The sequence below is a fragment of the Coregonus clupeaformis genome, unplaced genomic scaffold (assembly GCF_020615455.1).
Source record: "Coregonus clupeaformis isolate EN_2021a unplaced genomic scaffold, ASM2061545v1 scaf0228, whole genome shotgun sequence".
Classification (NCBI taxonomy): Eukaryota; Metazoa; Chordata; class Actinopteri; order Salmoniformes; family Salmonidae; genus Coregonus; species Coregonus clupeaformis.
This window is the reverse complement of record NW_025533683.1, coordinates 365825-437913: the sequence shown is the minus strand read 5'-3', so window position 1 is coordinate 437913 and position 72089 is coordinate 365825. Positions and strand designations below refer to the sequence as shown.

The window sequence follows — 72089 nt, the reverse complement described above, 5'->3', positions numbered from 1 at the left end:
ATTACATGTGTCCAAAGCAGAGACAATGCTGACCAAACATAGAAACCTGGCATATAGTCTTGTCTTGTCACGTCTGAGAGCACTGTTTGGCCGACCATGGGCAATGGACTTTTATCACTTACAGACTTAATCTTCTTAGATTAAGGAGGGCATGTACTAAAGTTATCCTCTTAGTTCCTGGAGGAACATAGGGCCTGTAGTAAAGTTATCCTCTTAGTTCCTGGAGGAACATAGGCCTGTACTATAGTTATCCTCTTAGTTCCTGGAGGAACATAGGGCCTGTACTAAAGTTATCCTCTTAGTTCCTGGAGGAACATGGGGCCTGTACTAAAGTTATCCTCTTAGTTCCTGGAAGAACATAGGTCCTGTACTAAAGTTATCCTCTTAGTTCCTGGAAGAACATAGGTCCTGTACTAAAGTTATCCTCTTAGTTCCTGGAAGAACATAGGGCCTGTACTAAAGTTATCCTCTTAGTTCCTGGAAGAACATAGGGCCTGTACTAAAGTTATCCTCTCAATATTGCCAGTCTTGGGTTGCTCTTTTTGCCTCTGGCCATGACAAGCAGATCTTCTTGAGTTCTGCATGTGAACTTCTGTGCCAGGTCGTGGTTGGACTTCCTTTTCTGCGCCTGCCTTTTCGAAGACCTGTAGTTTGTGTTCTCCTCCGTAGAGTAGTAGTAGGCAATGGATGACAACAGTTAAAAGGGCGTAGTGACAAGGTGACGAGCATCAGTTCCTCCTGTCTCTGTCATAGGGAATAGGATGACATCACTTCTGAGCCTTACTGCTTCTTATCAATTAATATTTAATGTCCAAAACACTGAGGGGCCTTTGATTGGGACAAGAAAACAAACCAAGCAGACAAGGAAGCACAATAAACGTCAAAGAACAACATGCGTACAGTACATGCATCTCCACTGGGTCCCAAACACTTGATTTGATTTGATTGCTGCAGATAAGAACAGCATCTTCAAGTCTTTGTCTCTCTATTGCACACAAAGGCCTTTTGAATGCCGGGCCCTGGAGTGAAGGGAGGAGTGAAGAGAGATATAGAGGAGATAAAACCTTTGGCAGACAAGAGACCAACACAAGCTCCTTCCACATCTACACAGATAATATGTGGTATTGTACTGCTGTACGGGGAGTTGGATCTATGGATCTGAGAGCTAAGCTTCTGTTTCAACGTTCAATCAACCAGATCCCAACTAGGACATCATCACCACCACCAGGTTCGATCAACCAGATCCCAACCAGGACATCATTACCACCGCCAGGTTCGATCAACCAGATCCCAACCAGGACATCATCACCACTGCCAGGTCCGATCAACCAGATCCCAACCTGGACATCATCACCACTGCCAGGTTCGATCAACCTGATCCCAACCTGGACATCATCACCACTGCCAGGTTCGATCAACCTGATCCCAACCTGGACATCATCACCACTGCCAGGTTTGATCAACCTGATCCCAACCTGGACATCATCACCACTGCCAGGTTCGATCACCACCGCCAGTGTAACAGAGTTCGCTTCGTAACCTCACTCCCCAGGTTGAAATCTCTACACTCAAATTGGTACCTTTTCTATAGTTTAATTGGCTACGACGTTTTTCCAGAGTGGGCAGTCCTATGTGTTTGCAAGGCAGGGGATCCCTGGTTTGATCCTGGTAAGGGACAGGGTACGTAGGGAAGGAAGCGATACTCTTAATCAAGCACAGTGACACCTGTTGCAACAGGAGAGGAGGGGCAGCCGTGTTGTCATATTCCTTCATGTTGTTGTTTTCTGTTGTTTTAGGTCCTGTGTGGTTCAGTTGGTAGAGTATGGCACAACCACACATTTTAATTTAAGTCTGCGTCCTGTCTTCCTATCTAGTCCTGTCTAGTCCTGTCTTCCTATCTAGTCCTGTCTTCCTATCAAGTCCTGTCTTCCTATCTAGTCCTGTCTTCCTATCAAGTCCTGTCTTCCTATCTAGTCCTGTCTTCCTATCTAGTCCTGTCTTCCTATCTAGTCCTGTCTTCCTATCTAGTCCTGTCTTCCTATCTAGTCCTGCCTTCATATCTAGTCCTGTCTTCCTATCTAGTCCTGCGTTCCTATCTAGTCCTGTCTTCCTATCTAGTCCTGTCTTCCTATCTAGTCCTGCCATCCTATCTAGTCCTGTCTTCCTATCTAGTCCTGTCTTCTAGTCCTGTCTTCCTATCTAGTCCTGTCTTCCTAATTATTGACAATCTAATGAAGTCTGGGATGCGTAAAAGTAGTGAACAATATAGGGAATACGGTGCCATTTGGGAGGCATCCCTGGATCAGATGTGTCATCCACTCAGAGTAAGCATGGGGGTTATCCTGAATATTCCTGTTCTGGTGACCTGCTACCCAGCCCTACAAAGAAGTCACTATGGTGTCATAAAGTCGTACACAGAGCCATATAATATATATGGATCTGACGGTACATGTCTTTGGGTCAAAGGATACTGAAGACGAATGTATTCCTTTGACATGCCAATGCTCTCCCTCCTCAATTTAGGGAGGCAGAGCAGACAGATGTTGACCTGGGTTACAATACAAACGGCACCCTATTCCCTTAATAGTGATCAGGGCCCATAGGGTATAATGTCCTATAGAGGGAATAGGGTTAGCCATTTGGGACGCAGCCCTCCTCTCTCTGCTGAACTCAGCCCTCATGTGTGTCTCCTGGTCTGTTTCACCTAAAGGCTAATGCATGAGGTTAATACCCAGTATAGCTCAAAGTGACAGAGGTATTTCAACTACTCCTTAGACTAGATACATGGCTGCTGGTCAGGGGGCAATCCCCATCCCCTCTAAAGTCAAAACAGTTCTAGTGGTCCAAAATTCCAGGAACTTACCCAATTTTTATATATATATATATATATATATATATATATATATATATATATATATATATATATATATATATATATCCTGGTTGGAAGATTCCTGGAATCAGAGGGGAACAAGCATGAAATCTGGCAATCCTCCAACCAGGATTTCTTGAAAAACTGCATTTTTGGAAAATTACTGGAACTTTGCAACCCTAACTATATGCAATGCCTAGTGGTCAGGAGTCAACCTCCATCACCTCTAAAGACTGGCTGGCACAGATCTGTGGATGTTGACTGAACAGTTCAGACTAGCTGGCTCAGATCTGTGGATGTTGACTGAACAGTTCAGATTAGCTCGCTCAGGTCTGTGGATGCTGACTGGAGGGGAGGTGGATGGGTAGATGGTTGGGTGTATAAAACAAACGTCCAACAACCCAAAGGTTGCGTGTTAAAATCTCATCATGGACAACTTTAGCTAATTCGCTTACTACTTACTTATTTTTAGCTACTTTGCAGCTACTTAGCATTTTAGCTAACCTTAACCTTAACCTTAACCTTAACCTTAACCCTAACCTTAACCTTTGCACACACTGTATGCAATATATATATTTTCTGTTGTATTTTTTGACTTTATGTATGTTTTACCCCATATGTAACTCTGTGTTGTTGTTTTTATCGCACTGCTTTGCTTTATCTTGGCCAGGTCGCAGTTGTAAATGAGAACTTGTTCTCAACTGGCTTACCTGGTTAAATAAAGGTGAAATAAAAAATAAAAAATAAAAAAAATTAACCCCTAAATAAAGGTGAAATAAATAAATAAAAACCACTAGCCTAGCTAACGTTAGACACCTAGATAACGTTAACGTTAACCACCTAGCCAATTCGTAACATACAGTGAGGGAAAAAAGTATTTGATCCCCTGCTGATTTTGTACATTTGCCCACTGACAAAGAAATGATCAGTCTATAATTTTAATGGTAGGTTTATTTGAACAGTGAGAGACAGAATAACAACAAAGAAATCCAGAAAAACGCATGTCAAAAATGTTATAAATTGATTTGCATTTTAATGAGGGAAATAAGTATTTGACCCCCTCTCAATCAGAAAGATTTCTGGCTCCCAGGTGTCTTTTATACAGGTAACGAGCTGAGATTAGGAGCACACTCTTAAAGGGAGTGCTCCTAATCTCAGCTTGTTACCTGTATAAAAGACACCTGTCCACAGAAGCAATCAATCAATCAGATTCCAAATTCTCCACCATGGTCAAGACCAAATAGCTCCCCAAGGATGTCAGGGACAAGATTGTAGACCTACACAAGGCTGGAATGGGCTACAAGACCATCGCCAAGCAACTTGGTGAGAAGGTGACAACAGTTGGTGCGATTATTCGCAAATGGAAGAAACACAAAATAACTGTCAATCTCCCTCGGCCTGGGGCTCCATGCAAGATCTCACCTCGTGGAGTTGCAATGATAATGAGAACGGTGAGGAATCAGCCCAGAACTACACGGGAGGATCTTGTCAATGATCTCAAGGCAGCTGGGACCATAGTCACCAAGAAAACAATTGGTAACACACTACGCCGTGAAGGACTGAAATCCTGCAGCGCCCGCAAGGTCCCCCTGCTCAAGAAAGCACATATACATGCCCGTCTGAAGTTTGCCAATGAACATCTGAATGATTCAGAGGAGAACTGGGTGAAAGTGTTGTGGTCAGATAAGACCAAAATCGAGCTCTTTGGCATCAACTCAACTCGCCGTGTTTGGAGGAGGAGGAATGCTGCCTATGACCCCAAGAACACCATCCCCACATCAAAAATGGAGGTGGAAACATTATGCTTTGGGGGTGTTTTTCTGCTAAGGGGACAGGACATCTTCACCGCATCAAAGGGACAATGGACAGGGCCATGTACCATCAAATCTTGGGTGAGAACCTCCTTCCCTCAGCCAGGGCATTGAAAATGGGTTGTGGATGGGTATTCCAGCATGACAATGACCCAAAACACACGGCCAAGGCAACAAAGGAGTGGCTCAAGAAGAAGCACATTAAGGTCCTGGAGTGGCCTAGCCAGTCTCCAGACCTTAATCCCATAGAAAATCTGTGGAGGGAGCTAAAGGTTCGAGTTGCCAAACGTCAGCCTAGAAACCTTAATGACTTGGAGAAGATCTGCAAAGAGGAGTGGGACAAAATCCCTCCTGAGATGTGTGCAAACCTGGTGGCCAACTACAAGAAACGTCTGACCTCTGTGATTGCCAACAAGGGTTTTGCCACCAAGTACTAAGTCATGTTTTGCAGAGGGGTCAAATACTTATTTCCCTCATTAAAATGCAAATCAATGTATAACATTTTTGACATGCGTTTTTCTGGATTTTTTTGTTGTTATTCTGTCTCTCACTGTTCAAATAAGCCTACCATTAAAATTATAGACTGATCATGTCTTTGTCAGTGGGCCAACATACAAAATCAGCAGGGGATCAAATACTTTTTTCCCTCACTGTATCATATACGAAATGGATGATGGACATCCACAAATGAAATGAAGGGAGACAGATTTACATTTACTATGTAACTTCTACCCCTGAGTTCAGGTTGATTTATACAGTCATTATTTAGAATTGCGGAGTAAGAAGTATAGTTTTCCCTTTTGCTGCTATTTACATTGCTATCATTATGAAACGATAGATTTTTTTTCCAGAGAATCACATTGTAGGATTTTTTATGAATTTATTTGCAAATTATGGTGGAAAATAAGTATTTGGTCAATAACAAAAGTTTCTCAATACTTTGTTATATACCCTTTGTTGGCAATGACACAGGTCAAACGTTTTCTGTAAGTCTTCATAAGGTTTTCACACACTGTTGCTGGTATTTTGGCCCATTCCTCCATGCAGATCTCCTCTAGAGCAGTGATGTTTTGGGGCTGTCGCTGGGCAACACGGACTTTCAACTCCCTCCAAAGATTTTCTATGGGGTTGAGATCTGGAGACTGGCTAGGCCACTCCAGGACCTTGAAATGCTTCTTACGAAGCCACTCCTTCGTTGCCCGGGCGGTGTGTTTGGGATCATTGTCATGCTGAAAGACCCAGCCACGTTTCATCTTCAATGCCCTTGCTGATGGAAGGAGGTTTTCACTCAAAATCTCACGATACATGGCCCCATTCATTCTTTCCTTTACACGGATCAGTCGTTCTGGTCCCTTTGCAGAAAAACAGCCCCAAAGCATGATGTTTCCACCCCCATGCTTCACAGTAGGTATGGTGTTCTTTGGATGCAACTCAGCATTCTTTGTCCTCCAAACACGACGAGTTGAGTTTTTACCAAAAATGTTGTTTCTGGTGTCCTTTGACAGGTCTTTGGTCTTGGCCATAGTGGAGTTTGGAGTGTGACTGTTTGAGGTTGTGGACAGGTGTCTTTTATACTGATAACAAGTTCAAACAGGTGCCATTAATACAGGTAACGAGTGGAGGACAGAGGAGCCTCTTAAAGAAGAAGTTACAGGTCTGTGAGAGCCAGAAATCTTGCTTGTTTGTAGGTGACCAAATACTTATTTTCCACCATAATTTGCAAATAAATTCATTAAAAATCCTACAATGTGATTTTCTGGATTTTTTTTTCTTCTAAATTTGTCTGTCATAGTTTACCTGTACATATGATGAAAATTACAGGCCTCTCTCATCTTTTTAAGTGGGAGAACTTCACAATTGGTGGCTGACTAAATATTTTTTTCCCCCACTGTATATTGTATTGAGTGTATGCATACATTCATGTAAATAGGCTACTTACTGTGCATTGCATTTGCATGGGTTTACTGCAGAATGTAGTTTCCAAAAATGGATTTAGGTTGTTTCCTTTTTCTAGATGTCCTACTGGGGTTCTATTTCCCCAGCAATTACACTCTGGTGTTATGATCGTTATTATCATATGACTGACTGATTCACACAGGTTAGCAGAGGGTAGTGAGGTTCTATTTTCAGTTTCCTTTTCAGATTCTGCACACAAATCTGTTTATAAATATCTTTAATGTTATAATCTAATATTCAATCAGGGTTTCTTAATGGAAGCTTGTTGTGGTCTTGTAATTAGGATTCTGTCAAACAGTTGGAGAGAGAGAGAACGAATAAAGAGAGAGAGAGTGAGTGAAAGAGAGAGAGCAAAAGAGAGAGAGAAGAGGAGAGGGAGAGAGAACGAATAAGGAGTGAAAGAGTGAGAGAGAGAGAGAGAGAGAGAGAGAGAGAGAGAGAGAGAGAGAGAGAGAGAGAGAGAGAGAGAGAGAGAGAGAGAGAGAGAGAGAGAGAGAGAGAGAGAGAGAGAGAGAGAGAGAGAGAGATCAAAGACTACTGTATAGTCAGGCCCCGTATCCACAATGAGGTTGGAGGGCCTCCCCTCGCCTCCCCCTTCCTCTCCTTCCTGTTCTCCTCTGTTCAGTGGATTTGAGATTAAACGCATTCCCTGTTAAATTATAGATTACAGCCCAGCTCTGGCTATAGTTACAGTGCGGCTGGGCTGACTGACTGCCTGCATAGCTGTGTGTGTGTCCGTGTATGTCCCTGTGTATGTGTGTGTCGAACCACACACAGCTGTTTTACCTCTCAACCTCATTAATTAAAAGCAACATCAAACACTCTCGACAACCCTTCAGAGAGCTGGAATGGGGGATATAGTTAAAGAGACTATATGAATGTGGAAACATCTCTTCTCTCACATTCAGTACAATATGGTTTCTGTTAGTGCTGTTGCCGTTTGTAGTCCTACCTTGTGCAAATATTGTTTATGGTGCATGGCTCTCTGAGACTGTATACATCATCTGGTGTAGCCTATACAGTAACTGTGATGTGGTATGGAGAACTCTGTGGTCTGATATGGAGAACTCTGTGGTCTGATATGGAGAACTCTGTGGTGTGAAATGGAGAACTCTGTAGTGTGATATGGAGAACTCTGTGGTGTGATATGGAGAACTCTGTGGTGTGATATGGAGAACTCTATGGTGTGATATGGAGAACTCTATGGTGTGATATGGAAAACTCTGTGGTGTGATATGGAGAACTCTATGGTGTGATATGGAGAACTCTATGGTGTGATATGGAGAACTCTGTGGTGTGATATGAAGAACTCTATGGTGTGATATGGAGAACTCTGTGGTGTGATATGAAGAACTCTGTGGTGTGATATGGAGAACTCTATGGTGTGATATGGAGAACTCTGTGGTGTGATATGGAGAACTCTATGGTGTGATATGGAGAACTCTATGGTCTGATATGGAGAACTCTGTGGTGTGATATGGAGAACTCTATGGTGTGATATGGAGAACTCTATGGTGTGATATGGAGAACTCTATGGTGTGATATGGAGAACTCTATGGTGTGATATGGAGAACTCTGTGGTGTGATATGGAGAACTCTATGGTGTGATATGGAGAACTCTGTGGTGTGATATGGAAAACGTTGTTTATTTAGTCCTGTTCCATTAAACCAGGCTGTCTATGCAACACTGTTCTACAAATACTGTGCTGTATGGCTGTAAGAGTGGATAATGTATTCCTTTCTTTCATGTTTTCAGCTTTTAGAACATTGGATGACCATGTTTGTGGTCTTCAGCTTGTGTTACAAGTCTTTAGGTAGCTTTCCTAGACAATCAAGAATACAAACACACAACAGTCAATAATGACAAAATAGATCATGTTTATTGCAGAATGAATATCTTAATCCATAAAGGAAGGGGCTTCCATTAAATGTCCATGAAAGGAGCTCCACCTTGAGGTATCTCATCTGCAAAGAGGAAGAAATGTTTTCCTTATGAGATTGCAGAAATGGCCAATGATTATCAGCACAAGCAACACAGAATTATATCCTCTGACACTATAGAACAGGACACGACTGTGTCCCAAATGGCCGCCTATTCCCCGCATAGCGCACTACTTTTGACCAGAGCTCTATTCTACAGAACATCCACTGACCTGCAGAGAGCACTGAGGCCCACCGCTATCTTCCTCTAGCAGCTCACTCCTGGCCAGCAGCAGGGAAGCTGGTCTCCTCATCACTCTCCTCTAGCTGCTCCCTCTCTCCCTGGCTCTCCTCCTCCTCCTCCTCCTCCTCCTCCTCCTCCTGCTCTCCCTGCTCCTGTTGCTCCTGTTCCAGGTCGTAAAGCATCACAGGAATGTAGGTGATGCCCAGAGGAGAAGTGGGTGGGACTATCAGGCAGGGGGAGGAGTCTCTCTCTTTCTCTTCCTGGTCTGTGTCTGGCTCCTCCTTGTCCGAGGACAGGATGGTCTGTTCCATGTTCCATGACTGAACAGATATTGAACCTGTGCGGTCACTGTTTGCAGTAATTTCTTGGTCGACTACTTCTGTGGTTGATCCTCTTGTATCAGACCGACTATGGCCATCAGTTTCTGTGTCTCTCTTGTCAGCAATGTTGTCCAGGTCCTCAATAAATTCTGGTTTTTCATCGTCTGATCGCAGTCTTCCATTAAAGATGATTGGGCCGTCGTACACATCAAGGGAGGCACAGCACAGAAAACAGTAGTAGAACCACCACTTGGCGGATCCTTTGCGTGGTCCTCCTTCCATGGTCAAATGTGAAATCACAGAATTAGAAAGAGTAGAACGGGCCTCCCCATTCAAATGAATACGCCATTATCAGTGGACTGGCAGCCATTGTGAGTGTTATTGGGAGCAAAGCAAGAAGCAATAGCAGGTGTTCCACTCAATCTATGCTGTGATTTGTTGTGTCAACTCAACTGACATTTCAAACAACAACAAAAATCCATGAGCCACATCAGTTACTTCGCATCATTTGAATTAACATTCTATATTACCATGGCAAACCAGCATCAGCTGATATAACATTCCAAATTACCATGGAAATGTCCTATCAATTTTAATTCCATGCATTGTCCATTGTGTGTTCTTAACTCTGGGCCATAGTTCAAGTCGGTATTCAGGTAATAATAAAGAATTCCTCTCGAGCACGCCTACAAATTGGGGAAAACCAACATTATTTCCTATTGACCTCCATTGTAAAAGAGGCAACTCTGCTGTGGATTTTTCGTTATATAGAAATAAAAGAAACATGCCGAAAAGCTGCTGTGTTGTTCAATGTACATGTAGACAGGTCAAATATCTCAAACTACGGTTCGCAATGCTCCCTCTGTAGGGAAATAGAGCCTGAAAGAAGAGCCCTGTGGCTTCAGGCTATTCGGTGTGGGAAAATGGGAAATGTGGGGATGTGGTGTCCAAGTAGGCTACACATAGCTATGTGTGGGAAACATTTCATCATAGGTAAGACATTTAACTTGTTTGTACAGTCCGTTTGTAAGTCCTCTCACTACTTGTAGCTGTATAGTCTGTTTGTTTGTGTTGTTGGTCTTGGCTAGCTTATTAATGTTCCGGTAGGTAGCTAGCTAGCACTCACTCGCTCAAGTGGCTGCTAGCATTGTCATGAAAAGGGACATGAGGGAAGCACAATATAAAGTGTTTCTAAGTAGTGAGAACTCTAGGGAGCAGGCAATGTTGAAAAGTAATCTTTAGCCATGTTATACTTTTCTTAAATGTAGTTTTGTAATTGACTAAAACAAGCAGACAACAAGAAAATTGCATTTGAAAAAGGTGACATTTTTGCTGTGAGCCAATGGGGTAACCTAGGTAACCACAGGTTGTTTTCCCCACAGGCAGGCAGGGTCACGACATTCTATCTAATACCGACTGGGTCTATAAAGAGTTCGGCCAGGTTTTAGAATGGACGCCATGTTAGGTAGTCTTGTGTACAGGTCTCTATTTAACATTCCACTCCTTGCCACTCCTTGTCATTGCCAGACTCAAATATGAACATTCTATCATTAATGAGCTCGAGGAGAAGAGAGTATTTGATCACCCTCACAGCTATCCTTCAATCACAATGATTATGCAGATATTGGAACTGTATCACTAATTTTCCTTTACAGAATGAGTTGGTATCCAGTTGCTAAGCAACCTTTTTTTGTTTGTCCAGATGAAACCAGTCCATCAAAAGTTGCTAGCTCAGATCTAAATTCCCAAACTAAATACATACTGCAATTCCAACCACAAAACCTCTAAGCCTCAAAATACAACAGAATAAAACTCCGCGGCAAGCTCCGGCTGGCCTCCTTCAACCACTCCCTGTTCCTCATCACCCCTGGTCCCATATATCCCTGGACTTTGTCACTGGTCTCCCTCCGTCTGATGGCAACACCACCATCCTTACGGTGGTGGATAGGTTTTCCAAAGCCGCCCATTTCATCCCCCTTCCCAAGTTACCCTCAGCCTAGGAGACGGCCCAACTCATGGTACAGCACGTCTTCCGAATTCACGGACTTCCGGTCGACATAGTCTCCGATCGTGGTCCTCAGTTCTCGTCCCAATTCTGGAAGGCGTTCTGCACCCTCATTGGTTCGTCGGCCAGCTTGTCCTCCGGGTTTCATCCTCAATCTAACGGCCAGTCGGAGCGTGCCAATCAGGACCCGGAGACGACTCTTCGGTGCCTCTGCTCGACCAACCCCACCACCTGGAGCCAGCAACTCGTGTGGGTGGAGTGCACCCGGAACACCCTTCTCTGCTCGGGCACTAGTCTCTCGCCCTTCGAGTACTCCGTGAGTTATAGCCCCCACTCTTCCCTGAGCAAGAGGAAGAGGTCAACATACCCTCAGCCCAGAGCCCAGTCCGCTCTTCTTAAAACCACCTCCAGGTATCGTCGACAAGCGAACCGCCACCAAACCCCGGCTCCCCGCTATCATCTCGGGCAGAGGGTATGGCTGTCTACTCGGGATCTGCCCCTCTGGGTGGAGACCTGCAAACTTTCCCCCCGTTTCATCAGCCCTTTCCCTGTCTCTAAAAGCCTTGGCCCCTCTGCTGTTCGTCTTCTGTTGCCCCGCACCCTCCATATCCATCCTACGTTTCATGTGTCCAAGATAAAACATGTGTCTCACTGTCCTTTGCCTTCTGTTTCCCGTCAAGTCGTGCCAGCGTCTTTCTCCGCGTTGAACCATCTACCTCACGTGTCTGCATCTGGGTCTCATCCTGAGTCATGATACTTCTGGAACCTTTTTAGACATCTATCCAACATATTAGCCCAACACATGATACATTTCTGAAATCATCAAGATGTTTCCTAATCACATACAAAAACAAATATTGATATATTCATAGGAGGCATGACACACATTTGTGTACACTGAGTCAAAATCATATTTTCAGTTTGCATTTGGTAGACTGGGCCAGCAGGTTAGATAAACTGGGACACCATTATTAGTCCGAATTGTACCCCGATGACAATTCAATTACATTTTGATACATTGATCCTTGTGGTATTTTGTAATTGCATTTTGTACGTTTTGCCCATCCCTGCTCCCTGTTTAAAGCTTGCTCCGCCCCACTCTAATATGTCACACCACTGAAGTGATGTGATTTTGATCAGGTGGTTTCTCTGCAATGGCTTAGTCACAATAGTTTAGATTTTCTCTTTCAGAGAACTAAACGAGTCAGGATTAAGCTGTCCCAGTTTATATGATGTCCTGCTCTTTCTGAATTCACCCTACAGTAATTGTAAGAGGTGCATTCTTGTGGATTCTGTCTATTTAATAATACCCTGATATTCCGTAACTGTGCAGTATCATGGGGATCATTGTTTTTGCCCTACTACATCAAATAACCCTAACAATAACGCATTAAATAGATCATATACTTCATAATTTTTAGCACAAACCACACAAAGCAATCTTTTCGCATGCCAGTGCTTTTTATTTATTTACAAAACCACCTGAGGAAGACAGACATAAATTCTATCGAACCTTTTCATTGCACAATTTCTCTCAATCTTTCATTAAAGTATAACGTATTAGTGCAGAATGTAGAAACGGTGAGCGAAAATGCAAATTGTGTATTCCTCATTCAGCAATATAGAGCCTAATATATGAAAATATTGGACGTTTGAATTCTGGTACAGAGTTGCTATCTAAAATAGAAAACTGAGTCTGTATGTATAGTAACACTTAAAACAGTACAGTATACCACCACCAGTACATATCTCCCTACTCTCATCAGTGAATAAAATCAACATTGGAATAAGAGGGTTTGCATTCTGGGAAATACAGTGAGGGAAAAAAGTATTTGATCCCCTGCTGATTTTGTACGTTGGCCCACTGACAAAGACATGATCAGTCTATAATTTTAATGGTAGGTTTATTTGAACAGTGAGAGACAGAATAACAACAAAAAAATCCAGAAAAACGCATGTCAAAAATGTTATACATTGATTTGCATTTTAATGAGGGAAATAAGTATTTGACACCTCTGCAAAACATGACTTAGTACTTGGTGGCAAAACCCTTGTTGGCAATCACAGAGGTCAGACGTTTCTTGTAGTTGGCCACCAGGTCTGCACACATCTCAGGAGGGATTTTGTCCCACTCCTCTTTGCAGATCTTCTCCAAGTCATTAAGGTTTCTAGGCTGACGTTTGGCAACTCGAACCTTCAGCTCCCTCCACAGATATTCTATAGGATTAAAGTCTGGAGACTGGCTAGGCCACTCCAGGACCTTAATGTGCTTCTTCTTGAGCCACTCCTTTGTTGCCTTGGCTGTGTGTTTTGGGTCATTGTCATGCTGGAATACCCATCCACAACCCATTTTCAATGCCCTGGCTGAGGGAAGGAGGTTCTCACCCAAGATTTGATGGTACATGGCCCTGTCCATTGTCCCTTTGATGCGGTGAAGATGTCCTGTCCCCTTAGCAGAAAAACACCCCCAAAGCATAATGTTTCCACCTCCATGTTTGACGTGGGGATGGTGTTCTTGGGGTCATAGGCAGCATTCCTCTTCCTCCAAATACGGCGAGGTGAGTTGATGCCAAAGAGCTCGATTTTGGTCTCATCTGACCACAACACTTTCACCCAGTTCTCCTCTGAATCATTCAGATGTTCATTGGCAAACTTCAGACGGGCCTGTATATGTGCTTTCTTGAGCAGGGGGACCATGCGGGCGCTGCAGGATTTCAGTCCTTCACGGCGTAGTGTGTTACCAATTGTTTTCTTGGTGACTATGGTCCCAGCTGCCTTGAGATCATTGACAAGATCCTCCCGTGTAGTTCTGGGCTGATTCCTCACCATTCTCATTATCATTGCAACTCCACAAGGTGAGATCTTGCATGGAGCCCCAGGCCGAGGGAAATTGACAGTTATTTTGTGTTTCTTCCATTTGCGAATAATCGCACCAACTGTTGTCACCTTCTCACCAAGCTGCTTGGCGATGGTCTTGTAGCCCATTCCAGCCTTGTGTAGGTCTACAATCTTGTCCCTGACATCCTTGGAGAGCTATTTGGTCTTGGCCATGGTGGAGAGTTTGGAATCTGATTGATTGATTGCTTCTGTGGACAGGTGTCTTTTATACAGGTAACAAGCTGAGATTAGGAGCACTCCCTTTAAGAGTGTGCTCCTAATCTCAGCTCGTTACCTGTATAAAAGACACCTGGGAGCCAGAAATCTTTCTGATTGAGAGGGGGTCAAATACTTATTTCCCTCATTAAAATGCAAATCAATTTATAACATTTTTGACATGCGTTTTTCTGGATTTCTTTGTTGTTATTCTGTCTCTCACTGTTCAAATAAACCTACCATTAAAATTATAGACTGATCATTTCTTTGTCAGTGGGCAAATGTACAAAATCAGCAGGGGATCAAATACTTTTTTCCCTCACTGTACACAAAAATCAAATACTAGCCTCCGCTTGATGCAACATCAAACCAGGAGTCAGGAACATAAAAATTCATTATGTACACAGTATCTACACAATATCCAGTGTCAACAATAGAACGGCCATTTTCAAAACATATCAGCATGCTGTCCAATTTGTATTGCAGAAACCTCAGCATACTTCAATTCTACAGAAACATTTGACAAATAAATGAATACACATATACTGTACACAACTAGTATCGATATCATGCATCCACACATTGAACAGAGCAAACGTTCAGCCACAGGCTGACTACACTAATAGGTGCAATAAACGCATGCAACCAAAAGGTTTGTCATACGCTGCGTCCCAAATGGTACCCTATTCCCTATATAGTGCACTACTTTTGACGGTTTAAGTTGCCATTTGGTACTCAGACATAGACATGGCATTCCCCCTCTGACAGCTACTCAAGTAGCTGACAAACATTCAGGAACAACATCATCCACCTCTGACAGCTACTCAAGTAGCTGACATAAACATTCAGGAACAACATCATCCACCTCTGACAGCTACTCAAGTAGCTGACATAAACATACAGAGAGGGAAAGGGAGCGTGAAAGAGAGAGAGAGAGATCACAGTGATTACTTGTACATGAAGGCATTGGTTACTGGACATCTTTGGTTTCAAAGCCAGGCCATCGATGCACAAGCTTTAACAAACAGTAGGTTTATCACGTGGACAGCATTCCTACATTTCACAAGAGCTGTGCAATGCAGGTGTGAGCATGAATCTAACATTAATGGATGTTTCCCACTCAATGTTCTTGTAATTACAACGTCATGAAGATCAACACGTAATCCACTGAAGTGTCCACAAGCTGTAAATAAAGTGTAAAAAACTGAACTTTTCAATACCCCAACTAGATCAAATTGAGTTACAGAAACTACATTACCACACAGCCACCACCCCCCACTCCTCTCTCCCCCTCCCTATCTCCTAATTCCCCCTCCCTCTCTAATCCCTCCTTCTCTCTCCCCCTCCCTCTCTCTTCAAACCTCAGCCCCCTGCCCTTGAGACAGCTGACCAGACCATATACTCCCATCTGACCCCAGATGACCAATAGACTCTGTAGTAAGAACTGACGTCTGATCAAATACTGAATTTGACCCAAACTCTAGTTGCGACTTCTGACTGGAGTCTGAATTTTGATTGGTCTCTGGGTTGGGTCTTGACTCAGAGCCAGGACTCTGATTGGTCTCTGTGGTTCTGTGTGTGTGCTGCTGATAGGACGAGCCCAGCTCCTTCCACTTAATGCGATTGGCTGCTATCCCATCAACCATAGGCTTCAGCTTCACGTTTAGCTTCACCAGAGCCTAGAGGGGAGACAGTGTGGGAGACTGACTTAGAAGGGGCTGTATCATATACACACATATGCTAATTTCATACAGGAGGACTGAAAAAGGGATAAAATAAAGTCATTTCAGAAGACATCATACTGTGAAAACATACAGGTACAGGCTAAATGAATGTACATAGATTTTATTGCATTGGAGTCCTCCTTTAACTTGGTGTTTCAGTAACAGACAGCACAGGTGAGTCCCTTACCTGGTAGAGGGGCTGACAGATCCCATCTATCCACTCCAACTGTAGGGCGGGCAGCTCGTCTTTTCGATTACGGTCAAAGATGGCCTGGAGAGAGAGAGAGAGAGAGAGAGAGAGATTTTACATTTGGTTAGAAATTCAAAAGGAAATTATCTCAACTGAGAAAAATGTCCTCCTGTGTGCTACCTATATCCCCCCACTAGAATCCCCATACTTTAATGAAGACAGTTTCTCCATCCTGGAGAGGGAAATCAATCATTTCCAGACCCAGGGACATGTACTAGTCTATGGCGACCTAAATGCCAGAACTGGACAAGAACCTGACACCCTCAGCACACAGGGGGACAAGCACCTACCTGGAGGTGACAGCATTCCCTCCCCCATATGCCCCCCTAGGCACAACTACGACAACATAACCAACAAAAACGGGTCACGACTCCTGCAGCTCTGTCGCACACTGGGTATGTACATAGTCAATGGTAGGCTTCGAGGGGACTCCTATGGTAGGTACACCTATAGCTCATCTCTTGGCAGTAGTACTGTAGACTACTTTATCACTGACCTCAACCCAGAGTCTCTCAGAGCGTTCACAGTCAGCCCACTGACACCCCTATCAGACCACAGCAAAATCACAGTCTACTTGAACAGAGCAATACACAATCATGAGGCATCAAAGCCAAAGGAACTGAATAATATTAAGAAATGCTATAGATGGAAGGAAAGTAGTGTTGAAACCTACCAAAAAACAATTAGGAAACAACAAATTCAATCCATTCTAGACAACTTCCTGGACAAAACGTTCCACTGTAATAGTGAAGGTGTAAACTTGGCAGTAGAAAACCTAAACAGTATATTTGACCTCTCAGCTTCCCTATCAAATCTAAAAATCTCTAACAGAAAACCAAAGAAAAGTAATAACAGTGATAAATGGTTTGATGAAGAATGCAAAAACCTAAGAAAGAAATTGAGAAACCTATCCAACCAAAAACATAGAGACCCAGAAAACCTGAGCCTACGCCTTCACTATGGTGAATCACTAAAACAATACAGAAATACACTACGGAAAAGAAGGAACAGCATGTCAGAAATCAGCTCAATGTAATTGAAGAATCCATAGACTCTAACCACTTCTGGGAAAATTGGAAAACACTAAACAAACAACAACACGAAGAGCTATCTATCCAAAACGGAGATGTATGGGTAAACCACTTCTCCAATCTTTTTGGTCCTATAACAGAGAACAAACAGCAAAAAAATATACATGATCAAATGCAAATCTTAGAATCAACTATTAAAGACTACCAGAACCCACTGGATTCTCCAATTACATTGAATGAACTACAGGACAAAATACAAACCCTCCAACCCAAAAAGTCCTGTGGTGTTGATGGTATCCTCAATGAAATGATAAAATATACAGACCACAAATTTCAATTAGCTATACTTAAACTCTTTAACATCATCCTTAGCTCTGGCATCTTCCCCAATATTTGGAACCAAGGACTGATAATAATTATATATCCCCAATAATTACCGTGGGATATGCGTCAACAGTAACCTTGGGAAAATCCTCAGCATTATCATTAACAGCAGACTAGTTCATTTCCTCAGTGAAAACAATGTAATGAGCAAATGTCAAATTGGCTTTTTACCAAATTACCGTACGACAGACCACGTATTCACCCTGCACACCCTAATTGACAAACAAACAAACCAAAACAAAGGCAAAGTCTTCTCATGCTTTGTTGATTTCAAAAAAGCTTTTGACTCAATTTGGCATGAGGGTCTGCTATACAAATTGATGGAAAGTGGGGTTGGGGGAAAAACATACGACATTATAAAATCCATGTACACAAACAACAAGTGTGCGGTTAAAATTGGCAAAAAACACACACATTTCTTTCCACAGGGCCGTGGGGTGAGACAGGGATTCAGTTTAAGCCCCACCCTCTTCAACATATATATCAACTGTTACGGATACAGGTATCCTGTGTTTTTGTGTGTTTCTACTCCTTCTGCCCTAATCACAGGTGTCCTGTATGTTCCTGATTGGTGGTCGTTGAGGTGTCTGCTGATTGGACCAATCAGTGAACATTCCTGTGCATTGCACCACCTGTTACTCGTTTGTTCAATCACACATTCCATTATATAAAAACCAGTCTTGTGTTTGTTGAGAGAGAGAGAATATTTCCGTATGTGAGTATGGACACGGTGGTGTCCTGTTTTTTGGTTACTCACTAAGTTGCTGTTTACTATGATTGGTAATTCTGTTAGACTACTGTTTTGTATGTGAGTAATGGATACTGTGATGTCCTTTGTTTAGAGTACTCACTAAGTTGCTGGTTACTCTGTTTGGTAACTATTGTGTGTTTCTGGGAAAAGGGGAGTTTGAGCTAGCTGCCCTTGGGCATACATTTCCCGTAGAAAGAACTGTCTATAAACACTAGTTAGACCTGAGCGGACCACCCACTGTATTTTTGTATGGTAGCAGTAGCCTAGCGGTTCTTGAGGCAGGCAAGATCAGTTTAGGGGTGTTTTACACTATTGTTTCATTTCTTGGGTCCTGCTCAGCCCTTTTTCCCAAACCCTTACCGTGTGTTCAGAAATAAACCATTTGTGTTTGACGGTAGTTCATGGTTGTTGTGTCATATTCCTTCTCACTGTTCCATGCCACACTTATAATTTGCATGATTTATGTTACGGGTCTCATGTCCATCCACCCTAGACGTTTAGAGCCACGGGGTTCGTAACATAAAGTGGGGGTTCGTCCAGGATCTATCCCATGCTACTCATGTAAATTAGTAAGTGTCTGGTTCAGTGTTGAGCTTGGCAGCTGTACTACCTGTTTTTTTTGTGTGTTCAGTAGTCGACGGCTCGTGTTGCTAGTAGGATGGCTACTTTTGAGTTGGAGGCATTTTTGGAAAACCCTACGTGGGGGGTTTTTGAGAATTGCCGTAGAGTGGATCTACAGGTTTTGGCTGACCACTTTTCTGTACCGATATCAAGGGTTTTAGTGAAAGCCGAAGTGAGGAAAGTAGTGTTAGAAATATTGTTGAGCGAGCGAGTGCTTGAGTTACCGCCGCCTGAGTCTGCTGCTCCTGTAGGGGAGGTGGTGGCTGTTCCTGTAAGCCCATCAGTGTCTGAGGACGAGGCTAAGGCTCCGGCCACATTGCCCCGTTATGACCCACTCTCCCCACTGACTGACAGTGATGCCAGGATCGATGTCCGCTCGACACGGCTCCAAATGGAGGCGGAAGAGCGGGCACAAATCAGGCTAGACAAGCTGGAAACGCGTAGGCTTGATCAAGAACTGGAGATGCGTAAGATGGAACTGGAGACGCGTAGGCTTGATCAAGAACTGGGGATGCGTAAAATGGAACTAGAGGCAGAAACAGCGAGGTTAGTCTCTGCTAATACTATGCCTGCTAGTGAGCCATCCTCACCAGCTGTGTCATCTGCTACGTTTGATATTAGTAGGCAGATCACCTTGGTACCTGTGTTCAGGGAGTCAGAGGTTGATTCCTATTTCAGTGTGTTTGAACGTATAGCGGTAGCATTGAAATGGCCCGAAGAGGTATGGTGCCTATTACTTCAGTGTAAACTAACAGGTAAAGCCCAAGAGGTTCTGGCAGCGCTACCTCTTGAAGACAGTTTGAATTATGAAGTGGTCAAAGCTACTGTTCTTCGTGCCTATGAGCTTGTTCCTGAGGCATATCGACAGAGATTTAGGTCTCATAAAAAGTATCCTACTCAGACTTATGTGGAGTTTGCTAGAGACAAAGGAAATCTGTTTGACAAGTGGCACAGTGCTAGTAAAGTAACTGATTTAACTCTCTACGGGAGTTAATCTTGTTAGAAGAGTTTAAAAATTGCTTACCGGAACGCATTGTAGTTTATCTGAACGAACAGAAAGTATCCTCACTGTCGGAAGCGTCTGTATTGGCAGACGAGTTTGTGTTGACGCATAAGAGCGTGTTTTCGGCTCGTACGGAGAGCGGGGCTGCAGAGTTGCTAACTTTTAGTCCTAGTCGACCAGCAGTACATCCAGCACGCCCAAAAGATGTGCGTCACTGTTTCTATTGTCATAAGGTGGGACATATGGTTAATGATTGCTTTCTGCTAAAACGCAAACCGGGGATGCATCAGCACGCCAGGCCGCCAACGGGTGTTGGGCTGATTCGTACGGTTGTAAGGCCGGAATCAAGACAGAGGCCTCATAGTGAGTGTGGTTTGAAAGTCCCTGTCCCAGATCACAGTTATGAACCGTTCATTTTTGAGGGGTTTGTTTCTATATCAGATGACGAAGCGTCTCAGCGTCCAGTTAGAATCCTCAGAGATACTGGTGCGGCACAGTCGTTCATACTCGCTGATGTGTTGCCCTTGTCCAGTAATACATATTGTGGTTCCAGTGTGTTAGTACAAGGAATTGAAATGGGATTTGTTCCAGTGCCATTGCACTTTGTGAACGTACACTCTGAGTTAGTCAGTGGATTGTTCAGAGTTGGCGTACGTCCTATGTTGCCAGTAAAAGGTGTGACATTTATAATGGGCAACGATATTGCCGGAGGAAAGGTGATACCCGTATTGGAGGTATTGGATAAAAGTGACCAGTCTCTCTCCGAGGAGCTGGCACAGGGTTATCCAGATGTGTTCCCCGCTTGTGCTGTCACACGTGCTCAAGCACAACAAGTGGGTGAAGTGATAGATTTGTCGAACACGATTCTATTCAGAGAGTGTGACCCAGAGGATAGTTTGGGTGCTACCTCTGGTAAGCTGGTGCAGTCTGACCAACAGTCCAGAGAAAGGAAGAAGGATGTGGAACTTGTTGCTGAGGCAATACAGTTACCAGTTACTCGTGAGCAGCTGATCGCTAACCAACAGGTTGACATTAGCCTGGCTAAATGTTTTTCTAGTGTTGTCTCAGAGGAAGAGCTAAAGAAGAAAAACATGGCATACTTCATTGATGGTAATCTCCTCATGCGTAAATGGACATCCCATGTTGACGCTGGCGGAGATTGGAATGCTGTTTACCAAATAGTGATTCCTACAGCCTTTCGACAAAATGTTTTATCCCTCGCTCATGATCACCAGTGGTCCGGACATCTGGGAGTCACCAAGACTTATGATCGAGTTTTGCGACATTTCTTTTGGCCTGGCTTAAAACAAGATGTGGCTCGGTTCTGTCGGACTTGCCACACCTGTCAAGTAACTGGGAAACCGAACCAGGTTATTTGCCCCGCGCCTCTTTGTCCCATACCGGCAATAGGTGAACCCTTCGAACATGTGATGGTTGATTGTGTTGGACCATTACCAAAAACAAAATCTGGTAACCAGTTTATGTTGACAATTATGTGTGTAGCCACCAGGTACCCAGAGGCCATTCCTCTGCGAAGGATTACTGCTCCAGTGGTGAGTAAAGCGTTGATCAAATTCTTCTCAACTTTTGGGTTACCTAAGGTGATACAAACTGATCAGGGTACGAATTTCCTTTCTAAACTTTTCAAACAAGTGTTAAAATCCTTGTCAGTTACACACCGTGTGTCAAGCGCATATCACCCAGAGTCTCAGGGTGCGCTTGAACGTTGGCATCAGACCCTGAAGTCTATGCTCCGTAAATATTGCTTGGAATCTGAGAAAGATTGGGATGAGGGAGTTCCTCTAGTGTTGTTTGCTGTCCGTGAGACAGTACAGGAATCCCTAGGGTTCAGCCCAGCTGAACTGGTGTTTGGACACACCATGAGAGGACCTATGAAAGTCCTTAAGGATCAGTTTTTGTCACAAGAGTTGTGTGTGAAAGAAAATGTGTTGGACTACGTTAGTCGCTTTCGTGAGCGCCTACATGATGCCTGTGCTCTAGCAAAGGAAGCGCTGTCTTCCTCACAGAAACGGATGAAACGACACTATGACACACAGGCTGTTTCTCGTTCACTGCAGCCAGGTGACCAAGTTCTTGTATTGTTGCCTGTGCCAGGAGCGTCATTGTCAGCACGTTTCTCTGGTCCTTATGTCATTGAGAAGAAACTAAGTGAAACTGACTACGTGATACAGACTCCTGATAGAAAACGCCAATCTCGTGTGTGCCACGTTAACATGTTGAAGACATACCACACCAGACCCGTCACTCAGGTAGACAGTCCAGAGAAACTGGCCGAGTCGGCTGTCTCTATTGCTGCTACGGCTGTAGTGGGAGGTCATGTTAATGATGTGGACGGAGATGGTTTGGAGTTGCGCAATACTCAGCAGCAGTGTGCTAGATTGTCCAATTCAGAGATGCTGCTGTCTCTCCCGTCAAGCCTGATTCATTTAACGGACAGACAGTCAGATGATATTGTGAGACTATTACACAGCTTTCCGTGTCTTTTTAATGATGTTCCTACATGCACAAATGTGTTAGAACATGACATTAATGTTGGAAACGCTGCACCTATCAAGCAACATGCTTATCGTGTCAACGTCGCTAAGAGAAAGATAATGAGGGGTGAGGTCGGTTATTTGCTGGAGAATAACCTGGCTATGCCAAGTTCAAGTCCTTGGAGTTCTCCGTGCATTCTGGTTCCTAAACCTGATAGGACATCCAGATTATGTACGGACTATCGGAAAGTCAATGCTGTCACAGTGCCCGACTCGTTCCCGTTACCCAGACTGGATGACTGTATTGATACTGTTGGTTCTGCTACTTATGTAACCAAACTAGATCTTCTAAAGGTTACTGGCAGGTGCCGTTAACCCCACGTGCCTCCGACATCTCTGCCTTTGTGACCCCAGATCACTTCCTACAATATGCTGTCATGGCATTTGGGATGCGGAACGCACCAGCCACTTTCCAACGCCTGGTTAACACAGTATTGGCTGGAGTTCCTAATTGTAGTGCTTACCTTGATGATCTGGTAATTTATTTAACTGAGTGGTCTGATCATGTTAAAACTCTAAGGGTAGTGTGTGAACGTCTAGCAACCGCTTCTCTAACCCTGAACTTAGCAAAGTGCGAGTTTGGGAAGGCCACTGTTACTTATCTTGGTAAACAGGTCGGCCATGGTCAGGTGCGCCCTGTAGATGCCAAGGTCTCAGCTATAAACGCATTTCCCGCACCTACCACCAGAAGAGAGCTACGCCGTTTTTTTAGGGATGGTTGGCTACTACCGTAGTTTCTGTAAAAATTTCTCTGCGGTAGTTGCTCCATTAACGGATTTGCTCAGTCCGGCGAGAAAATTTGTATGGTCTGAAGATTGTTGTACTGCTTTCAACACTGCTAAAGCACTCTTATGTAGTACTCCTGTTCTTGCTGCGCCAGATTTTGAACGACCGTTTAAACTGGAGGTAGATGCAAGTGCCAGAGGAGCTGGTGCTGTTCTACTGCAGCAAGGCCAGAGTGGAGTGGACCATCCTGTCTGTTATTTTTCACGGAAATTTAACAAATGTCAGACAAACTATTCCACCATTGAACAAGAAGCTCTAGCTTTGTTGTTAGCTCTGCAGCACTTTGAAGTTTATGTTGGTTCCAGTGCATTACCAGTGATAGTGTATACTGACCATAACCCCTTAGTTTTTCTCCACCGGATGTACAACCAGAACCAACGCCTTATGCGTTGGGCACTTGTCGTGCAAAATTATAATTTGGAGATCCGCCACAAAAAGGGGTTGGATAATGTGTTGGCAGATGCTTTGTCTCGTGTGTAATGATCTAGATTTTGTTATCCCGGCAGGATGATTATTGAATTTTGGGTGTTGTGATGGTACGTGTGTCGCAAACCATTGTGGTTTGCTCTTTTAAGGGTGGGAGTGTTACGGATACAGGTATCCTGTGTTTTTGTGTGTTTCTACTCCTTCTGCCCTAATCACAGGTGTCCTGTATGTTCCTGATTGGTGGTCGTTGAGGTGTCTGCTGATTGGACCAATCAGTGAACATTCCTGTGCATTGCACCACCTGTTACTCGTTTGTTCAATCACACATTCCATTATATAAAAACCAGTCTTGTGTTTGTTGAGAGAGAGAGAATATTTCCGTATGTGAGTATGGACACGGTGGTGTCCTGTTTTTGGTTACTCACTAAGTTGCTGTTTACTATGATTGGTAATTCTGTTAGACTACTGTTTTGTATGTGAGTAATGGATACTGTGATGTCCTTTGTTTAGAGTACTCACTAAGTTGCTGGTTACTCTGTTTGGTAACTATTGTGTGTTTCTGGGAAAAGGGGAGTTTGAGCTAGCTGCCCTTGGGCATACATTTCCGTAGAAAGAACTGTCTATAAACACTAGTTAGACCTGAGCGGACCACCCACTGTATTTTTGTATGGTAGCAGTAGCCTAGCGGTTCTTGAGGCAGGCAAGATCAGTTTAGGGGTGTTTTACACTATTGTTTCATTTCTTGGGTCCTGCTCAGCCCTTTTTCCCAAACCCTTACCGTGTGTTCAGAAATAAACCATTTGTGTTTGACGGTAGTTCATGGTTGTTGTGTCATATTCCTTCTCACTGTTCCATGACACACTTATAATTTGCATGATTTATGTTACGGGTCTCATGTCCATCCACCCTAGACGTTTAGAGCCACGGGGTTCGTAACATCAACGAATTGGCGAGGGCACTAGAACAGTCTGCAGCACCCGGCCTCACCCTACTAGAATCTGAAGTCAAATGTCTTCTGTTTGCTGATGATCTGGTGCTTCTGTCACCAACCAAGGAGGGCCTACAGCAGCACCTAGATCTTCTGCACAGATTCTGTCAGACCTGGGCCCTGACAGTAAATCTCAGTAAGACAAAAATAATGGTGTTCCAAAAAAGGTCCAGTTGCCAGGACCACAAATACAAATTCCATCTAGACACCGTTGCCCTAGAGCACACAAAAAACTATACATACCTCGGCCTAAACATCAGCGCCACAGGTAACTTCCACAAAGCTGTGAACGCTCTGAGAGACAAGGCAAGAAGGGCCTTCTATGCCATCAAAAGGAACATAAAATTTGACATACCAATTAGGATCTGGCTAAAAATACTTGAATCAGTTATAGAACCCATTGCCCTTTATGGTTCTGAGGTCTGGGGTCCGCTCACCAACCAAGAATTCACAAAATGGGACAAACACCAAATTGAGACTCTGCATGCAGAATTCTGCAAAAACATCCTCCGTGTACAACGTAAAACACCAAATAATGCATGCAGAGCAGAATTAGGCCAATACCCGCTAATTATCAAAATCCAGAAAAGAGCCGTTAAATTCTATAACCACTTAAAAGGAAGCGATTCCCAAACCTTCCATAACAAAGCCATCACCTACAGAGAGATGAACTTGGAGAAGAGTCCCCTAAGTAAGCTTGCCCTGGGGCTCTGTTCACAAACACAAACAGACCCCACACAGCCCCAGGACAACAACAACAACAACAACACAATTAGACCCAACCAAATCATGAGAAAACAAAAAGAGAATTACTTGACACATTGGAAAGAACAAACAAAAAAAACAGAGCAAACTAGAATGCTATTTGGCCCTAAACAGAGAGTACACAGTGGCAGAATACCTGACCACTGTGACTGACCCAAACTTAAGGAAAGCTTTGACTATGTACAGACTCAGTGAGCATAGCCTTGCTATTGAGAAAGGCCGCCGTAGGCAGACCTGGCTCTCAAGAGAAGACAGGCTATGTGCACACTGCCCACAAAATGAGGTGGAAACTGAGCTGCACTTCCTAACCTCCTGCCAAATGTATGACCATATTAGAGACACATATTTCCCTCAGATTACAGCGATCCACAAAGAATTTGAAAACAAACCCAATTTTGATAAACTCCCTTATCTACTGGGTGAAAAACCACAGTGTGCCATCACAGCTGCAAGATTTGTGACCTGTTGCCACAAGAAAAGGGCAACCAGTGAAGAACAAACACCATTGTAAATACAACCCATATTTATGTTTATTTATTTTCCCATTTGTACTTTAACTATTTGCACATTGTTACAACACTGTATATATACATAATATGACATTTGAAATGTCTTTATTCTTTTGAAACTTCTGAGTGTAATGTTTACTGTTAATATTTATTGTTTATTTCACTTTTGTTTACTATCTACTTCACTTGCTTTGGCAATGTTAACACACGTTTCCCATGCCAATAAAGCCCTTAAATTGAAATTGAATAGAGAGAGAGAGAGAGAGAGAGAGAGAGAGAGAGAGAGAGAGAGAGAGAGAGAGAGAGACTGCTGTTACAGTATCATCCACCATGAAAGGCACTCCTAATCACTTAACTAGCTTTAGTCATTTCATCCCAACAGTTGAATATCAAAAGAAAGAACTCCCCACATCAAGGCTAACTTTTGGGAACCCAAAGGGGATAGAAAGATACTGAGAATCAGCAGAACGAAATATAAAAGTTTACTTCCTAAATGCTGTGCAGGCGAAAGTTGCATTGATGGTGTTTGGACACAAGTGAATCAAGGTAGTAGTGGATGGAGCACTAATATCAAAGTTGATGATCTGACTTTGAAGGGAAGTGTAGTGAAGGGAAGTTTATTTTGAAGGGAGGTGTAGTTGGAAGGGAAGTGAAGTTTAAAATGAAGTGTAGTTTGAAGGGAAGTGTAGTTTGAAGGGAAGTGTAGTTTGAAGGGAAGTATGGTTTGAAGGGAAGTGTAGTTTGAAGGGAAGTGTAGTGTGAAGGGAAGTATAGTTTGAAGGGAAGTGTTACAATAGTACTGTGTACTGCTTACCGCTGGAGTCAACTTGAGCTCAGACCTCTCCCTGTCACCTTGCTCGAAAAACTCACTGGTCACCAACTCCGCAACCTGCAGGGGGATTTCAACGTTATGTCAATGATGACCCTATAGGCCCTGGTCAAAACGAGTACACTATAAAGGGATTAGGGTGCCATTTGGGACACAGCCAGAAGTTTTGTAAAGTTTCACCTGTTTGGAGATCTCCCAGGGGCGAGTCACTGCACCCAAGTCACATGCTGTCATCAGCATAGACCTGGTGAAGAAAGGGGTCAGGGGTTGTTTAGAACCAAAACAAGTCTCCACATAAGGAGATTGTTGACAATTTGTTCAATAAATAAGTAATAAAGATGGAAGGACCTGAGAAGTTCTCTGTGAGACTCGTCTGTCCAGCTGAACTCTCCAGACAGAACACAGTCAAAGAACTTGCTCCTCCGCCTGTTTAGGAGCATAGATAGAGTCACAAAACAGATACAAGGAAAAGGAGGGGGGTTCAATGGCAAGCAGATGGGAGGTAGCCTGAGTGCCGGCCTGTTTGTGCTATCATGTCAGCTACTTGTCACTCATTATCATGCCAATTTGGCTTGACAATGAGCAATGGAGTTGGCAAGAGCACAAACAGATCTGGGACCAGGCTAGTAGTGATTATTAAAGATATAAAAATCAAGTATCTCTTCTACAACTGTATGTGGAAGTTGGAAGACTTACTGGAAGTGCAGGGTGAGGTCAGTAGAGAGGATGGCTTGTTTCAGCAGCTGCATCATACTACTGTACTCTTTGGAACACAGGTTGGCAAAGATATTATGACCCTGTTGGAAAACATGAGAAAAATACATATTTTCAGGTAATAAATGGGTGGTGAATGTCAAGATTGAGCAATAAATGGAAGCTCTTAAGTAAAGGTGATGGTAGCCAAGGTCACCTCACTCTGTAGGATCATGACTGCATGGTTGAAGTGATGGTGTTCCAGGGTGGCTGATGTCCCGTAGAGCAGGGCCAGAGCAGAGCCAGTCCTGTAGGAAGCAGCAGAGGGACGGTCAACTGATTGCACTAATTGATTGATTGAATAACAGAGAGATGGACGGACAGGCAGGTGGACGTGCAGATAGATTGACTCACTGACTGACTGGTTGATCAGACTAATATTTTTTTTTTTTACATTTCTCTGTGGGGCTCAGCCGAGGTGACTCACTTGGCCTGGAAGGCGTTGTTGGTGCCACGGTGGTCTAAGTCATGGCAGAGACAACCCACCATCAATGCCAGGGTCTCCGCATCCGACAGAACATCCTGGAAACCAGCCGTCTGCGGACACAGAGGTATGGAAGTATGGAGGTATGGAAACCAGCCGTCTGCGGACACAGAGGTATGGAAGTATGGAGGTATGGAAACCAGCCGTCTGCGGACACAGAGGTATGGAAGTATGGAGGTATGGAAACCAGCCGTCTGCGGACACAGAGGTATGGAAGTATGGAGGTATGGAAACCAGCCGTCTGCGGACACAGAGGTATGGAAGTATGGAGGTATGGAAACCAGCCGTCTGCAGACACAGAGGTATGGAAGTATGGAGGTATGGAAACCAGCCGTCTGGCGGACACAGAGGTATGGAAGTATGGAGGTATGGAAACCAGCCGTCTGCGGACACAGAGGTATGGAAGTATGGAGGTATGGAAACCAGCCGTCTGCGGACACAGAGGTATGGAAGTATGGAGGTATGGAAACCAGCCGTCTGCGGACACAGAGGTATGGAAGTATGGAGGTATGGAAACCAGCCGTCTGCGGACACAGAGGTATGGAAGTATGGAGGTATGGAAACCAGCCGTCTGCGGACACAGAGGTATGGAAGTATGGAGGTATGGAAACCAGCCGTCTGCGGACACAGAGGTATGGAAGTATGGAGGTATGGAAACCAGCCGTCTGCGGACACAGAGGTATGGAAGTATGGAGGTATGGAAACCAGCCGTCTGCGGACACAGAGGTATGGAAGTATGGAGGTATGGAAACCAGCCGTCTGCGGACACAGAGGTATGGAAGTATGGAGGTATGGAAACCAGCCGTCTGCGGACACAGAGGTATGGAAGTATGGAGGTATGGAAACCAGCCGTCTCAGGACACAGAGGTATGGAAGTATGGAGGTATGGAAACCAGCCGTCTGCGGACACAGAGGTATGGAAGTATGGAGGTATGGAAACCAGCCGTCTGCGGACACAGAGGTATGGAAGTATGGAGGTATGGAAACCAGCCGTCTGCGGACACAGAGGTATGGAAGTATGGAGGTATGGAAACCAGCCGTCTGCGGACACAGAGGTATGGAAGTATGGAGGTATGGAAACCAGCCGTCTGCGGACACAGAGGTATGGAAGTATGGAGGTATGGAAACCAGCCGTCTGCGGACACAGAGGTATGGAAGTATGGAGGTATGGAAACCAGCCGTCTGCGGACACAGAGGTATGGAAGTATGGAGGTATGGAAACCAGCCGTCTGCGGACACAGAGGTATGGAAGTATGGAGGTATGGAAACCAGCCGTCTGCGGACACAGAGGTATGGAAGTATGGAAGTATGGAGGTATGGAGGTATGGAGGTATGGAGGTATGGAGGTATGGAAGTATGGAGGTATGGAGGTATGGAAGTATGGAGGTATGGAAGTATGGAGGTATGGAGGTATGGAGGTATGGAAGTATGGAGGTATGGAGGTATGGAGGTATGGAGGTATGGAAGTATGGAAGTATGGAGGTATGGAAGTATGGAGGTATGGAGGTATGGAGGTATGGAAGTATGGAAGTATGGAGGTATGGAGGTATGGAGGTATGGAAGTATGGAAGTATGGAAGTATGAGGCATGGAGGTATGGAAGTATGGAAGTATGGAAGTATGGAAGTATGGAAGTATGGAGGTATGGAGGTATGGAAGTATGGAAGTATGGAAGTATGGAAGTATGGAGGTATGGAAGTATGGAGGTATGGAGGTATGGAGGTATGGAAGTATGGAAGTATGGAGGTATGGAGGTATGGAAGTATGGAGGTATGGAGGTATGGAAGTATGGAGGTATGGAAGTATGGAAGTATGGAGGTATGGAGGTATGGAAGTATGGAGGTATGGAGGTATGGAAGTATGGAGGTATGGAAGTATGGAGGTATGGAGGTATGGAAGTATGGAGGTATGGAGGTATGGAAGTATGGAAGTATGGAGGTATGGAGGTATGGAAGTATGGAGGTATGGAGGTATGGAAGTATGGAGGTATGGAGGTATGGAAGTATGGAAGTATGGAGGTATGGAGGTATGGAGGTATGGAAGTATGGAAGTATGGAAGTATGGAGGTATGGAGGTATGGAAGTATGGAAGTATGGAGGTATGGAGGTATGGAAGTATGGAAGTATGGAAGTATGGAAGTATGGAAGTATGGAGGTATGGAGGTATGGAAGTATGGAAGTATGGAAGTATGGAGGTATGGAAGTATGGAAGTATGGAAGTATGGAAGTATGGAAGTATGGAAGTATGGAGGTATGGAAGTATGGAAGTATGGAGGTATGGAGGTATGGAAGTATGGAGGTATGGAGGTATGGAAGTATGGAGGTATGGAGGTATGGAGGTATGGAAGTATGGAGGTATGGAGGTATGGAAGTATGGAAGTATGGAGGTATGGAAGTATGGAAGTATGGAAGTATGGAAGTATGGAAGTATGGAAGTATGGAAGTATGGAAGTATGGAAGTATGGAAGTATGGAGGTATGGAGGTATGGAAGTATGGAGGTATGGAGGTATGGAGGTATGGAGGTATGGAAGTATGGAGGTATGGAAGTATGGAGGTATGGAGGTATGGAGGTATGGAAGTATGGAGGTATGGAGGTATGGAAGTATGGAAGTATGGAGGTATGGAGGTATGGAAGTATGGAGGTATGGAGGTATGGAAGTATGGAGGTATGGAGGTATGGAAGTATGGAAGTATGGAGGTATGGAGGTATGGAGGTATGGAAGTATGGAAGTATGGAAGTATGGAGGTATGGAGGTATGGAAGTATGGAAGTATGGAAGTATGGAGGTATGGAAGTATGGAAGTATGGAAGTATGGAAGTATGGAAGTATGGAAGTATGGAGGTATGGAGGTATGGAAGTATGGAAGTATGGAAGTATGGAGGTATGGAAGTATGGAAGTATGGAAGTATGGAAGTATGGAAGTATGGAAGTATGGAGGTATGGAAGTATGGAAGTATGGAAGTATGGAAGTATGGAGGTATGGAAGTATGGAAGTATGGAGGTATGGAGGTATGGAGGTATGGAAGTATGGAAGTATGGAGGTATGGAGGTATGGAGGTATGGAGGTATGGAGGTATGGAGGTATGGAGGTATGGAGGTATGGAGGTATGGAGGTATGGAAGTATGGAGGTATGGAGGTATGGAAGTATGGAAGTATGGAGGTATGGAGGTATGGAAGTATGGAGGTATGGAGGTATGGAGGTATGGAAGTATGGAAGTATGGAGGTATGGAGGTATGGAAGTATGGAGGTATGGAGGTATGGAGGTATGGAAGTATGGAAGTATGGAGGTATGGAGGTATGGAAGTATGGAGGTATGGAGGTATGGAAGTATGGAAGTATGGAGGTATGGAGGTATGGAGGTATGGAGGTATGGAGGTATGGAGGTATGGAAGTATGGAGGTATGGAGGTATGGAAGTATGGAAGTATGGAGGTATGGAGGTATGGAAGTATGGAAGTATGGAGGTATGGAGGTATGGAAGTATGGAAGTATGGAGGTATGGAGGTATGGAAGTATGGAAGTATGGAGGTATGGAGGTATGGAAGTATGGAGGTATGGAGGTATGGAGGTATGGAGGTATGGAAGTATGGAGGTATGGAGGTATGGAAGTATGGAAGTATGGAGGTATGGAGGTATGGAAGTATGGAAGTATGGAGGTATGGAGGTATGGAAGTATGGAGGTATGGAGGTATGGAAGTATGGAAGTATGGAGGTATGGAGGTATGGAAGTATGGAAGTATGGAGGTATGGAGGTATGGAAGTATGGAGGTATGGAGGTATGGAAGTATGGAAGTATGGAGGTATGGAGGTATGGAAGTATGGAGGTATGGAGGTATGGAGGTATGGAAGTATGGAAGTATGGAGGTATGGAGGTATGGAAGTATGGAAGTATGGAGGTATGGAGGTATGGAAGTATGGAAGTATGGAGGTATGGAGGTATGGAAGTATGGAAGTATGGAGGTATGGAGGTATGGAAGTATGGAAGTATGGAGGTATGGAGGTATGGAAGTATGGAAGTATGGAGGTATGGAGGTATGGAGGTATGGAAGTATGGAGGTATGGAGGTATGGAAGTATGGAAGTATGGAGGTATGGAGGTATGGAAGTATGGAGGTATGGAGGTATGGAGGTATGGAAGTATGGAGGTATGGAAGTATGGAGGTATGGAGGTATGGAAGTATGGAAGTATGGAGGTATGGAGGTATGGAAGTATGGAGGTATGGAAGTATGGAGGTATGGAGGTATGGAAGTATGGAAGTATGGAGGTATGGAGGTATGGAAGTATGGAGGTATGGAAGTATGGAGGTATGGAGGTATGGAAGTATGGAGGTATGGAGGTATGGAGGTATGGAGGTATGGAGGTATGGAAGTATGGAAGTATGGAAGTATGGAGGTATGGAGGTATGGAAGTATGGAGGTATGGAAACTTTCCAAGACATTGCTTGTGTCCCAAATGGCACTCTATTCAGACCCCTCCACTTTTTCCAGATTTTGTTATGTTACAGAATTATTCTAAAATGGATAAAATAAAATAAATCCTCATTAATATACACACAATACCCCATAATGACAAAACAATAACAGGTTTGTAGAAATTCTTGCATATTTATTAAAAATTAAAAACAGATATACCTTATTTACATAAGTATTCAGACCCTTTGCTATGAGACTCGAAATTGAGCTCAGGTGCATCCTGTTTCCATTGACCATCCTTGAGATGTTTCTAAAACTTGATTGGAGTCCATCTGTGGTAAATTAAATTGATTGGACAATATTTGGAAAGGCACACACCTGTCTATATAAGGTCCCACAGATATAAGGTCCCACAGTGCATGTCAGAGCAAAAACCAAGCCGAGGTCGAAGGAATTGGCCGTAGAGCTCCGATACAGGATTGTGTTGAGGCACAGATCTGGGGAGTGTATCAAAACATTTATGCAGCATTGAAGGTCCCCAAGAACACAGTGGCCTCCATCATTCTTAAATGGAAGAAGTTCAGAACCACCAAGACTCTTCCAAGACTCTTCCTAAAGCTGGCCGCCCGGCCAAACTGAGCAATCGGGGGAGAAGGGCCTTGGTCAGGGAGGTGACCAAGAACCCGATGGTCACTCTGACAGAGCTCTAAGGTTCCTCTGTGGAGATTGGAGAATCTTCCAGAAGGACAACCATCTCTGCAGCACTCCACCAATTAGGCCTTTATGGTAGAGTGGCCAGACTGAAGCCACTCCTCAGTAAAAGGCACATGACAGCCCGCTTGGAGTTTGCCAAAAGGCTGTCAGACCATGAGAAACAAGATTCTCTGGTCTGATGAAACCAAGATTGAACTCTTTGGCCTGAATGCCAAGCGTCACGTCTGGAGGAAACCTGGCACCATCCCTACGGTGAAGCATGGTGGTGGCAGCATCATGCTGTGGGGATGTTTTTCAGTGGCAGGGACTGGGAGACTAGTCAGGATTGAGGGAAAGATTAACGGAGCAAAGTACAGAGAGATCCTTGATGAAAACCTGCTCCAGAGTGCTCAGGACCTCAGACTGGGGTGAAGGTTCACCTTCCAACAGGACAACGACCCTAAGCACACAGCCAAGATAATGCAGGAGTGGATTCGGGACAAGTCTCTGAATATCCTTGAGTGGCCCAGCCAGAGCCCAGACGAACCCGATTGAACATCTCTGGAGAGACCTGAAAATAGCTGTGCATCCAACCTGACAGAGCTTGAGAGGATCTACAGAGAAGAATGGGAGAAACTCACCAAAAACAGGTGTGCCAAGCTTGTAGCGTCATACCCAAGAAGACTCGAGGCTGTAATCGCTGCCAAAGGTGCTTCAACAAAGTACTGAGTAAAGGGTTTGAATATTTATGTAAATATGATATTGCTGTTTTTTAAATGTTTTTATACATTTGCTAAAATTGAAAGAAAAAACAGTTTTTGCTTTGTCATTATTGGGTATTGTGTGTAGATTGATGAGGGGGGAAAAACAATTGAATCCATTTTAGAATAAGGCTGTAACATAACAAAATGTGGAAAAAGTCAAGGGGTCTGAATACTTTCCGAATGCACTGTAGTAGTCTACTTTTGTCCCATCCCTTGTCAAAAGTGGTGCAAAAAATAGGTAATTTGGGACAGAACCATTGACTCCTTTAATTGGTTAACTTTTACTTTAATCGGCTTAGTGAAGAAACAAATTGAGGAACAATGTGAACAAAACAGTTTCATTATACAATACACCATTTCTTTTTTTTATATAGGGCCAAATAAGGGTTATTTGGCTTGCAACCATACCAGACCCCTTTTTGGTGCCTTCGGAAAGTATTCATACCCCTTGACTTATTCCACATTTTGTTGTGTTACAGCCTGAATTCAAAATGGATTAAATTGAGATTTTGTGTCACTTGCCTACACACAATACCCCATAATGTCAAAGTGGAATTATGTTTTTTGAAACTTTTACAAATTAATAAAACATTTAAGGCTACACACAAGTAACAAAGTGGAAACATGTTTTTATGAATTTTTTTCTCTCAAATGTATTGAAAATGAAATACAGAAATACTGTAGTATTCACACTGCTGAGTCAATACATGTTAGAAACACATTTGGCAGCGATTACAGCTGTGAGTCTTTCTGGGTAAGTCTCTAAGAGCTTTGCAAACCTGGATTGTACAATATTTGCACATTATTCTTTTTTAAATTATTCAAGCTCTGTCAAGCTGGTTGTTGATCATTGCTAGACAGCCATTTTCAAGTCTTGCCATAGTTTTTCAAGCCAATTTAAGTCAAAAGTTAGGCCACTCAGGAACATTCAATGTCGTATTGGTAAGCAATTCTAGTGTATATTTGACATAGTGTTTTAGGTTATTGTCCTGCTCAAAGGTGAATTTGATTCCCAGTGTCTGTTGGAAAGCAGACTGAACCAGGTTTTCCTCTAGGATTTTGCCTGTGCTTAGCTCTATTCCGTTTGTTTTTATCCTAAAAAACTACCTAGTCCTTGCCGATGACAAGTATACCCATAACATGATGCAGCCACCACCATGCTTGAAAATATGAACTTTATGGATAATTAATAATAATAATTGATTGGATGTCAGTGGTACTCAGTGATGTGTTGTGTTGGATTTGCCCCCAAACATAACGCTTCGTATTCAGGACATAAAGTTCATGCCACATTTTATGCAGTTTTACTTTAGTGCATTATTGCAAACAGGGTGCATGTTTTGGAATATTTTTTATTCTGTACAGGATTCCTTCTTTTCACTCTGCCATTTAGGTTAGTATTGTGGAGCCTTTAAACTCTGTAAAGTCCCCATTGGCCTCATGGTGAAATCCCTGAGCGGTTTCCTTCCTCTCCGGCAATTGAGTTAGGAAGAATGCATGTATCTTTGTAGTGACTGGGTGTATTGAGACACCATCCAAAGTGTAATTAATAACTTCACCATGCTCAAAGGGATATTCAATGTCTTCTTTTTTTTTACCCATCTACTAATAGGTGCCCTTTGCGAGGCATTGGAAAACCTCCCTGGTCTTTGTGGCTGAATCTGTGTTTGAAATTCACTGCTCGACTGAGGGACCTTACAGATAATTATATGTGTGGGGTACAGAGATGAGGTAGTCATTAAAAAATCATGTTAAACACTAGTATTGCACACAGAGTGAGTCCATGCAACTTATTATGTGACTTGTTAAGCACATTTTTACTCCTGAACTTATTTAGGCTTGCCATAACAAAGGGGTTGAATACTTATTGACTCAAGACATTTCAGCCTTCAATGTTTTATTAATTTCTAAAAGTTTCAAAAAACATAACTCCACTTTGACATTATGGGGTATTGTGTGTAGGCAAGTGACACAAAATCTTAATTTAATCAATTTTAAATTCAGGCTGTAACACAACAAAATGTGGAAAAAGTCAAGGGGTGTGAATACTTGATGAAGGCAGTGTAGAACCCTTTTTTGAATGTTCTATAAAGAACCATGTTCATAAGGTTTTAAATTGAATCTTTATGGTGCTATAAACCTTTCCTAAGGTTCTACAAAGAACCATTAAAATAAGGTTATATGTAGCACCAAAAAGGGTTCCGCTATGCTTACAACAATTTTTGGTGCTATTGAGAACGCTTTTTAATGGTTCTTTATAGAACCTTTATGGAGAAAGGTTATTTATAGAACCATTCTCAATCTCAAAGGTTCTACAAAGAACCTTTTGAAGAGCCATACATGGTGTTATATTCTGGTTAGTCAGTGTTAATTCACAAGATGAATCAGGTGTGCTAGCTCTGGAACAGCTGGGGGTCCCTGAGGAGAGAATTGAGATCGTCTGACTTAGTCAACAGTTCTCAATTGACACAAGGCCTTACGTGAGTCTTTTGCAAGACACTGTTACTGGCCATAGTCAAATTTGACATGTAATGATATAACACAACAGATTAGATAAACTGGAATGACACCCTCACTCACGGTTACACAAAAAGAGCTTTGAGCAAACCACGCCCCTACATTTCTATTATCACTAAAAGATGAAAGAACCCTTTCCTGAACTGCAATGAACCATTGAAGGGCTCAACAGGATCTTTGAGTCATTAAGGTTCGGTTCCACATAGAACCATCAACCTTACCAAAGAACCCTTGAGGAACCCTATTTTCTAAGTGTGTACATAGAGCATTTTTCATTGTGTTGACTCACTGTGATCATGACGAACATGCACTGGCACACGTTGAAGGCATGCCTCCAGTTATGGTATGCCACCGTGCGATAGTTCTTCCTCACCGTCAACAGCCAGCGACACAGGACCTGAGAGGGAGGAGGGACAATCATAAGGAATCAATGTTTGTTTTGCTGTTGTTCTCATATCAGGTGTTACTGTAAGATGTCACCAAGAGAGTTATTCAAAAATAAGATAAATAGGGTTGCAAAATTTCGGTACTCCCAAAATTCCCAAGATTTACAGAAACCCCAGTTGGAAGATTCCTGGAATCAGGACAGAATAACGAGGAACTCTACTATACTCCAACCAGGATTTCTGGAAAGCCTAGGGATTTTGGAAAAGTTGCTGGAATTTTCCAACCCTGGAGAGAAATATGAAAGCCTCTCCATTATCCCTCATTGTTGACCTCATTGTTGACCTCATTGTTGACCTCACTCACGTCATAGTCAATCTTAAACTTCTGGACGGCTCCGAGTTCCAGAAACATCCGGAGGGAGGCAGTGATCATGGCATCGTTGTCCAATGAGAAGTCGTTGAAGTGGAACTCTTCGATACCCAGCTCACTGCTCAGAGGGATCTTAGCAGCCTGAGTGAGTAGAACGTGAGGGTGAATATTGAGCGTCCTAGTAGGTGAACTGTGGTTCCTATTGAATACACCCCTGGGCAAGTAACTAGGTGAGTTCTACATGGACACCTGTTTCGATTACTATCTTGTAGTTTTGTAGTGGTTATTTTCCTATTTCTTCTACATGTAATGTAACTCTCAGACATACCTTGAGTCTGTCCACCTCTACCTTGGAGCATGTGGCGTGATAGGACAGCATCTGAGGGAGGAGAAAACATCATCATTGATCTCATGGTCTCTCACTCTCCTCTCTCTCTCTCTCTCTCTCTCTCTCTCTCTCTCTCTCTCTCTCTCTCTCTCTCTCTCTCTCTCTCTCTCTCTCTGCTCATGAACCTCTCTGGCCCCCTGCAGGTGAGTGTGGGACATGCATGATGATATGGGCTCTGGCGCAAAGTAATGCACTATATAGGGAATAGGATGCCATTGGGGATGCAGCCACAGACTCAATATTGTCTTCTTCACACTACTCATGACTGCATTTTACAGTATGATCCTCTACTGCCCGAGCCGATCATTCACATTTATATTCAGCACACAGGGTTCTGCTCTCCCACCATAAATATTTCAGTTATTTTCAGTATTTCCAAAGAGGAGATGCTGTCACAAAACGATTGCACACTGCAAAAAATGTCAGGAGTAAAACTATACTGGTATATCGCCTGTCATCAAGTCTGATATGCGGTTTAACCACATTACCTCCACTGTTTCATAAAGCACTCTGAGGACCATACATTCAGACAAACAGACAGACAGACAGACAGTGGAGCCCAAAGCCCAACAACTAGACTCTAAAATCATATAGCTAGCTAACATTTACATTTTAGTCATTTACCAGACGCTGTCTTCCAGAGCGACTTAGAGTTAGTGCAGCGACTTACAGTTAGTGCAATCATCTTAAGATATCTAGGTGGGACAACCACATATCTCAGTCATAGTAAGTACATTTTCCTCAATAACGTAATTATCAGCAAAGTCAGTGCTGGTAACTATCAGTAAAGTCAGTGAAAGTAACTATCAGTAAAGTCAGTGCTAGTAGCTATCAGTAAAGTCAGTGCTAGTAGTTATCAGTAAAGTCAGTGCTAGTAGCTATCAGTAAAGTCAGTGCTAGTAGCTATCAGTAAAGTCAGTGCTAGTAGCTATCAGTAAAGTCAGTGCTAGTAGCTATCAGTAAAGTCAGTGCTAGTAACTATCAGTAAAGTCAATGCTAGTAACTATCAGTAAAGTCAGAGCTAGTAGCTATCAGTAAAGTCAGTGCCTGTAACTATCAGTAAAGTCAGAGCTAGTAACTATCAGTAAAGTCAGTGCTAGTAGCTATCAGTAAAGTCAGTGATAGTAACTATCAGTAAAGTCAGTGCTAGTAACTATCAGTAAAGTTAGTGCTAGTAGCTATCAGTAAAGTCAGTGCTGGTAACTATCAGTAAAGTCAGTGCTAGTAACTATCAGTAAAGTTAGTGCTAGTAGCTATCAGTAAAGTCAGTGCTAGTAACTATCAGTAAAGTCAGTGCTAGTAACTATCAGTAAAGTCAGAGCTAGTAGCTATCAGTAAAGTCAGTGCTAGTAGCTATCAGTACAGTCAGAGCTAGTAGCTATCAGTAAAGTCAGTGCTAGTAGCTATTGGTAAAGTCAGTGCTAGTAGCTATCAGTAAAGTCAGTGCTAGTAACTATCAGTAAAGTCAGTGTTAGTAGCTATCAGTAAAGTCAGTGCTAGTAACTATCAGTAAAGTCAGTGCTAGTAACTATCAGTAAAGTCAGAGCTAGTAGCTATCAGTAAAGTCAGTGCTAGTAGCTATCAGTAAAGTCAGTGCTAGTAGCTATCAGTAAAGTCAGAGCTAGTAGCTATCAGTAAAGTCAGTGCTGGTAACTATCAGTAAAGTCAGTGCTAGTAACTATCAGTAAAGTCAGTGCTAGTAGCTATCAGTAAAGTCAGTGCTAGTAGTTATCAGTAAAGTCAGTGCTAGTAGCTATCAGTAAAGTTAGTGCTAGTAGCTATCAGTAACGTCAGTGCTAGTAGCTATCGGTAAAGTCAGTGCTAGTAGCTATCAGTAAAGTCAGTGCTAGTAGCTATCGGTAAAGTCAGTGCTAGTAGCTATCAGTAAAGTCAGTGCTAGTAGCTATCAGTAAAGTCAGTGCTAGTAACTATCAGTAAAGTCTAGTAGCTATCAGTGAAGTCAGTGCTAGTAGCTATCAGTAAAGTCAGTGCTAGTAGCTATCAGTAAAGTCAGTGCTAGTAACTATCAGTAAAGTCAGTGCTAGTAACTATCAGTAAAGTCAGTGCTAGTAGCTATCAGTAAAGTCAGTGCTAGTAGGGGGGAAAGTCAAGTGCGAGTGTTTGTTTAGGAAAGACACATTAAAAAAATAATCCTAAACGCCTAGAGAGTGAGGGGAGAAGAATACACGGGTCAGTCCCAAATGGCACCCTATGCCCTTTATATTGCGCTACTTTTGACCATTTGGGACGCAACCTATCAATGCTCACATCCAGGGCCACAGACTGCTTGGCCTAGGTCTTCTTCACTTGGTTGTACATCATGGTGTTGTTGATTCCCAGCCCACAGAATATGACAAACGCCTGTGTGGAGACACAGGGTAGAACAATGTTCTAACAATAAAACAGGTTTATAATATCTACTGTAATACAGATATAGCTATAGATAGAACCTCAGTCGAGAGAGCAGGTTTCTAATATCTACTGTAATACAGATATAGATAGACCCTCAGTCTAGAGGGCAAGTTTCTAATATCTACTGTAATACAGATATAGCTATAGATAGACCCTCAGTCGAGAGGGCAGGTCTCTAATATCTACTGTAACACAGATCTAGATATAAATATAGATATAGATAGACCCTCAGTCGTCACCTCAAACAGTCTTTGATCTGCATCATTGAATGTCCTCCTGTCCAGGCGATTTAGAATCTGGGCAACCCCTTAGAACAGTGCAGAAAATACATCAATATTTGTTAATGATAATTGAATGGGTGGAATAGTAGAAAGGTAAAAAGACAGAGTGGTTTTCAAGTGACAGTGGATTGGTGAACAGACTGGTGAACCCACCTATTATCTGATGAGTCCGGTTCCAGATGGGGACACACAGTACTGATCTGATGTGGAATCCTGAGGCTTGATCTGCCTGGGGAGTACGGAGTGGAATGTTACTGTGTGTGCACGCCCACGCATCTGAGTGTGTGTGGTGTGTGTGTGGTGTGTGGTGTGTGTGGTGTGTGGTGGGTGTGCGTGTATGTGCGTGTATGTGCGTGTGTGTGCGTGTGCGCATACAGATGTAGGGTCTTAATTGAGTCACTCTTTTGTTGCTGAGAATGTTCCTGCACAGAAGGAAATGCAAACCTGTAGTGTATTCAAGTTTTTAAAAAGCTTTTAAAGTTTGTAATTTCCACTTTAAAATTTCAGGATTGTCAGGAACTAAAAATGTATCAACCCCTACAAAACATTTCCATTAATTATAATCCACATAATAATTCACATTTCCTGTTTCTTCAGGATTATTTTCCTGCTGTAGCGAACTGGCTCAAATTAAGATCCTACGTCTGTACGTGCGTGCCTGCGTGTGTGTGTGCGAACATGTGTGTCCAAAAGTGTGTGTGTGTGTGTGTCCGTGTGGGTGTGTGATTGTGAGTGATTGGTGCCACACCTCAGCATCGAAGCGGGGGTCCTGACAGACGTCACTGATGTTGACAGGCAGTCCTGTGGACGCCACCAGTTCAGCAATGCTGTTATTGATCAGCCAATCAGAGCAGGACAGCTTCTCCATGCTGACTTTGTCAAAGAGACACACACTCTCAAGAAATGCTAAATACATGGATTGGGGTTACAAGCAGATGTCAGTCTTTCCTATCAATTGTTACAATTGAAGTCGGATGTTTACATGCACTTAGGTTGGAATCATTAAAACTCGTTTTTCAACCACTCCACACATTCTTGTTAACAAACTATAGTTTTGGCAAGTCGGTTAGGACATTTACTTTGTGCATGACACAAGTAATTTTTCCAACAATTGTTTACAGACAGATTATTTCACTTATAATTCACTGTATCACAATTCCAGTGGGTCAGAAGTTTACATACACTAAGTTGACTGTGCCTTTAAACAGCTTGGAAAATTCCAGAAAATGATGTCATGGCTTTAGAAGCTTCTGATAGGCTAATTAACATCATTTGAATCAATTGGAGGTGTACCTGTGGATGTATTCAAGGCCTACCTTCAAACTCAGTGCCTCTTTGCTTGACATCATGGGAAAATCAAAAGAAATCAACCAAGACCTCAGAAAAGAATTGTAGACCTCCACAAGTCTGGTTCATCCTTGGGAGCAATTTCCAAACGCCTGAAGGTACCACGTTCATCTGTACAAACAATAGTACGCAAGTATAAACACCATGGGACCACGCAGCCGTCATACCGCTCAGGAAGGAGACGCGTTCTGTCTCCTAGAGATGAACGTACTTTGGTGCGAAAAAGTGCAAATCAATCCCAGAACAACAGCAAAGTACCTTGTGAAGATGCTGGAGGAAACATGTACAAAAGTATCTATATCCACAGTAAAATGAGTCCTATATCGACATAACCTGAAAGGCCGCTCAGCAAGGAAGAAGCCACTGCTCCAAAACCGCCATAAAAAAGCCAGACTACGGTTTGCAACTGCACATGGGGACAAAGATCGTACTTTTTGGAGAAATGTCCTCTGGTCTGATGAAACAAAAATATAACTGTTTGGCCATAATGACCATCGTTATGTTTGGAGGAAAAAGGGGGTTCATTGCAAGACAAAGATCACCATCCCAACCGTGAAGCACTGGGGTGGCAGCATCATGCTGTGGGGGTGCTTTGCTGCAGGAGGGACTGGTGCATTTCACAAAATAGATGGCATCATGAGGAACGAAAAGGATGTGGATATATTGAAGCAACATCTCAAGACATCAGTCAGGAAGTTAAAGCTTGGTCGCAAATGGGTCTTCCAAATGGACAATGACCCCAAGAATACTTCCAAAGTTGTGGCAAAATGGCTTAAGGACAACAAAGTCAAGGTATTGGAGTGGCCATCACAAAGCCCTGACCTCAATCCAATAGAACATTTGTGGGCAGAACTGAAAAAGCATGTGCGAGCAAGGAGGCCTACAAACCTGACTCAGTTACACCAGCTCTGTCAGGAGGAATGGGCCAAAATTCACCCAATTTATTGTGGGAAGCTTGTGGAAGGCTACCCGAAACGTTTGACCCAAGTTAAACAATTTAAAGGCAATGCTACCAAATACTAAATGAGTGTAAACTTCTGATGAATGTGATGAAAGAAATAAAAGCTGAAATAAATAATTCTCTATACTATTATTCTGACATTTCACATTCTTAAAATAAAGTGGTGATCCTAACTGTCCTAATTTTTACTAGGATTAAATGTCAGGAATTGTGAAAAACTAAGTTTAAATGTATTTGGCTAAGGTGTATGTAAACTTCCGACTTCAACTGTATGTATAACTATTAAAATATCTTGTCCCAAGCAGCGAGGACTTCACCTGATGTCACGGTCCATGTTACACAGGGGAGACATGAGCTCAAAGGTCTTAGAGAACTTTACCACCTACATAAAAGACATAGAATTGGAAAGGGAAGAATTGGAGAGGGAAGAATTGTTGAGGGAAGAATTGGTGAGGGAAGAATTGGAAAGGGAGGATGTTGGAGAGGGAAGAATTGGAGGGAAAACAGAAGGAAGGAGAAATGAGGAAAATAGAGGAGGAGATGAGGTCTATTGTTGACAGGTGAGTGTATTGTTTATTCATGGCAGAGGAGAGGAGAGAGAAGAGGAGGGAGAGGAGCCGGGGAGAAGGAAGCAGAGGAGAGGAGGTGAGTGGAGCCGGGAGAAGGAAGCAGAGGAGAGGAGGTGAGAGGAGCCGGGAGAAGGAAGCAGAGGAGAGGAGGTGAGAGGAGCCGGGAGAAGGAAGCAGAGGAGAGGAGGTGAGAGGAGCCAGGAGAAGGAAGCAGAGGAGAGGAGGTGAGAGGAGCCGGGAGAAGGAAGCAGAGGAGAGGAGGTGAGAGGAGCCGGGAGAAGGAAGCAGAGGAGAGGAGGTGAGAGGAGCCGGGAGAAGGAGGCAGAGGAGAGGAGGTGAGAGGAGCCGGGAGAAGGAGGCAGAGGAGAAGAGGGGAGAGGTCAGTCTCACAGGTGAGTGTATGTCCTCCAGCAGCAACACAGAGCAGCGTTCACACTGCAGCAGGGTCACAGCTCTCTGCATGATCTTCCTCACTATCTTCTCCAGGTCTGTCTGCTCCTCAAACAGGTCATTCACCACCTCTAGCAGAGCCTGGGGGAGCACAACAACAACACCGACCACTCTCTCTATTTGTCTAAGAAATTGAGAGAGAGAGTATCTGGAGAACGGTGTAGTGACTGGCTATGTGAGCCCACTCTTTCTGCTCCTATCGTTGAGAGACATACAGGCTATGTGAGAGACAGACAGGCTATGTGAGAGACAGAGAGGCTATGTGAGAGACAGACAGGCTATGTGAGAGACAGACAGACTATGTGAGAGACAGACAGGCTATGTGAGAGACAGAGAGGCTATGTGAGAGACATACAGGCTATGTGAGAGACAGACAGGCTATGTGAGAGAAAGAGAGGCTATGTGAGAGACTGACAGGCTATGTGAGAGACAGACAGACTATGTGAGAGACAGACAGGCTATGTGAGAGACAGACAGGCTATGTGAGAGACAGAGAGGCTATGTGAAAGACAGACAGGCTATGTGAGAGACAGACAGACTATGTGAGAGACAGACAGACTATGTGAGAGACAGACAGACTATTGGAGAGACAGACAGACTATGTGAGCGACAGACAGACTATGTGAGAGACAGACAGGCTATGTGAGAGACATAAAGGCTATGTGAGAGACAGACATACTATGTGAGAGACAGACAGACTATGTGAGAGACAGACAGGCTATGTGAGAGACAGACAGACTATGTGAGAGACAGACAGGCTATGTGAGAGACAGACAGACTATGTGAGAGACAGACAGACTATGTAAGAGACAAAAAAAGGTGCTCCAGTGCATTCGGAAAGTATTCAGACCCCTTCACTTTTTCCACATTTTGTTACGTTACAGCTGTATTCTAAAATTGATTAATTAAATAAAAATCTGCATCAATCTACACATTATAACCCATAATGATAAAGCGAAAACAGGGTTTTAGAAATGTTTGCAAATTTATAAAGCTTAAAAGACAGTATTTACATAAGTATTCAGACCCTTTGCTATGAGACTAGAAATTGAGCTCAGGTGCATCCTGTTTCCATTGATCATCCTTGAGATGTTTCTACAACTTGAATGTAGTCCACCTGTGGTAAATTCAATTGATTGGACATGATTTGGAAAGGCACATACCTGTCTATATAAGGTCCCACAGTTTACAGTGCATGTCAGAGCAAAAACCAAGCCATGAGGTCGAAGGAATTGTCCGTAGAGCTCCGAGACAGGATTGTGTTGAGGCACAGATCTGGGGAAGTGTACCAAAAAATGTCTGCAGCATTGTAGGTCTCCAAGAACACAGTGGCCTCCATCATTCTTAAATGGAAGAACTTTGGAACCACCAAGACTTTTCCAAGAGCTTGCTGCCCGGCCAAACTGAGCAATCAGTGAGAAGGGCCTTGGTCAGGGAGGTGACCAAGAACCCAATGGTCACTCTGACAGAGCTCCCAAGTTCCTCTGTGGAGATGGGAGAACCTTCCAGAAGGACAACCATCTCTGCAGCTTTCCACCAGTCAGGCCTTTATGGTAGAGTGGCCAGAATGAAGCCACTCCTCAGTAAAAGGCACATGACAGCCCGCTTGGAGTTTACCAAAAGGCACCTAAAGGACTCTGAGACTATGAGAAACCAGATTCTCTGGTCTGATGAAACCAAGATTGAACTCTTTGGCCTGAATGCCAAGTGTCACGTCTGGAGGAAACAGGCACCGCTCATCACCTGGCCAATACCATCCCTACGGTGAAGCATGGTGGTGGCAGCATCATGATGTGAGGATGTTTTTCAGCGGCAGGGACTGGGAGACTAGTCAAGATCGAGGGAAAGGTTAACGGAGCAAAGTACAGAGAGATCCTTGATGAAAACCTGCTCCAGAGCACTCAGGACCTCAGACTGGGGTGAAGGTTCACCTTCCAACAGGACAACAACCCTAAGCACACAGCCAAGACAACGCAGGAGTGGCTTCGGGACAAGTCTCTGAATGTCCTTGTGTGGCCCAGCCAGAGCCCGGACTTGAACCCGATGAAACATCTCTGGAGAGACCTGAAAATAGCTGTGCAGCGAAGCTTCCCATCTCATCCTGACAGAGCTTGAGAGGATCTGCAGAGATGAATGGGAGAAACTCCCCAAATACAGGTGTGCCAAGCTTGTAGCGTCATACCCAAGAAGATGTGAGTCTGTAATCACTGCCAAAGGTGCTTCAACAAAGTACTGAGTAAAGGGTCTGAATACTTATGTAAATGTGATATTTCCGTTTATTTATTTTTGAAATAGCTATAAACCTGTTTTTGCTTTGTCATTATGGGGTATTGTGTGCAGATTGATGAGGGGGGAAAAAACTTTTTAATCAATTTTAGAATAAGGCTGTAACGTAACAAAATGTGGAAAAAGTGAAGGGGTCTGAATACTTTCCGAATGCACTGAACCTAAAAGGGTTCTTCAGCTGTCCCCATAGGAGAACCCTTTAAATAACCATTTTTGGTTCCAGGTAGAACCCTTTTGGTTCAAGGTAGATCCCTTTTTGGTTCCATGTAGAACCCTTTCCACAGAGAGTTCTACATGGAACCCAAAAGGGTTCTACCTGGAACCAAAAAGGGTTCTCCTATGGGGACAGCCGAAGAACCCTTTTGAAACCCTTTTTTCTAAGAGAGTATGAGCCAACTCACTCTGCTCCTCTCATACTCCTTCCGAGACTCTGAAAACAACTTGGCATTGGAGATGGATATTCCGCAGAACGGTAGATACATCTGCAGCACCTGATGGGGGAAAGCAAAGGAGAAGAGAAAAATAGTTATAGTTCTGAGGCTAAATGATAAAAAGGAAAAACAACATCTATAATTCAGTGGTTGCAGTCTGATCTCAACTGTAATGTGTTCCTTCAAAACAGCCAAGCCACAAAATCCATCAGTGGTATTGAACAAACTTCTTTGGCCATCTAGTTTATCTGTGTGTCTGTGTGTGTGTGTGTGTGTGTGTGTGTGTGTGTGTGTGTGTGTGTGTGTGTGTGTGTGTGTAGGTGGCTAGTTTACCCTTGATAGCGTTCTTCTTTTCTTCAACGTCTATTAACACACCTGGTTGCTTTCCTCTTAATGGAGTATTGACTTAGTAAAGGAATGACTCATGTATTAAGTAGGTCTTCTGAATGTGCTAGACAGCAAGCAGTCACATAAGTAAGATTGAGTCTTTTTTAATTGGTTTTCTGTTAAACAGACGGTCGGCCATTCAAAGACAGCAGACCTAGACCTATTTTCCAACACACACTAAACCTATGTCTCAACCCAACTCTTTGATATGTGCTGCCATTTCCCACAAAGAGTAGGTTCAAACAGATTTGCAAATAGCATGCATCACAAATAGCATGCATAACAAGGGGTTGCCAAGAATTGCACTTCTTCATATAAATGAGTCTGTATCTATCACTCTTTTGAACTTCTAATGCATAAAGTGTTGAAAGAGTTGACGGTCTTGTTTAACTAAATCCTGCCACCTGGTGGGCATTAATTAGGACTCCACAGCTAATCCCAATGGCACGCTATTCCTTAATCACCCTATTCCCTATGTAGTGCACTACTTTTGACCAGGGCCCATAGAGTTCTGGTCAAAAGTAGTGCACCACGTTGGGAATAGGGTGCCATTTGGGACAACGCCACAAAAATCAACTGGCTACTTAGAGAGAAAAAACGAATTGACAGGACATGGTTACACAGGACCAATATGTGCAAAATATCTACATTAGTGAAAGCCCTATAGCTGCAACATTTGTATTGGGGTTAGTTCTTATTTGATAGTCCTGTATGTGAAATAATAATCTTCCAGCTAAAACAAAAAAGCTTGGTTCTGAGACAATAACACTGATCTCCCTCTGGTGGAGGTAGTGGAGATGCTGTCAGTGACAATAATTAATTCTCATTGTATAGGAAGTTTAGTTTTATGACTACCAATCAAGCCCAGCTAAAGTATTTGAAATGATTTCAAATAGTATTTTGAACTCTGACCTTCTCATCGTCCTCAGTAAAAGGTGTTCCAATAGGGTTCTTGTTGATGGCCTGCACAACCCCTATGACCTCTCCATCACTGTTACAGATGGTCATACACAGGATGGACTGGGTCTTATAGCCGGTCAGCTTGTCTATCTCATCACTGAACCGATGGTCCTACAGGACGAGACGTATAGGAGAGGAAATGTCACACATTCTGTACACACACACATATTAATAACACTTGCACACATTGTTTTTGAATTCAGAAATCAACCTGAACCAACAGAATAGATTTGATGGGAGGAAAGATCATTCATTCTTTAGAGAATGGAGGTTAGAGGTTTTAGAGAATGACTGTAGCCTAGTTAGTATTGATCAAAACACTGTGTTAAAGTAGCCTACAGCACCGCAGCAAGCGCTAAATGGTGTTCTCATGTGCAGCGTGCAGTGCACCACAGACCTACAGGTAACTGCCAAAATATAGGAAACACCAACATAAAGTGTCTTAATAGGGTTTTGGGCCATGAACAGCTTCAATGAGCCTTGGCATAGATTCTACAAGTGTCTGGAACTCTACTGGAGGGCGTTGGGCCAGTAACCGAAAGGTGGCTGGTTCCAATACCCAAGCCAACAAGGTGGAAAATCTGTCGATTTGCTGTTGAGCAAGGCACTTAACCCTCATTTGCTCCAGGGGCGCCGTACTACTATGGCTGACCCTGTAAAACAACACATTTCACTGCAACTATCCAGGTGCATGTGACAATACAACATTATTTCAATTTTTTTAAATTCATCCACGACAATTCCATAATTTGGAGTTTTGTTGATGGTGGTGAAAAACGCTGTCTCAGGCGCCGCTCCAGAATCTCTCATAAGTGTTCAATTCGGTTGAGATCTGGGGACTGAGACGGACTGAGACAGACAGACACACACACATACATACACACACACACACACTCCCTTTAAAACCCCCTATACTCCTTTGAGACCCCTCTTTCAAAGTCACTGAGATCTCTTCTTCTAGCCATGGTAGCCAAAATAATGGGCAGCTGGGCATTTTTATACATGACCCTAAGCATTATGGGATGTTAATTGCTTAATTAACTCAGCTATCACACCTGGTTTCAATATACTTGTATCCCTCATTTACTCAAGTGTTTCCTTTATTTCGACAGTTACCTGTATACCTTATTGCTATTAATCCAAAATTGTATCCCAAATGAGGCCCTACTGCCCATCTAGTGCACTACTTTTAACCAGGGCCTGCACTATATTTTTCAAAAGTAGTGCACTATGAAGGGAATATGGTGCCATTTGGGACGGACACAGGTCAAATAAATTGGTCCACTGGGTCCCAGGACTGGGCTTAATATCTGTCAAAATCACACGAGGCGGCTCTATTTCTGGTTGCCTAGATCCCGCCAGTAGCCTAGTTCCCGACAGTGTCTCTAAGTTGACATGTACGCGCACTCATTGCAGTAATAGACCCCACGAGGCCGGACCGACGTCAACTTGTTGCCTTTGCCTCGCGAGGCGCCCATCGACAGGATATAATGATGTATAGCGCGCGCGCAACTGGTGGGTGGGACTCCAGTGACGGAGAGAGATGGAGCTTGCAGCCTTGCAGGGAATTAAATGTCCATGGTTTTCATATCCCTGTCTATGGAGGAAACGATGGTGGATGGGCTGTATTTTCTTTGATGTAATTGTAATAATTACCCATAATATTTTTGCTACAATAATTGTCATGGTGATGATGTGTGGATGAAAGCTGTGTCCTGATTCACACCCCTTGACTTTTTCCCTAAAAAATGGTGTTACAGCCTGCATTTAAAATGGATTACATTTAGATTATTTGTGTCACTGGCCTACACACAATACCCCATAATGTCAAAGTGGAATTATAATTTTCAAGACCCTAAAAATAATCAGAAGAATATCAGGATAACTGGAGTTACCAAGTCAATTCATGATGTGCTCCGGAGCAGACAGTTCTTCAGGTTATGTAGAGAGAGAGAGAGACTGATAGGATGCCGTTTCAGATTTTTTCTTCCACTTTGACATTACAGAGTATTTTCTGTAGATCGTTGACAAAAAAAAGACAGTTAAATCAATTTTAATCCCACTTTGTAACACAACAAAATGTGAAAAAAGTCAAGGGGTGTGAATACTTTCTGAAGGCACTGTATCCATAGAGGATTCACAAACTTTTAATTTCATGGTATTTCGTTTCTATATCCCAATAATAGCATTGAATAAAAATGAAATATTCGAATTTTGCATTTAGGGTTTGCAGTGATAGGTCTAATTTAGGAAACCTGATGTTTCCAAATGGATATTGTTTACCTCATATGCATTGGGTATGTTTACAGTCTCCCCATGCTCTGCCACATATCCGATGATGCCCTTTCCCCACGGCACCTGCACCTCGTTAGAGTTCAGAGTGCTCGAGGAGGGTAGCACCGTGGTGCCCGAGTGCACATCGAATAACTTAGACACGAGCGTTCTCTTGTGAGAGGGTCCCTCAACTAGGAACAGCGAGCACCTATCCGCATCCACCAGGATACACACATTGATTAGGATCTTATAACTCAGGTTGGTCATGTCCAGGTCATTGGAGACATCTTTCACCAACTCAAGGAAGAACTCCCTCTCGTTGGTCTCCTTCAGTCTGTATTTGTAGTCGATGGCACTGGAAGCATACTGGGGCACATTGACCCTGGATTCGAGAAGGGCGCTCAGAATGTGCCCGGTGGTTGGCGGCAAGGAACTAGCTTTGCGCAGTAGCGCGCGGCGTCTCATGCTGGACTGGGAATCATCGTGTTCCCTGTGACTGGCGTGCTCGTCGTAGGTTCTGTGCGTGGTGGTGGCTTTGGACCGGGCGAAGTTCCGTCGGAGCTCCATGTGGGAGGAGCGGCGCCGGAGACCGTCAGTGTTGGTCGGCCAGAGGGGGTCCCTGGCCACTCCGCCACGCTTTTCCTCGGCTAGGGAGACTTTGGGCGGCTGTTGGTCCTTCAACCACCTGCTCACTGTATCGGATTTTCCTTTACGCACGACATACTCCTCAAAGAGGTCCGGGTGGCAGTCCAAAAACGCTTCCACGTCGGAGAAGTCAAAGGTAGTCATCGGGAAAACAGAAAAGACCCTAAGAAGAAGCAGAATAATATCAGGATAACTGGAATTACCAAGACAATTCATGAGGTGCTCTGGAGCAGACGGTTCTTCAGGTTCTGTAGAGAGAGAGAGAAAGAGAGACCGATAGGTTGCCTTTCAGCTCTTCATGTACTCCCTGCTACCCATTTAAAACAATCCATCGTCGTCCTCTTCTATGGAATGCTGCGAGCAGAGATTTTCAGCTAGGGTATTAAATATTAATGAATTCTGTTTACTTCTTGAGACTAAATTGATGACGCCGAGTGTCGCAAGCTGAAGGGCTATGTGTCAGTCAGCTAAGACCACAGCACCAGATGCCCTGGTGATTCTGTAGCTTATACAATGCAGATCAGGAGGAAAGCACTGTCCGCGTGCTGCAGATCAGGAGGAAAGCACTGTCCGCGTGCCTGTAGCAGTAGAAGTTGATGCTCTCTCTCTCTTCATAAGCCAGGGACACCTGAAGTGGCACTATATTCCATATTTAGTGCACTGCTTTTTGCCAGGGCCTATGATGAATAAATAGGGTGCCATTTCAGACAAAGGCTTGCTCTCTTTACAGGGCTCCAATTTCAAATGAATGAGAATTTTAAATTACATTTCCTTTGAATCATTTTATAGTGACTGCAGCCAAATATATTATTTGTGTGTGTGTGTGTGTGTGTTGTGTGTGTGTGTGTGTGTGTGTTGTGTGTGTGTGTCTGTGTGTGTGTGTGTGGAAAAGAACAGAGAGAGATAGAGAGGGAGAAAAATAAGAGAGAAAATTAATATTAATGTCCAAGTTCTCCTTCATAGACACACACTAGACACCCCTGCACACCTTGAGAAGCCAATTACCACTTTATAAAACAGATCAATAATCCTCCCCCTGGTCTGAGCAATGGAACACCAACTTTGAAGTTTATAGAGCACAATTAGTTTTAATGACATTATTAAAACACTATGTTTTGCCTCTAAAACTATGTAGGCTCAGGTAAAAAGTAGTGTACCATATGGGGAATAGCGTGCCATTTGGGACTCTTACTGGATAAACAACAATAGTTGATCATATGCAACAGAAAAAGTGGTATGACTAATAGTAATGACGGTGGTGACTAAAGGCCAAGTGGTATGACTAATCGTAATGATGGTGATGACTAAATGCTGAGTGGTAGGACTAATAGCAATGACGGTGGTGACTAAATGCTGAGTGGTAGGACTAATAGCAATTATGGTGATGACTAAAGGCCAAGTGGTAAGACCAATAGTAATGACGGTGGTGACTAAAGGTTGAGTGGTAGGACTAATAGTAATGATGATGATGACTAAAGGCCAAGTGGTAGGACTAATAGTAATGACGGTGGTGACTAAAGGCCAAGTGGTAGGACTAATAGTAATGATGGTGATGACTAAAGGCCAAGTGGTAGGACTAATAGTAATGATGGTGATGACTAAAGGCTGAGTGGTAGGACTAATAGTAATGATGGTGATGACTAAAGGCTGAGTGGTAGGACTAATAGTAATGACGGTGATGACTAAAGGCTGAGTGGTAGGACTAATAGTAATGATGGTGATGACTAAAGGCTGAGTGGTAGGACTAATAGGAATGATGGTGATGTCTAAAAGCTGAGTGGTAGGACTAATAGTAATGATGGTGATGACTAAAGGCAGAGTGGTAGGACTAATAGTAATGATGGTCTGTAGTCCAGTGGCCTTGTGTCTCCATCTTTAGTCCTTCTTAATAAACAGGGCTGTAGTCCAGTGGCCTTGTGTCTCCATCTCTAGTCCTTCTTCCAGGGCTATCAGAAAGCTGCTTTCACACAGCCACACTGCTCATGAATACACTGTTGTATGTCTATGCTATACATGTCTATTTCTCTCTCTCCCTCTCTCTATCTTTCTATCTCTCACACACACACACGCACACATGCATGCACACACATACGCACACACACGCACACACTCCAGCTCTCCATAGATTAGTTCTGTGTTTGAAATGTGCTTTAAAATATTCACTTTATTCTCCTGGAAACTGGAAACTAGTCTAGCTGGATTGCTTTGAGCTGGCATCAGGCTCCTATCATTCTCAGCAACACAGAGAGAGAGAGAGATGTCTCCATCATATAGCTGCTCTAGTATGTATGGTCTCCATTGTCCATGAGACAGAAATGGACTGACCATAGGGCAGATGGGCTCTACCATCTTCCTTTAGCCCATGTGGGCCTGTCTAAATTTGGTGTTTTGACAGAATTATCATTATTTGGCTAATAATGAGGGCCTCTTGGAAAAAAGTGTGTAGTATGGGGACCTCGATGGGAATAAATGGGCCGGTGTGTTAGAAATGCCCTGCCTGATTTCTGGTTCCAGTCCGCCCCTCTTAATTGTCTTTGAGATCTGGTACAGAGCAGAGGAGACGTGAAGTGGTGTGATGATGCCTCAGGGGGTTGGCGGCTGTTGCAACATGTTGTAACAATGTAAACGCTCATCACTAGGCTATGTACAATAGCTGTTGCTTAATTAATTGTAATGTCATGCACATGTGGCTAATGAGGCCTGAACTACACTGAACAACATGGAGGGATCTAGTTATACATGGATGCAACAGACAGACAGACAGGCAAGCAGGCAGGCAGGCAGGCAGGCAGATAGATATATAGACAGACAGACAGACAGACAGACAGACAGACAGACAGACAGGCAGGCAGGCAGACAGACAGACAGACAGACAGACAGACAGACAGACAGACAGACAGACAGACAGACAGACAGACAGACAGACAGACAGACAGACAGACAGACAGACAGACAGACAGACAGACAGACAGACAGACAGACAGACAGACAGACAGACAGACAGACAGACAGACAGATAGATAGATAGATAGATAGATAGATAGATAGATAGATAGATAGATAGATAGATAGATAGATAGATAGATAGATAGATAGATAGATAGATAGATCTACTGTATAACACAACACTGGTATGTTTTCAGCCCCGCAGGCAACGGCTTAGTTTGACACCAGTGTGTACTGAGCTAATCAAACCACCTCTAAAATATATTGGGTATTAACAACAAGCAGAGCCGACAGAGCCTGGAGAAATCTCTGCATCTATTTAACATGTATAATGCAGCAGCAGGAAATGTAATCCAGAGAGCAGCTCGGCTCTTCCGCTGAGGCTGAACAGGCTAATTGGTCACTGGACTAAGATGGGTGTGTCCCAAATGGCACCCTATTCCCTTTAAAGTGCACTACCTTTCACCTGAGTCCATAGGTAGGTAGTAGTGCACTATATTGGGAATAGGGTGTCATGAAGTGATACATATCTGTGTTTTGCTGAGACTTTGGACAAGGTCTCAAGAGAATCCCAATTAAAGAGCTAATGCTGAATATGGTTCCTTAAAACAGCTGGTAAACCAGGCCTGCCTAGGCTTCTTGGCAAGCACTCCATGGCTGAATCCCAAATGGCACCCTATTTCCTATGTAGTGCACTACTTTTGACCTGGGCCCATAGGTCATTATTTTTTTAATTTGTTATATTTATTTAACCAGGTAAGCCAGTTGAGAACAAGTTCTCATTTACAACTGCGACCTGGCCAAGATAAAGCAAAGCAGTGCGATAAAAACAACAACACAGAGTTACATATGGGGTAAAACAAAACATAAAGTCAAAAATACAACAGAAAATATATATACAGTGTGTGCAAATGTAGCAAGTTATGGAGGTAAGGCAATAAATAGGCTAAAGTGCAAAATAATTACGATTAGTATTAACACTGGAATGCTAGATGTGCAAGAGATGATGTGCAAATAGAGATACTGGGGTGCAAATGAGCAAAATAAATAACAATATTGGGATGAGGTAGTTGGGTGGGCTAATTTCAGATGGGCTGTGTACAGGTGCAGTGATCGGTAAGGTGCTCTGACAACTGATGCTTAAAGTTAGTGAGGGAGATAAGAGTCCAGCTTCAGAGATTTTTGCAATTCGTTCCAGTCATTGGCAGCAGACAACTGGAAGGAATGGCGGCCAAAGGAGGTGTTGGCTTTGGGGATGACCAGTGAGATATACCTGCTGGAGCGCATACTACGGGTGGGTGTTGCTATGGTGACCAATGAGCTAAGATAAGGCGGGGATTTGCCTAGCAGTGATTTATAGATGGCCTGGAGCCAGTGGGTTTGGCGACGAATATGTAGTGAGGACCAGCCAACAAGAGCGTACAGGTCACAGTGGTGGGTAGTATATGGGGATTTGGTGACAAAACGGATGGCACTGTGATAGACTACATCCAATTTGCTGAGTAGAGTGTTGGAGGCTATTTTGTAAATGACATCGCCGAAGTCAAGGATCGGTAGGATAGTCAGTTTTACGAGGGCATGTTTGGCAGCATGAATGAAGGAGGCTTTGTTGCGAAATAGGAAGCCGATTCTAGATTTAACTTTAGATTGGAGATTCTTAATGTGAGTCTGGAAGGAGAGTTTACCGTCTAACCAGACACCTAGGTATTTGTAGTTGTCCACATAATCTAGGTCAGACCCGTCGAGAGTAGTGATTCTAGTCGGGTGGGCGGGTGCCAGCAGCGTTCGATTGAAGAGCATGCATTTAGTTTTACTAGTGTTTAAGAGCAGTTGGAGGCTACTGAAGGAGTGTTGTATGGCACTGTTAACACAGTGTCCAATGAAGGGCCAGATGTATACAAAATGGTGTCGTCTGCGTAGAGGTGGATCTGAGAGTCACCAGCAGCAAGAGCGACATCATTGATATACACAAAGAAAAGAGTCGGCCCAAGAATTGAACCCTGTGGTACCCCCATAGAGACTGCCATAGGTCCAGACAACAGGCCCTCCGATTTAACACATTGAACTCTATCTGAGAAGTAGTTGGTGAACCAGGCGAGGCAGTCATTTGAGAAACCAAGGCTATTTAGTCTGCCAATATGAATGCGGTGGTTGACAGAGTCGAAAGCCTTGGCCAGGTCGATGAAGACGGCTGCACAGTACTGTCTATTATCGATCGCGGTTATAATATCGTTTAGGACCTTGAGCGTGGCTGAGATGCACCCATGACCAGCTCGGAAACCGGATTGCATAGCGGAGAAGGTACGGTGGGATTCGAAATGGTCGGTGATCTGTTTGTTAACTTGGCTTTCAAAAACCTTCGAAAGGCAGGGCAGGATGGATATAGGTCTGTAACAGTTTGGATCTAGAGTGTCACCCCCTTTGAAGAGGGGGATGACCGCGGCAGCTTTCCAATCTCTGGGGATCTCAGACGTTACGAAAGAGAGGTTGAACAGGCTAGTAATAGGGGTTGCGACAATTTTGGCGGCTAGTTTTAGAAAGAAAGGGTCCAGATTGTCTAGCCCAGATGGTTTGTAGGGGTCCAGATTTGTTTTTGTGCTGGTCAAGGGCAGTCAAGTCTGAGGAAAACCAGGGGCTATATCTGTTCTTAGTTCTGTCTTTTTTGAATGGGGCATGTTTATTTAAGATTGAGAGGAAATTACTTTTAAAGAACAACCAGGCATCCTCTACTGACGGAATGAGATCTATATCCATCCAGGATACCTGGGCCAGGTCAATTAGGAAGGCCTGCTCGCTAAAGTGTTTTAGGGAGCGTTTGACAGTGATGAGGGGTGGTCGTTTGACCGCGGACCCGTTACGGACACAGGCAATAAGGCAGTGATCGCTGAGATCCTGGTTGAAGACAGTGGAGGTGTATTTAGAGGTTAAGTTAGTCAGGATGATATTGTAGTGTCTAAGCGATTTATGACTTTGCTAACGTTTGCAAATGGTGTCTTAGAGGATGTTGACTCGGCTTGAGGAAGCATCTGGAGAGCATTTCTATAGGGGCACCCTAAAACAGAGGAAGTCTGTTATGTGGAGTCCTGGGATTGGTCTGTAGGGGAAACCACCCATATCATGTCACAGATTATACATACCTTGGTTGGGGCAAAGGAGGGGAGTAACAACATATTAGATTGGGTCGGTTGTTCTCCAGATGCCTGCAGAAGTCTGTAAATTGACGCTGAAATCTTTTGATATAATACACCTTTATAATCAAAGTACAGTGTCAGCGGATTCCTTGTTCTCACAGCATAATTAGCATCATTATTTAGTTACTACAATATCTATGAGGGTACCCATGTTTACGGATTTAGGGTTGTACCTGGTAGGTTCCTTGATAATTTGTGTGAGATTGAGGGCATCTAGTTTGGATTGTAGGATGGCCGGGGTGTTAAGCATATCCCAATGTAGGTCACCAAGCAGTACGAACTCTGAGGATAAATGGGGGGCAATCAATTCACATATGGTATCCAGGGCACAGCTGGGGTCTGAGGGGGGTCTGTAGCAAGCGGCAACAGTGAGAGACTTATTTCTGGAAAGGTGGATTTTTAGAAGTAGAAGCTCAAACTGTTTGGGCACAGACCTGGATAGTATGATAGATCTCTACAGTAGATTGCAACTCCACCCCCTTTGGCAGTTCTATCTAGAAGGAAAATGTTGTAGTTGGGGATGGACATTTCTGAATTTTTGGTGGCCTTCCTAAGCCAGGATTCAGACACTGCTAGAACATCAGGGTTGGCGGAGTGTGCTAACGCAGTGAATAACTCAAACTTAGGAAGTAGACTTCTAAGTCTACTTATAGGGTATAGGGTGCCATTTGGTATGCAAACCATGTCACGTCCATTGGTATTGTATTGATTATGGGGCATGCGGGGGATGGAACGGTGGGCTAGATTCTAGAATAAGGGCAGGGCATTGTAGCCTAGAAGTGTGTTGTGTTTCACGGTGGGTCTGTGTTTTTATTGATAGACGCTGTGTGAATTGAAACGGTGAGTGGGAGAGCGCCTGTTTTTAACAAGGTTAGCAAGGTTCAAATCAATAAAACACCCCTCGCATTGACCAATTTATAAAATTAGTAAGCAAAGAAAATACTACTTCTATTCTTGATTCTATGAATAATTTATCCATAAACTAGGCCCATTGCTCCTGAACAAAAGCCGTTCTTGTGTTTTCTGGCACAAACCGAACCTCACATAGATTCAGTACCATGGACAGCTAAAGGAGAGATTATTTTCAACGCCGCGAAATCCAGCCTTTGATTCCGATTCCATTGTGACAAGAGAAGGTGACATGCTCTGATGTAATCAACAAGGCATGATTGTACTGCCTCAAACCTGTACGGACAGCAAAGAACATCTCAGCGACAGCGAGGCCTCGGTTTCATACAACTCTGACAGTTCTTTCCGATCTAAACCTAACAATGGCGTTGCCGTTGTGAACATAAGGTCGGTAGGCCTCTTCGCGCTGAAGTACATTACCCCCTTGACACAATTTATTCTGGGTCAGTCTATGATGTCTTGTGGAGAAAAACAACACATAGGCCTGCATGTGAAACGAACATACAATTAGAACGTACTGTAGTCAGTTGTGTGCGAATGTTTAATAACATAAATAGAACGAATTAAATGTATAGTATTCTAGCTATGTGTGTATTCTATCATTCTAATGTTATGTGGCCAATGCAGGTGAGTGTAGCCCTACATAAATAAAAGCACGGATAATGAAGTCTATACAGTGTGACATATGGCCTGGGTATTTAATGCAATTTTACAGTTTACAGGTGTGTTTGTGTGTCTGTGTCTGTGTGTGTGTCTGTGCGTGCATGGAGGAACACGAGTAGCCATGCAGTAATCAGAGCCCACCTCTGTCACTGAACCTATCTGTTGTCGTTAGACACGGCCTCATGCTAACCTGTTTGGGTTTCAGGCTTTGTGAAGCTGGTCATTCTTCTCGATGCTGCTTCACTGAGCTGTGACGCTGTAATATTATCCCTGGGGAGACTTGGCTCTGTATTCTCAGCACTGATTGCTCTAGCTGGAATTGATCAATTAGCGTAATTCATTATTTGACACTATTATTCATTACATTTCCATAGGTCTCTACATGATAGTCGCGGACTAATACATTGTTGACAGTTTTGTATACAGGATCTACTAACAGGCCTCTTGGCAGACATGGGACATTATAAGAAATGGATGAAGGTAAATCTCTGATAGTTTGCAGACAGTGCTCAAGTATTTATCTCACAGTAGTAACTTCCTGTATCATACAGGTCCTGCTGAGAGCACAGACACAGAGACCAAGCCTGTGTGCTTCTCAGGCAGCCCTGGAGCTGGCCTAGACAGTGGATAGGGTGTCACTAACCCAGATCCTGTTGCGGACGCTAGCCTACTGTTGAAGACAACGTCATCGTCACTATGACCAGCCTAGGGATTCAGCAACGTCCCACTGTCCACAGACACATAGGGAGGAGTCCCTTACTCCTGTCTCACAAACAGAGGTCCTCCTCCTCCTTGCCCCTCCTGAAACGCCTGCACCAGGCCAGGGGGGTTTACCCTGTCTCTGTGCCCCAGAAAGACCCGCCATCGCTGGATGACTACTTCTCCCTCCTCCAGCGACTGAAAGAGGAGACTTACATGTACAAACAGAACAAGGAGCTGAAACACGTACAGAGCAGGAGGCCACCACCACGGTGTAAGCAGCAGCCTCACTCTCCACCTCTGCCCAGGTAAGAGAATAGCTATCTTATCCTCCTGCATGACTCCATTTTGTTTGCCAGTGCACTACAGTATATTTGGTTATTGTACTGTATATGTTGTACATTATGTATTGGTGCACTATGGGAACTACATGTAGTTCAGCTGATGGAAATAAATACTTTTGTCTGTCATGGACTTGACTGTCATATATGTTAGGAATGGTGTCACATGGGAATGTTAGCGGGTAACATCTGAACAGGAGTGTCGTTGGGAACCCTAGTCTGCATCCCAAATGCCACCCTATTCCATTTACAGTGCACTACTTTTGACCTGTCCAAATAGGGCATAGGGTGCCATTTGGTACACACCCCTTGACTTGCTCCTCAGCAACAGGTTTAAATGTCCTCTTGCAGTCCTCTTCCCAGAGGCCCTAGCAGCCGAGTCCCACCACTTCCCAGAGTACCCAGTAACAGCAGGGTCATCCCGTTGGGTCGCCCTCATCGTAGACTGAGCCAGCACTCCAGCCACAAGATGGCGTCCTCCTCCTCCTCCCAGAAGGGTAAACACACCCCGGCCGTCATCAAGGGCCATCGCCACTTAAGCTACGGAGGAGCCGTCCCACCTGAGTAAGATTAGGATTAGGAAGATTACTTTTTATTGGTCTAATGTACACGATGGCTGACGGAATCTTGTCTTCTGCTTTATTTTAACCCCTCCGAGTATCTAGCATTCAGTAGCATTCAGAAAATGCTCTCTCAAATTATTCCAAGTGTGGGCCAAAATCCTTGCTTTCGAGTAATTGTGAGATTGTGGATTGATACCAAGGGTATGCTGTATTTGTTGGTTTGTTCCCCAAATGGCACCCTATTCCCTATGCTATGCACTCCTTTTGACCAGTAGTGCGCTGTATAAGGAATAGGGTTCCATTTGAGACGCAACTTTGGTTATTTTCCTTTAAACTGGTATGTCTTCACAGGAACATCACCGTTCAACAGTTTTATGACCTTACGCCTACCAAGAAAAGTAACGTCCGCCTCAACGACCAGCTGTAGGTTGCCTTTTACATACTATATGGTGCACTATTTTTGACCTGGGCCCATAGGGCTGTGGTCAAAAGTAGTGCACTATAAAGGAAATAGGATGCCATTTGGGACGGAACGCTGCAGTTCATCACTGTACCATAGCTGAAATCAGTTTTACACCAACATAACGTTCTTATTCATTATCCCTCTTATTTTACAAACATCTCTTTTCAGTATTCCAAAACCAACGGACATCAACATCGCGTAAGTTCTCATTTTGTGATCTAGATCAGTTTCTCATTCTTAATTGTTACTGTACTACTGTAATATCCTTCTACAGTAACTGTTACCGTACTACTGTAATATCCTTCTACAGTAACTGTTACAGTACTACTGTAATATCCTTCTTCAGTAACTGTTACATTACTACTGTAATATCCTTCTACAGTAACTGTTACAGTACTACTGGAATATCCTTCTACAGTAACTGTTACATTACTACTGTAATATCCTTCTACAGTAACTGTTACCGTACTACTGTAATATCCTTCTACAGTAACTGTTACAGTACTACTGTAATATCCTTCTACAGTGACTGTTACAGTACTACTGTAATATCATTCTACAGTAACTGTTACCATACTACTGTAATATCCTTCTACAGTAACTGTTACAGTACTACTGTAATATCCTTCTACAGTAACTGTTACAGTACTACTGGAATATCCTTCTACAGTAACTGTTACAGTACTACTGTAATATCCTTCTACAGTGACTGTTACAGTACTACTGGAATATCCTTCTACAGTAACGGTTACATTACTACTGTAATATCCTTCTACAGTAACTGTTACAGTACTACTGTAATATCATTCTACAGTAATTGTTACAGTACTACTGTAATATCCTTCTACAGTAACTGTTACTGTACTACTGTAATATCATTCTACAGTAACTGTTACAGTACTACTGTAATATCCTTATAAAGTAACTGTTACAGTACTACTGTAATATCCTTATAAAGTAACTGTTACAGTACTACTGTAATATCCTTCTACAGCAGGGCTCTCCAACCCTGTTCCTGGAGAGCTACCATCTTGTAAGTTTTCACTCCAACCCCAATCTAGCACACCTGATTCTAATAATTAGCTGGTTGATAAGCTGAAGAAGGTTTTTACAACAGGGGTTGGAGCGAAAACCTACAGGAGGGTAGCTCTCCAGGAACATGGTTGGAGACCCCTGTTCTACAGTAACTGCTTGTATAAAGTTGGTCTCTGCTTTCTTAATTGCTATGCCATCCCCCTCAACAGTAAGATCATTATAGAATGTATAGGATTAATATCCGTCTAACTGCTTACTGTATATGAAATGTAGTCTCTGTGTCCTTTACTGCTCTGCCCTCCCAACAGAAAGAGGATAAAGGAGGATACAGTTTATAGTGTTAATATCCTTTTACAATAACTGCTTCAATAAAGTGGTAACATCTCTCCTTCCTTCACTGCTATGCCCTCCTTCCCTACAGAGAGCTAATGATAAAGGTTCCGATTCCAAAGGAACATCCGTATCAGGCCCACATCTCCCACTTCGCCCTGTTCCCAACGTTCCGCTCACCAGACGACCCCGACACAGGCGTGAGAGCTGCGTCCCTACGACCCCTGAACCCTCTCGTCCCGGCCTCTGCTCCAGAGGTCATCGTGCTGAGAAAGACAAAAAGTGGTGTTTATACAGGTCTCTCTGTGTGTGTGTGTGTGTGTGTGTGTGTGTGTCTGCGTGCTGGCCTGTGTAAGGTCACACACACAAGCACAAGCCTCATTCCCAGATGAAGTGTCTTGTCTTCAATCACAGGGGGTCCTCTTCGTCATGAGGTACTGGAGACACCCATGACAACCAGGAAGAAAACTATCTCATGGCCAGGACATCATGGCTTCCTGGATGTGAGTAGCTACAGTACAGTCATTTAGCTAGGTTTCCCTCTCACTGTACACAGAAACAACTGCGTCCCAAATAGTACACTATTCCCTATAGAGTGCACTACATAGGGAATAGAGTGCTATTTGGGAGCAGTGGCGGCTCCTGAAAAAATTCTCAGGAGGGGCAATTTTTCTGATGATTTAGGTGACCTACACACATTTAAAAAAAGATATGTCCAGCAACAACATGAAGACAGGGGCAGCATATAAGTCAATACCAGAAGCATTTATTGACTGATCTCAAAAGTGTTGGCTTACCAGGGTTGGTGGAGCCCTCAGTTTCATCTTTGCCTCGCAAAGCTAACTCAAACACTCCGCAAAACTTCACACACTGGATTAGCCGGCTGAGGATGTGGCGGTTCTTGCTAATGTCGTAGTAAATATATTTGTTATAGTGAATATGGAATATGATATGTTGAGTAAAATGTTGTGCTAAGATCTATTTAGGTCAGGAGCTGGTTATAAGTTCTGTTCCTATCCAATAACAATGGACAAAAGGGTCCTATCTTGTCAGCCTTGTCAGCAGGTGGCCAAGGACAACACCCACGCCATAGGCCTCTCAGTTCTTCCAACTCACGAGTTCTTGCTCTGAGGACACACACACACACAAACACACACACACACACATCATCACTGTTAAACACACACACACACACACACACATCATCACTGTTAAACACACACACACACACACACACACAAAAATCCCCTCTCTTAGGCTGAACATTTGAAGACAGAGAACCCGACTCAGAGCCAATGCAACAGTGACAGTAGCCTGCAGGGGACCTCGCCCAACTCATCAGGACCAATCAGAAGATCAGAACTACTAGATTGAACCTACTTCATTTATTGCATAAAATGTCTGCACACAATGTTTCGGGGCTCTCTTCAGATAATAATAATAATAATAATAATAATAATATGCCATTTAGCAGACGCTTTTATCCAAAGCGACTTACAGTCATGCGTGCATACATTTTTGTGTATGGGTGGTCCCGGGATCGAACCCACTACCTTGGCGTTACAAGCACCATGCTCTACCAGCTGAGCTACAGAAAGTGGATACTCATGGATGCGCATTGCAATTGTAAAATGTCAACACAATTGGAGACACCACGTCATTTTTGGAGACATGTTATTGACAGTAAACTATTGTAGATGCGACTGCTAACTAAATAAAACATTTTAGCTGGCTAGCTAATCATCTTAGCTAAATGTGGGGCAAACAATTCAGTTATTTACCGTTAATTTGAGGGATTGGGGTGAAAGAAATCGAGTTACATAGTGATACTTTACGATATACTGTATTGACAATATCGCAATATTTTAGCGCTAGTTGGCTGTACCTGCACCAAAACACCATTATTGTTCCTTCATAGCTTGTTCTCAATCTTTTCACATTGGGAGCAAATTTGTTTTCAGCACTTTTATTTCCATGACTGATCAAAACTCGTTCTCATGGCTTTCTGATCCCTCTGCAACAGACATATGGTGCGCAATAAAATCACAGTATCGAATCGCAATACGTATAGAATCATGAGACTCGCAATGCTGATGCATATATCTTATCGTGAGGTTCCTGGCAATTCCCAGCCCAAGTTCATTTGCCACAACAAATCTCTTCGCTAGCAAACGCGATGTCTTCTCCAAAACGGCAATGTGTCTCCAGCAATGTTTACTTTTTTGACGTTCTATGGCATCTCCACTTTCCAAGCATATATGACCACATGTAATATTTTGGTAAGTGATGCAAATAGTGAACTATGTAGGGCCAGGATGTAAAATATATGTAGCTGCAGCAATTTCTCTTATCTGATATGGTAAGTAATGGGGCTTAATTTATAGCTCCCTAAGAGTTTGACGAACGGGTCCGTGAACGCGATTCCAGATATATTTACCTCTGAATAAACTGCCTTTATTACACCATATCCACATCCAGTAAACTTGTGATTATCAACACTAACCTCATCGTTGTGGCGGCGGACAGCTAGCCTGTATCCCTCGTCATCCAGTTGAGTGAGTGGCAATGTCTTTTTCGTTCGTACCAATTTTTGGAAAATCCTCGGGTGTAGGACTTTCCGCCTTTAGTAGAAACCTGTTGAATTATTAAATTTGGTCTGGGAGGTCCTAATTGTTTCGTTGCCAATTTATCTTCATTTGTTCGCCGACAAAAAGGAACTTCTTTCAAACAATCCACTCTTTTCTCAGTTACGTTCATGGTTACGTAACGTATGACGAAAGCGCGTAAGTGCAAGCCCACAGACACCCATTGAGATTGTATTGAAGGCTCTGAAATTTGAAAAAAATAGATTTTACATGGGAGTCTATTACAGACTTCTGGGCGATTTTCAACCTGACTGAAATCGCCCCAAAAGGGGGGGGAGCCATTTGAAGCACGACTTTAGCCTGATTCGACATTTAGTGGCAGTGTGGCACTGTGGCAGATCAGACGTATAGATTACAACACTGATAACTACTGTTGCCGTGATATAATTGATTAGAAAAAAAATCCCTTCCTTTTCCCGTTTGGCAGTGCGTCGCCCATATCGCCCTATTGAACAGGCCGCCCCTGTTTGGGAGGCAGAATAAGATCCTTCATGTTATATTTCATCTCATTTGACCTCGGAAGCCCAATAAATGTATGTTCCCACTGAAGTGAATGACTAGGGATGCATCCCAAATGGTACCCTATTCCTTAATGATACCCTATTCCAGGGCCCTGGTCAAAAGTGGTGCACTATTAAGGGAATAGGGTTCCATTTGAGAAACAACCCAAGGAAGAAGGTCACCTGTCCTGCCTCCCCTTTATCTCTGTCTCTCTCTCAGCACCCTGAGGCCCAGACCCAGGCATTCTACCCTAAGGGCCAGAAGACAGTGTTTCCCAACCCTACCCTGCGTGACTGGAACGTCACACTGTCTGAACCAACAGCCAACATGCTCCGCAACGTAGAGAAGTCCCACTGGGTCACCTCCTACCAGCTTCACTACACGGGTATACAGAGCAGAGCCCCAAACACACAGGCTGTATCCCAAAAGGCATCCTATGTAGTCCATAGGGCTCTGGTCAAAAGAGGTGTACTCTATAGGGAATAGGGTGCCATTTGACACACATCCAGATGCAAATGGAGTAATACTCCAGACTAGTTAGAAAAGGGAACTGGCGGCCCGCAGATCAATTTACCAGTTGTTATTATTAAATGTTTTTAGGAACTCAGTCGGGGTCTCAACTTACTGTTGAGAGTTAGAATAGTAGAATACACAAGGTGACATTTTGAAATTTGGTTGTGCATCAGCAGTTTTTCTCTTGTTATGTTAGTAATTTACAGTCAGTCAATTAGCCCATGTCCGCTACCATTTTTTAGATTGGTAAGTTAGTCTAGCCAGCTATCTAAACTTGTAGTAATCATGGTCAAATTACCGGCCGGGGGCCCCCATTGATTTGGTTAGTCACTCTCACTCAGATATCATATTAAATGTAAGCATTTATCTCCACCTATGGAAAAATGTGTAGAATTGCAGTAAATGAACTGTAAAACTGAAAATGTATCTTCTCCCCATGGCAAAATTAGTAGAATTGTGTGAAATGAGTTGTAAAACTGCAAAATGTTCTGGTGGCCGGCTCTGACTGCATGTGTGGGAATGGATGTGGGTACGCAGACCGCGAGCCCCTGCGGCCCCTCATGATGAGTTCAGATTTCTTGTGGCCCCCACCCCCATCACAGTTCCCCATCCCTGAGAAACAGCATCAACACACTTTTGCAAACAGTTAGTTTGTTAACAGAGTTTATATATTTTGACTCCAGGAACTGGGCCTACTAATCCCTTGAGGTTGGATGACTTCCTTGAGAACCCCATTGACATGATCACTGGGAAGATGACTCCCTACACAACACATCTGGTACGTACAGTAACGTATGAATCACCTGAATACACAGTGCAACAGTTTTAATACATTTAACTGCTTCCCTAAAATAACACATTAGCCTCTAAAACTTCTTAAACTTCCCCAACTACTGTAAAAATACTTTTAGACAGCTTAAGCAAGCACACCGTTTTTCTTCAGTATCTCTTTACTTTGATGACTGAACTAGACAAACCTCCTCCTAACAAACCAGTGCTTGTCTCTCTCAGAGGGAGCGATCCTACCCCGTCCTGGTGCCCTCTTAACCACGAGACGGGCGCAAGGCCAGAATACGCCAGGGCCGTCGTACTGTGGAGAGCACCTACCACCCTCCTGTCACTGCCCCAGCAGCAGAGTCCCTCAACGCAGACCAGACCTACACACAGAATCACCCTGCTGTGCCTCTGGGAACCATGTCTGGTCACCATGGTCATCAGGGGATACAGGGGAACCACTCTCCTTAGGATGGCCACTCAGAGCTCAGTCTAGCCAGGCCTGCGGCTGTAGATGTGTCTGAGCCTGAGCCTGCTCAGGTGTCTGGGTATGTGTTCCCTAGTCACCACCTTCAAGATCAAGGCTCCAGGTGTGAGAGGTGTGGGGAGGAGAGGTGTGAGTGCCAGGTCATGGAGGCCAGAGAGGGGCTCCACCACCCAGGGCCAGGGGCATCAGACCCCCAGCAGAGCAGCCAGGCTCCCAGAGCCTTCCTGGAGAAGGGAGCGGTGGAGAAGGTCACAGACATGGAGAGCTCTCTGGCATTGTGCAGCCGCCAGCTTTCCCATCCTCCCCTGAATGAGACCACAGAGGTTACCAAAGAGAATAACCCCCAGAGTGAGGTATACTACGAGGACGTTCCTAGCAGCAAGAAGCAGAGCTACACAGAATCAGGGGGTAACCCGTTCAGCCTGAGCCAGCCAGCGTCAGCATTGGCTACTAACAACACAGGGGCGGCATATGAATCTGAGACTGCTGCTGATCTGGTCTCTCCCAACATCCGTAACTGGCGCTCAAGCGGGAATTTAGTTCTGGGTTCTGAGTCGACTGCCAATCAGACCCTTGAAGAACAGGATCAGGAGTGGCATAACAGAGAGATCCCCATCCCTCGCAGTATCTCCAACCCCTGTATCCAACCCCGTCCCCATGCCTTGCCTTCCACCCACCCAGGGGAGAGGGGCAGGGGCCGGTGCCAGTTGGCCCTGCTGGAGCTCCAGGGGACTCCTTCAGTAAGTCGGAGGTCCACCGCCTCTTCCACAGCTCCCTCCAGGGGGGCACGGTCAACCTGCAGGACAATGTACACACCGGGAGAAAGCACCGCTTCTACGGCTTCAACTCCTACTATTTCCACAACTGAGCACTGTAATGTAGGCCTACCACTATGCCCACAGTCTGTAGGGAGTGGAAGACATCAGAGGGCTTAGTGAGTTGGATGGGTCTAAGGTCTACAATGTTATCTCTTCATGATGGTAAATCCAAACATATACTGTAGCTTACTCAAAGCTGCTGACATGTTTTGCTTATTATATCTATCTTTCCATGTGCAGATCTTTCAAATAAAATCATCCAGAATTAGTTTGCATGCTTTGAGTGTATGTGTCACAATTCATGACACAATTAAGAGATGGAATGACAGGTGAACACATGAAAGATGGAATGACAGGTGAACACATGAAAGGGACACATTTTATGGTCCATTAAAAAGTGTAAAGAAATCTACAGTTGAATTACTATCTGGGGTATAGGAGTCCACCTCAGACAATATTCTTTGATGTGTAGCCAGATACAGACCCATATACAGAATCCATATTTTCACACTACAAGTGCTGCATTGACCTTCTGTCCAGCAGCAGCATCTGAGAGAGAAAAATACCTTTTCACCTCCAACACCATGTGTTAGCAGTCAGCCAGTCAGATTGGCTTAACAGCTTGACACAAAAGACTGTTCTGTGTTCCATGCCAGTGAGTCATCCTGGAGCGGAATGTCCTTGAGCGTTCTACAGCAATTTGTCATTCCATCTTTCTCGGCAACATGCTCTCTAAGAAATGATGCTCAGAGTACAGGAGGGATCTGGAGGGATCTACTTGATCACTGATCATGTACTGATGTTAATTCAAATAAAACCCATAATAGTTATGAATTATAGTTTTATAAGATTGCATGTGAAATAACTTTAAATCTCTTGAAGTTGTTTTATCTAGATCATAGGCTATATTTGTAGTGCCAATTCACTGTCTAAATCACTTTCATTCACATAGAAAATATAGAGATTGTTTTTAATAGGTTTATGACCATAATGTCCTCCAATGACAGCAACATCTTCTCCGATACATCAGTGGTTCTGATACCATTTGTCCAGTAGATGGCACTGTAGGTCAGCATTTCCCAACTGTCTCTGGTCTTTAGAACTGTGGGTAGTTTCTCGAAGCATCTCATAGGATGCTCAGCTGACCTCAGACAAGTGACCTTTGACCCCACTATCTCAGAACAACACTGTAGGCCTAAGGCACTAAGAAGATTGAAATGCATATTCCCATGAAACTGATTGAAATCAAATGGTTGGCATGCAGATACTGCACGGATGTTTCACTGGTAAAACTTGGAGAATTATCATTCACAATTGACAGTGAGAAATGTGAAGGGAGGGTGACCGCAAAACTGTGTGAGTAAAGTAGAAGTACAGAAACACACATGTGCAGAATGTGATACGGATCTATCCTAAATCTGTCAATAAAATGTTCAAATGAAAACATCTAAAAAGGAAACAAGTTAGTGGAGTCATTCACAATATAAACCAGCACACCACCCAGGGGCAGGCTCAAGTTTATTGCCTGGGAAACAGTGGCCGATGGCAACAAGGTATCATTACCAGTAATGCTGATGATTGTTTACATGTTATGCTTTGAAATAATTGGCATGAATAAGGACTAGGTATAATCTCAAGGAGACAGGTGAGGCCACAAATATGCATCATGCTCCTTCATGTGTAGTCATGGTGCCAGTGGGAGCACACCATGTGTTGAGCAACTCCAGGGGAAGGTCTTTAACATTCCCCACCGTTGAAGGGGCAGTGATTGTTTAATCAGGGCGTTAGGCACACACTTATACCAATCAAAAACAACAAAACAAACACATCTGCAACCACAGATTGAGAGGTGGGGTTGTAACTGCTCATATGCTAAACGTGTCTGGTGTAACTGTTTAAGATGGTGAGTAAGTGGCCTTACCTCAGAGTAGCCTATGCTGAATGAACACCTGTCCATTATCAATCACAGAGACGGGCAAGTTTGGGAACGCACGTTAGAGGTCAAACACATTTTAGCCTATCTACTTACAGAAGTTGTGTAACATGCCTTTCGTACACCTTGTGATCTGATCAATATGATCCAGCGACTATCTGATCAAGGTTTGTCACGTTTACACATGGTACTAAAATCTGTCTCTTATCCATCCTCTGTGTCCGCATTGTGACCAGATTAGCTGGTGCCTCCCTGTATGCAAATTAGTTCACAGATATTATTTCAAAAATAATACACATTTACATATACATTTTAGACAGTTACTGATGCCATTAGTCAATGGTGCTACATGTCAATGGTTTTAGAGACCAGTATAATGATGATTTAAATGGGTTTGACCATCCAGATCTCTTTACACTTGATTGATATCCAGACACAATGGGTGCCTGACTACCTCTGGAGGTGGTCAGGAAGATCTGATCACAATCAGATCACAATGTGTCTTTTAATCGTCTACACCTTTCTGAAAAAGTGGGCACAATCAGAATGTGGACAATATCAGGACAAAGGACGCATGTTAGAATTTGTTTGTTTGTTTGTATGCATTTATGTCTACATCCAGTGGTGGAAAAAGTACTCAATTATCATACTTGAGTAAAAGTAAAGATACCTTAATAGAAAATGACTCAAGTAAAAGTGAAAGTCACCCAGTAAAATACTACTTGAGTAAAAGTCTAAAAGTATTTGATTTTAAATATACTTCAGTATTAAAAGTAAATGGAATTGCTAAAATGTACTTAAGTATCAAAAGTAAAAGTACAAGTATAAACCATTTCAAATTCCTTATTTTAAGCAAGCCAGATGGATAGCCTGGGGCACACTACAACACTCAGACATAATTTACAATTGAAGCATTTGTGTTTAGTGAGTCCGCCAGATCAGAGGCAGTAGGGATGACCAGGGATGTTCTCTTGATAAGTGTGTGAATTGGACCATTTTCCTGTCAAAATGTAACAAATACTTTTGAGTGTCAGGGAAAATGTATGGAGTAAAAAGTACATACTTTTCTTTAGTAATTTAGTGAAGTAAAAGTAAAAGTTGTCAAAAATATAAATAGTAAAGTACAGATACCCCAGAAAACTACTTAAGTAGTACTTTAAAGTATTTTTTAATTAAGTACTTTACACCACTGCCTACATCCCAAATGACAAATGGCATTGTACCTTATTCCCTATATATAGTGCACTAATTTTGACCAGAGCTCTATGGGCACTATGGGCCCGGTCAAAAGTTGTGCACTAGAAAGGGAATTTGGTGCCATTTGGGACATATTCAATGCGTTTACCTAAGCCATCCTCAGAATGCATTGAACCTTTATTTAACTAGGCAAGTCAGTTAAGAACAAATTCTTATTTACAATGAAGGCCTACTTGTAAAGAATACCTGGGACAATTCGGTGCTCTCTCATGATGACTAGCTACGTCACGGAAAAGATGCTGTCAACGGTACCCAATCCCGCCTCTGAACATGAGACGTCCACTACGGTTCAGTGTTCTGATTTGAGACAGTTCTTGTCATTTACACGTCGCCCCGCCCCCCCCATAAACCGCTTAACGGAGACGGAGGCTGGCTACGGCTGCACGCACTTCAGAAACATTCAATTCATGATGGTGTCAGTCTGGAGACTGGAAGAAAGCTACTAGTACTGTAGGTTGAAGTTGTAATTTTAAAGCTTTGTTTTTAATTTATTTATACCTATTTATTATATTACGTAATAACACATTAAGTTCAGCGCACACATTTTGCTTTCGTTCATCATTTCTCGGCATTCGAAATCTCAGTAGAAACTTTGCAAAGGTGAGTCCCATGTTGTTGTAATGTATTGTCAGTAGGCCTATATACTTTATGCTAATCCGTCTGATGTAGCCTGACCGATATTCAGTATTTAGGCATATGACAGTATTTTAACTGATTTGTTACGACTTTATAGTAAGCCTATTTGTTTTACCTGCGCATAATCCTTCCAACTCAAGTGCTGTTCCCATGCTCCAGCAAAGCACACCGCTTCACAGTTTCACTTGCAGCAGCCTACCTTTCTTTCTGTGAATAGCCTAATTCCAGGCTAATTCTAGGCTACCGGGCTTCGTTGTGCAGTTGGCTATCCTCCTGTTCCAACTAAATGCAGCACATACATTATTCAATTGACCTTATGCTGTTAGTAGACTACTCTATAACTACTTACCACCAGACTGTTATTGCTCAGGTGAATATAGTAGAATGAAATGTAATCGAATAAAATAGATTAGAATAGAATATAACTTTAGGCCTTCATGATAATTTCAGATCATGTATGAAACAGTGATTGGAGAGACTTCTCTCAAAGATGATATGAAAACTCAAAACTCATCAAACTCTCTGTTCAACTAGTTGCTCTTTTAATACTTTCAGATTTTTATCAGGAGGCAAAATACCCATGGATCCTTTATTGTTTCCATGGAAACTCCTCTCCTTTGGAACATCCTTTTAATATGTAGTGGATGATCCATATCTTCCATGCTAGTTTCATTACTGTACATGTGTACTTCAATATTACAGTCATCACAGAATCTAAGCAGCAATGAATCAATCAGGCACGGAAGTGGCAAACTTATGAATAGTGTGAAT

The 72089-nt window shown here is 43.4% G+C and overlaps 4 protein-coding genes across 5 annotated transcripts in view; 2 read left to right on the top strand and 2 right to left on the bottom strand.

The window, feature by feature from the left end:
• Positions 1–8497: 8497 nt before the first annotated feature.
• On the bottom strand, positions 8498–9598 carry LOC121558184 (VID27-like protein). The gene is made up of 2 exons (XM_041871678.1): positions 8793–9598; positions 8498–8604 (listed from the first exon to the last, which is right to left on the bottom strand). The coding sequence occupies exon 1, from the start codon at positions 9403–9405 to the stop codon at positions 8836–8838; it is 570 nt and encodes a 189-aa protein (XP_041727612.1). The 5' UTR covers positions 9406–9598; the 3' UTR covers positions 8498–8604; positions 8793–8835.
• A 5978-nt stretch (positions 9599–15576) lies between these two features.
• LOC121558177 (dual 3',5'-cyclic-AMP and -GMP phosphodiesterase 11A-like) lies at positions 15577–51137 on the bottom strand. Its single transcript, XM_045214274.1, is given in 20 exon segments — positions 15577–15900; positions 16133–16216; positions 26829–26903; positions 27024–27087; positions 27192–27269; positions 27540–27640; positions 27754–27844; positions 28024–28133; positions 36757–36864; positions 37218–37364; positions 37552–37602; positions 39880–39972; positions 40263–40330; positions 40458–40533; positions 41053–41197; positions 42930–42994; positions 43572–43712; positions 46319–46408; positions 47648–47806; positions 49979–51137. Coding segments are annotated over 20 exon segments (2922 nt in total). The 5' UTR covers positions 50831–51137.
• Positions 51138–57395: 6258 nt separating this feature from the next.
• LOC121558181 lies at positions 57396–68865 on the top strand. The gene is made up of 8 exons (XM_041871671.2): positions 57396–59330; positions 59715–59927; positions 60278–60349; positions 60558–60587; positions 61846–62257; positions 65120–65285; positions 66097–66191; positions 66425–68865. Exons 1-5 carry the CDS (start codon positions 59020–59022, stop codon positions 62144–62146), a joined length of 927 nt encoding a protein of 308 aa, XP_041727605.2. The 5' UTR covers positions 57396–59019; the 3' UTR covers positions 62147–62257; positions 65120–65285; positions 66097–66191; positions 66425–68865.
• Positions 68866–71081: 2216 nt separating this feature from the next.
• The window catches only part of LOC121558178 (oxysterol-binding protein-related protein 3), a 90221-nt gene continuing 89213 nt past the window's right edge, over positions 71082–72089 (top strand). For both annotated transcript variants that reach the window (XM_045214273.1, XM_041871668.2), the window contains exon 1: positions 71082–71282. The gene's annotated coding sequence lies outside the window, so the exon portion shown is untranslated. The remainder of the gene's footprint in view (positions 71283–72089) is intronic.

Coding starts and splice junctions, on each gene's coding strand:
- LOC121558181 (XM_041871671.2), top strand. CDS start 59,020: ATGACCAGCCTAGGGATTCAGCAACGTCCCACTGTCCACAGACACATA. Junction 59,331..59,714: donor CACTCTCCACCTCTGCCCAG/GTAAGAGAATAG, acceptor GTCCTCTTGCAG/TCCTCTTCCCAGAGGCCCTA. Junction 60,588..61,845: donor CCAACGGACATCAACATCGC/GTAAGTTCTCAT, acceptor CCTTCCCTACAG/AGAGCTAATGATAAAGGTTC.
- LOC121558184 (XM_041871678.1), bottom strand. CDS start 9,405: ATGGAAGGAGGACCACGCAAAGGATCCGCCAAGTGGTGGTTCTACTAC.